Genomic DNA, 61541 nt, shown 5'->3' on the forward strand with positions numbered 1-61541 from the left:
CATCAGGCTCCCTGCTCTGCTGGGAAGCCTGCTTCTTCCTCTCCCACTCCCCCTGCTTTTGTTCCTTCTCTCACTGGCTGTCTCTCTGTCAAATAAATAAAAATCTTAAAAAAAAATCTTTGAAAAAAACAAAAAACAAAAACTAATGATGTACTGTATGGTGACTAACATAACATAAAAAAAAAAAAAGATTATGTGAGATGGGCTGTCTCTCCTCAGAGAAAGCTATACGGAACTTGCAAAAACTTGCAGTGGTTCACAGGAGACAGCGTCCCTGAGACTGGATTCTGAGCCCAACAATCAGGGTTGCAGGGTTGAGAGAAGTCACTTGAGAAATAGAGAAGATGTGCTTCACTTCCCTGTGCCCAACTTCCTGCCTCTGAGGAACCCCTGGGGAGAGCTAGTTACACCCAGAAACCCTGGGGGAGCACACAGCAAGGAGCCCAGGGAGACCAGCGTGTCTGGGAACATGAGCTATAAGTGGGGGAGAGTGCTGGGGTGGAAAGGATGCTGAGAAGGATGCTATGAGAGTTAATGTCCTCCCAACAGTCAGGTACTGGGCAGGGATGGGGCAGCGGAGGTGAGCACAGGGAAGCTGAGAACGAGGGGAGGGCACTGATCTTTCCTAGGGGAGCCCCACTAGGGTGTGGGGTGTGGGAGGGGAACTCTGGGACCTTAGGGTAGATCAATTATCTCCACCCCACCCCAAAACCATTTCTCAGTAGCTTTAGGGAACCACACATTTTCTGTGTTGTGGAGTCTTAGAAAACATCTGTTCAACCCCCCGCCTTTTTTTTTTTTTAATTTTGAGAAGAAGTGGAGGGTATGTAAGGGTATATAAGGAGAATTTGCTTAGCTTGGCGTGCATTGCCGATCAGTGACAGAGCACATGTCCAAGCCAAATCCCTGATTCAGAGAAGCCTCTTCTTTCCATAGCACAGGACTTCTTGCTGGACTTCTGACCACACGGTTTTCCTGCATGAGAATTCCTGGTCCATTTCTCCAGTGGAGATCATCTTTCCAAAGACGATCTTCCAAAGATGCGGCGCGTCAGGCACCACGGACCTGAGAGGTCGGGGACTGTTCTCCCAGCCCCCGCACCTCCGTCCTTCCCCTCCTCTCCCTCCAGCGCTTGTGGGCACCCTCCGTAAGCTCCAGTGGGCCTTCCAGAAAGAGTCCCTGACAGTCACTTTTGGGGGGTGACTCCTTTCTTTTCCACACCCCAGGTTTGCTGGTCTTTTCATCTTTGGAAAGGTTAGGAAGGGTAGAGGTAGGAATTTTCCTGTCTCCTGATTCCTGATAGTGGAATCCAGGTGCCTGGCTCTCTAGAACCTAATATAAATGAGGAAAGGACTGAACTGGGATCAGGCGCCTGGGCTTCTAGTCCAGCCCGACGCCTACAGATCCTGCGATGTGGGTCTGAGCACGTCTGCCCTCGGGAGTCCAACTCCTCTATTGCAAGGGAGCGGCCCTGGGGCGAGAACTCCAAGGTCCTACCAGGTGCTCACACTTAGTTCTCGGCACTAGGAACGTTTTCCAAAGACAGGAAGATCCCAAAGTAGTTCCCAGGAGTCATGGGTCAGCAGAACCACACGTGGACCCAGAGCTTCGTTCTTGCGGGTTTCGCCGCGCCCGGAAGCCTGCGGCCTCTGGCGTTCCTGGGCACCCTGTGCGTGTATGTCCTCACGCTGGCGGGCAACCTGTTCATCATCGTGCTGGTGCGGGCGGACGCGGGGCTGTCCACGCCCATGTACTTCTTCATCAGCGTCCTCTCCTTCCTGGAGCTCGGCTACGTCAGCACCACGGTGCCCGCGCTGCTGCGCACGTGGCTCCGGGGGCGCGCGCCCGTGCCGGCGGCTGGCTGCTTCGCCCAGCTGTACGTCTTCCACTCCCTGGGCATGACCGAGTGCCACCTGCTGGCGGTCATGGCGCTGGACCGCTACCTGGCCGTCTGCCGCCCGCTCCGCTACCACGCGCTCATGAGCAGACAGGTGCGGCTGTGGCTGGCGGGGGCCACGTGGGTGGCCGGCTTCTCGGCGGCCCTGGTGCCGGCCAGCCTCACAGCCCGTCTGCCCTTCTGCTTCAGAGAGGTGGCCCACTACTTCTGTGACCTGGCCCCACTGATGCGGTTGGCGTGTGCGGACACGGGCTGGCACGCCCGAGTCCATGGGGCAGTGATCGGTGTGGCCACTGGCTGCAACTTCGTGCTCATTGTAGGGCTCTACGGGGGAATCCTGAGGGCTGTGCTGAAGCTGCCGTCGGCGGCCAGCCGGGCCAAGGCCTTCTCCACCTGCTCCTCCCACGTGACCGTGGTGGCCCTCTTTTATGCCTCCGCCTTCACGGTGTATGTGGGGCCCCCTGAGAGCCGCTCCAAGGGCACTGACATGCACATGGCCCTGGTGTATGCCCTTCTCACCCCTTTCCTCAACCCCATCATCTACACCCTTCGCAACAAGGAGGTGAAGGAGGCGGTGAAGAGGGTCACCGTCAGGATCAGGACTATGTGGAAGGAACCCTGACAATCTCTATTGTCACAGCCCAGCTGCTCGGCCACAGTGGGAGCCAACTGGTCGGTCAGTCAGTCATCTGGTCCGAGTGACAGTCACCACCAGGGAACGAAGCCATCTGCTTATTTGTCAAACATGCTGCCAACGCCCACTCAGGAGGACATAGTCTGGGCTCATCAGACTTGGCAGATGTAGAGGGAAGGGACGTGTGTCTTTGATTCAGTTCCAATCTAGCAGGGGGAGAAACACCACGAAGGGGAAAGGGAAACAAAACAAAACAAAAAAATGGGCTCAATGCAAATGGTTTTGCTGAATTCCTAACCTGGGGAGAGAGCAGGCTCAATGCAAATGGTTTTGCTGAATTGTGCAACACTGGGGGGTAGGAAGAAAATCTAAAGCTAAGGGGGGAGGGGTGTCCCAGAGAAAGGATGGTGACAGAAATAGTTAACTGACCAATCTAGGCAGCACTGTTGGTTTCTAGCACGGCGCTTGGCATTCACTGATTTATGAACAAATAAATGAATAATGAGTGAACTCTTGAGAGTCAAATGCGTGTCAGACATCAAGTGCCCCTCTTATAACCCACAGGAAACAGGCTCTTACTTAGATCTCTCCAGTGCTCCAAATTCCCCTCGCCTTCAATTTACAATCTTTCCCCTCTTGCAACCTCCTGGGATCCTTCGCTCTAAACTAGAAAGTTTAGGTCCTCTGTAGTGCAGTTTCCCAACTGATACAAATAACCGGGATGCTGAGTAACTGGCCCCCTCCCGCAACACATGCCCTTTGAGGGAGCTGGAGTCCCGGTCTGGTTTCCTCCGGCAGAAGCAGCCTTTCTGTTCACCCAAGCGTTTCCGCAGATGGTGTCGATTTTTCTGTGTACTATGATGTGCGAAAAATGGTTGAGAAGCGATGCCTTATTGGGGTGAGTGCTGAAGGCAAGGCCTGGCTTTTTCCACTTCTCCCCTGGTGACACCTGGGTGAGACTAGCAGGAAAGACAGTGAGAACAAGCCAGCACTAACACCATAAGGGGCTATCGGCTCTGTACTGGGATCAGGGCTGACGTTCTATCAAGCAGATGGTTTGTCGTACCAGCTAAATGCACCCGGGAGCGCAGAAGGTGTTATTAATGACTGCTCTGTGATTCAGGTAAAATAAACTGGAGTCGTCTGGGGGCAAGCAAGGATGTACGACCATAGCAAATCACTAAACCAACATGGTTTTTTAAAATATATGTATAATTTCGTTGCTTCAACAAATAATATTCCTGAAGGGTTCAACAGTCAAAGCAGTCTTGCTAACCCACCTTCCCAACCCAACTGTTCCTTTCTATTCCTCATTTCCATGCCAATAGGAGACCACTTGTAACACTTCTCCCTGTAGGACCACAGTGTTTCTACATGCAAAACCCAGAAGATGAGAATATTTTATAATCTCCCATACTTAAGCATAAAGCCCCATACTCTATGCTCTGTCCCTCCTCCTTTGCTTTCCTTTTTCCTAATGAGAAATCGTGGAGATCTTTTCATTTCCTTGTGGAGACTGCTATCCCATTTTAAAATTAACCCCATAGTACTCCCATCCTGTGTTTAATCTCACTGGTCTTCCATTGAAGAACCCTTGGGTTGTTCCAGACTTTGCCTATTAAGTACAGAACTGCAAGGAAAACCTGTGTAAGTTTCACTCCCCACGTGTGCACACACATTCCCGGACGCTGTTCCTGGGCTGTAGTGCAAATGCATGTGATACAGGTAAATATTCCTAAATTTTCCCTGAACAGGATTATGTCATTTAGGTCTTCCATCAGCAGTGGATCAAAGTTTGTTTTCCCACAACAACGTCTATAAATTGTGTTTCTAAACCTCGGTCCTCAGTAAAATGAAAATTGTAGAAATATTGTCTCATTGTAGTTTTAACTTTCAAATTGATCTCATTGTGTATGAAGTTAAATTTTTTTCTTACATTTAAAAAACCTTATATATATTTTTAAAGATTTTATTCATTTATTTATCTGAGAGAGAAAGAGAGGTATGAGCAGGGGCAGAGGGAGAAACAGACCCTTACTGAGCAGGGAGCCCAATGTGGGTCTCGATCCCAGGACCCTGAGATCAGGACCTGAGCTGAAGGCAGACGCTTAACCGACTGAGCCACCCAGGTGTCCCAAAACCTAATATTTTTTTGTATATGACTGGCTGATATGAGGGTCTATCTCCCAAACTCTGCAGTAAACATCAGAAGGGAAAGGACTGTGTTTTATGCATCTCATTTTTCCCACTTCCTACATAAGGCCTAGGAATTAAAGATGTTTGAAAGATGTATTAAATAAAGGAATAAAATGAGTGACCATGATTTCCCATATTTCTCCCATTATTTTTGTGATACCTGATACAATTTTTCTAACCTTTAAGTCACCCTTTTTAAGAATGCCTTATACAGAAATACAGCACATAAAAATATTTAGACTAATAAAATTTAAAAATCACTTTTAAAGCCATTGCCTTAAAACAATGATTCATCTGTTCACTTTCAACTTCTAAGAAACATACACTTTTTCTAAATATTAACAATGATACTGTAAGGTTTTGAACACATTGAATCCTCCTTTTTTTCAGTTATGTTTTAGGCACAAATAACGGGATTGTAATCTTCCTGCCTGAATCATGAATGACTTGAGGGAAGCATGAATTTCTGTGTCTTTCTCGTGTTCCGTTCCTGATGCAGGGTAGATGTCAGGGAGGCACCCTCTCCTAAAAGGGGGTGACAAACAGGAGAAGAAACAGCTTTCTTGGCTTGGCAAAGCCTGTACGTGGAAGCCTTTGGCCCTTTCATGTATATTTTTATTTCTGTACTGCTGATTCCAGATAATGTCTACAAGTCTTATGCTTGGGTCTTTACAACCCACTGACAGCCTTCTAATCCTCTGAGTTAATGCCAAGACATGCAGGTGTACAACGAGGCTGTGGAAATGACCGTGCACGCCAGTTTCAGAGTCCGGCTTTCTAAATGGGGATGTGCGGATACAATGTGATGTGATATAGAGACAACAACAAGTAAGTATTAATGTGGCCACTCTCGGTACAGCATGATGATTCATTTGAAGAGCCTAGAGAGGGGACTAACTTATACGGACCCATGAAATGGGGCTAAAAGTGAAGAGTATTTTGGAATTTGGGACTGTGGAGGGTGCAGTAATTTAGTAGAAGGTCAGCTGCAACTCTCCACCTGGTGAGAGGTCAGGTCTTCACATGAGGAAGGACGCAGGCTCCATGCGGGCTGATTGTCGGAATACGTGAGAAGTTTTCCCCGGAGACTCTTCCAATCCAGAAATTGCATTAACACTCTCAAAGCAAATATCTTCTTTCCCTTTTGCTCAAAAGTCCTCAGCCCCAGCAGGAAGCTAGAAGGTTTAGTGACTCTGTCCACTTCCATGTTGATGTACTTGGTCACCTTAACAACTGTCTTCTCCCCACATTTGATTCCAAAAAATAAAGACATTCGGATCTATGAATGATTCAAATACATTATTTTCATTAGAGAAATGTTTTTCTTCTCTGATTGTTCTGAATTCCACATTCATTCCATAGATACTCACAGAGAAGTGCTCAGCTGAGGTCAGAGCTCAGATGCTAATCTCAAGGCTTTTGATGAAAATATTGAGGATATGAACACCTACAAAAGTAATCATGAAAGAGTAGATAAGCCTCACGAGGAAGTCCTGGGTAATCATAACAGAGGTGGTGTAAGTAATGGCGGCCATACTGGAGATGGAGACTTCGAACACGCTCTTAGAGAAGTGGAGTAGGTGTTCGATAAACCATGACTGACCCAGTGAATAATGAGAGGGACACACCAAGCATGACAACGTGGAGGCGGTGATGTTGGGCACAGAAGTGATAGTGCCTGTAAGGACTGTGCTCGTTTGGTGCCGAGATTAGGGGTGGTTGGCAAGGGAAGCTGGATAAGGAATCTCGTCGCAAGGAGAATTGTGAAAAGACTGAAAAGACAAAACTTCTGGGGCACTCAAGGTGTTACTGTCCATGTGTGCACGAGATTATGTGAGATGGGCTGTCTCTCCTCAGAGAAAGCTATACGGAACTTGCAAAAACTTGCAGTGGCCCACAGGAGACAGCGTCCCTGAGACTGGATTCTGAGCCCAACAATCAGGGTTGCAGGGTTGAGAGAAGTCACTTGAGAAATAGAGAAGATGTGCTTCACTTCCCTGTGCCCAACTTCCTGCCTCTGATGAACCCCTGGGGAGAGCTAGTTACACCCAGAAACCCTGGGGGAGCACACAGCAAGGAGCCCAGGGAGACCAGTGTGTCCGGGAACATGAGCTATAAGTGGGGGAGAGTGCTGGGGTGGAAAGGATGCTGAGAAATGCTATGAGAGTTAATGTCCTCCCAACAGTCAGATACTGGGCAGGGATGGGGCAGCAGAGGAGAGCACAGGGAAGCCGAGGACGAGGGGAGGGTGTTGATCCTTCCTAGGGGAGCCCCACTAGGGTGTGGGGTGTGGGAGGAGAACTCTGGGACCTCAGGGTAGATCACTTATCTCCACCCTCACCCCAAAACCATTTCTCAGTAGCTTTAGAGGACCACCGACTACCCAGGCTGCAAGTCCTTTGTAAGACATCTGTTTAAACTTTTTCATTTTAGAGAAGAGGAAGTTGAGGAAATGGTCAGGGTCAATGTTCATTTCGAGTTAGTGGCAACGCAAGTTTAGAAAGCCAATTCCAAGAGAGAGTGTTTTGTCTTATGCTACCGCCCTTCTAGACCAATACCATGGAGTCCTGACTTCATCCATTCACATGCACCTGCCTCAGGGCCTTCTTAGTGGGAACCCTTCCTCAGAATGCACCGTCTACTCACTGGTTCCTCTTCTGCCCTTTCCGTTCTGAGCTCTGAGGGGGCACTTCTCAGAGGACATTTCTCTCTTTCCCCACTGCTTCCTCCTCCAGCCTTTACTGAGAACATTCCTGAATTCCAGAGGGGCTCCCCCTGGGAGACCCAGCAGGCACATTTGAGAAAGTGTGTGTCCCCTTTTGCACGGTTTAGCACAGCTGACTGTTGGGTACAGGGGATCCAGCTGTGGGTGGTTTAGAGGATCGAGGGACATCTCATTTGGACCGTAAGGGGATGAGTGCGAGAATTTCCTGTCTCTCCTGTGTTCCGGTGGGGAGTGTGGGAGGAAACCCTGGGTCCCCACTCTAGGGGTACGTTCTGTCCCCCAGAAAAGCACCGGCTGCACCAGGAACCTGAACTCCACTCTGTCAGCAAGAGCGTGACATGCACACATCTCCTGCCCTCTGGCCTTCAGTTCCTCTTGGAAAGTGACAGGTGGAAAAGTGTGCTTGATGACAATTAAGTTGTTTTCAGGTTCATTCATTCCATACTTTTAGCTCTGGGGAAAGTTTTCAGGAAGGACAATTCCGAAGTTAGTTAATCTTCTGTCTTTGCCCCTTGTTCCCAGGAGTCATGGGTCAGCAGAACCACACGTGGACCCAGAGCTTCGTTCTTGTGGGTTTCGCCGCGCCCGGAAGCCTGCGGCCTCTGGCGTTCCTGGGCACCCTGTGCGTGTATGTCCTCACGCTGGCGGGCAACCTGTTCATCATCGTGCTGGTGCGGGCGGACGCGGGGCTGTCCACGCCCATGTACTTCTTCATCAGCGTCCTCTCCTTCCTGGAGCTCGGCTACGTCAGCACCACGGTGCCCGCGCTGCTGCGCACGTGGCTCCGGGGGCGCGCGCCCGTGCCGGCGGCTGGCTGCTTCGCCCAGCTGTACGTCTTCCACTCCCTGGGCATGACCGAGTGCCACCTGCTGGCGGTCATGGCGCTGGACCGCTACCTGGCCGTCTGCCGCCCGCTCCGCTACCACGCGCTCATGAGCAGACAGGTGCGGCTGTGGCTGGCGGGGGCCACGTGGGTGGCCGGCTTCTCGGCGGCCCTGGTGCCGGCCAGCCTCACAGCCCGTCTGCCCTTCTGCTTCAGAGAGGTGGCCCACTACTTCTGTGACCTGGCCCCACTGATGCGGTTGGCGTGTGCGGACACGGGCTGGCACGCCCGAGTCCATGGGGCAGTGATCGGTGTGGCCACTGGCTGCAACTTCGTGCTCATTGTAGGGCTCTACGGGGGAATCCTGAGGGCTGTGCTGAAGCTGCCGTCGGCGGCCAGCCGGGCCAAGGCCTTCTCCACCTGCTCCTCCCACGTGACCGTGGTGGCCCTCTTTTATGCCTCCGCCTTCACGGTGTATGTGGGGCCCCCTGAGAGCCGCTCCAAGGGCACTGACATGCACATGGCCCTGGTGTATGCCCTTCTCACCCCTTTCCTCAACCCCATCATCTACACCCTTCGCAACAAGGAGGTGAAGGAGGCGGTGAAGAGGGTCACCGTCAGGATCAGGACTATGTGGAAGGAACCCTGACAATCTCTATTGTCACAGCCCAGCTGCTCGGCCACAGTGGGAGCCAACTGGTCGGTCAGTCAGTCATCTGGTCCGAGTGACAGTCACCACCAGGGAACGAAGCCATCTGCTTATTTGTCAAACATGCTGCCAACGCCCACTCAGGAGGACATAGTCTGGGTTCATCAGACTTGGCAGATGTAGAGGGAAGGGACGTGTGTCTTTGATTCAGTTCCAATCTAGCAGGGGGAGAAACACCACGAAGGGGAAAGGGAAACAAAACAAAACAAAAAAATGGGCTCAATGCAAATGGTTTTGCTGAATTCCTAACCTGGGGAGAGAGCAGGCTCAATGCAAATGGTTTTGCTGAATTGTGCAACACTGGGGGGTAGGAAGAAAATCTAAAGCTAAGGGGGGAGGGGTGTCCCAGAGAAAGGATGGTGACAGAAATAGTTAACTGACCAATCTAGGCAGCACTGTTGGTTTCTAGCACGGCGCTTGGCATTCACTGATTTATGAACGAATAAATGAATAATGAGTGAACTCTTGAGAGTCAAATGCGTGTCAGACATCAAGTGCCCCTCTTATAACCCACAGGAGACAGGCTCTTACTTAGATCTCTTCAGTGCTGCAAATTCCCCTCGCCTTCAATTTACAATCTTTCCCCTCTTGCAACCTCCTGGGATCCTTCGCTCTAAACTAGAAAGTTTAGGTCCTCTGTAGTGCAGTTTCCCAACTGATACAAATAACCGGGGTGCTGAGTAACTGGCCCCCTCCCGCAACACATGCCCTTTGAGGGAGCTGGAGTCCCGGTCTGGTTTCCTCCGGCAGAAGCAGCCTTTCTGTTCACCCAAGCGTTTCCGCAGATGGTGTCGATTTTTCTGTGTACTATGATGTGCGAAAAATGGTTAAGAAGCGATGCCTTATTGGGGTGAGTGCTGAAGGCAAGGCCTGGCTTTTTCCACTTCTCCCCTGGTGACACCTGGGTGAGACTAGCAGGAAAGACAGTGAGAACAAGCCAGCACTAACACCATAAGGGGCTATCGGCTCTGTACTGGGATCAGGGCTGACGTTCTATCAAGCAGATGGTTTGTCGTACCAGCTAAATGCACCCGGGAGCGCAGAAGGTGTTATTAATGACTGCTCTGTGATTCAGGTAAAATAAACTGGAGTCGTCTGGGGGCAAGCAAGGATGTACGACCATAGCAAATCACTGAACCAACATGGTTTTTTAAAATATATGTATAATTTCGTTGCTTCAACAAATAATATTCCTGAGNTGTGGAAGGAACCCTGACAATCTCTATTGTCACAGCCCAGCTGCTCGGCCACAGTGGGAGCCAACTGGTCGGTCAGTCAGTCATCTGGTCCGAGTGACAGTCACCACCAGGGAACGAAGCCATCTGCTTATTTGTCAAACATGCTGCCAACGCCCACTCAGGAGGACATAGTCTGGGTTCATCAGACTTGGCAGATGTAGAGGGAAGGGACGTGTGTCTTTGATTCAGTTCCAATCTAGCAGGGGGAGAAACACCACGAAGGGGAAAGGGAAACAAAACAAAACAAAAAAATGGGCTCAATGCAAATGGTTTTGCTGAATTCCTAACCTGGGGAGAGAGCAGGCTCAATGCAAATGGTTTTGCTGAATTGTGCAACACTGGGGGGTAGGAAGAAAATCTAAAGCTAAGGGGGGAGGGGTGTCCCAGAGAAAGGATGGTGACAGAAATAGTTAACTGACCAATCTAGGCAGCACTGTTGGTTTCTAGCACGGCGCTTGGCATTCACTGATTTATGAACGAATAAATGAATAATGAGTGAACTCTTGAGAGTCAAATGCATGTCAGACATCAAGTGCCCCTCTTATAACCCACAGGAGACAGGCTCTTACTTAGATCTCTTCAGTGCTGCAAATTCCCCTCGCCTTCAATTTACAATCTTTCCCCTCTTGCAACCTCCTGGGATCCTTCGCTCTAAACTAGAAAGTTTAGGTCCTCTGTAGTGCAGTTTCCCAACTGATACAAATAACCGGGGTGCTGAGTAACTGGCCCCCTCCCGCAACACATGCCCTTTGAGGGAGCTGGAGTCCCGGTCTGGTTTCCTCCGGCAGAAGCAGCCTTTCTGTTCACCCAAGCGTTTCCGCAGATGGTGTCGATTTTTCTGTGTACTATGATGTGCGAAAAATGGTTGAGAAGCGATGCCTTATTGGGGTGAGTGCTGAAGGCAAGGCCTGGCTTTTTCCACTTCTCCCCTGGTGACACCTGGGTGAGACTAGCAGGAAAGACAGTGAGAACAAGCCAGCACTAACACCATAAGGGGCTATCGGCTCTGTACTGGGATCAGGGCTGACGTTCTATCAAGCAGATGGTTTGTCGTACCAGCTAAATGCACCCGGGAGCGCAGAAGGTGTTATTAATGACTGCTCTGTGATTCAGGTAAAATAAACTGGAGTCGTCTGGGGGCAAGCAAGGATGTACGACCATAGCAAATCACTAAACCAACATGGTTTTTTAAAATATATGTATAATTTCGTTGCTTCAACAAATAATATTCCTGAAGGGTTCAACAGTCAAAGCAGTCTTGCTAACCCACCTTCCCAACCCAACTGTTCCTTTCTATTCCTCATTTCCATGCCAATAGGAGACCACTTGTAACACTTCTCCCTGTAGGACCACAGTGTTTCTACATGCAAAACCCAGAAGATGAGAATATTTTATAATCTCCCATACTTAAGCATAAAGCCCCATACTCTATGCTCTGTCCCTCCTCCTTTGCTTTCCTTTTTCCTAATGAGAAATCGTGGAGATCTTTTCATTTCCTTGTGGAGACTGCTATCCCATTTTAAAATTAACCCCATAGTACTCCATCCTGTGTTTAATCTCACTGGTCTTCCATTGAAGAACCCTTGGGTTGTTCCAGACTTTGCCTATTAAGTACAGAACTGCAAGGAAAACCTGTGTAAGTTTCACTCCCCACGTGTGCACACACATTCCCGGACGCTGCTCCTGGGCTGTAGTGCAAATGCATGTGATACGGGTAAATATTCCTAAATTTTCCCTGAACAGGATTATGTCATTTAGGTCTTCCATCAGCAGTGGATCAAAGTTTGTTTTCCCACAACAACGTCTATAAATTGTGTTTCTAAACCTCGGTCCTCAGTAAAATGAAAATTGTAGAAATATTGTCTCATTGTAGTTTTAACTTTCAAATTGATCTCATTGTGTATGAAGTTAAATTTTTTTCTTACATTTAAAAAACCTTATATATATTTTTAAAGATTTTATTCATTTATTTATCTGAGAGAGAAAGAGAGGTATGAGCAGGGGCAGAGGGAGAAACAGACCCTTACTGAGCAGGGAGCCCAATGCGGGTCTCGATCCCAGGACCCTGAGATCAGGACCTGAGCTGAAGGCAGACGCTTAACCAACTGAGCCACCCAGGTGTCCCAAAACCTAATATTTTTTTGTATATGACTGGCTGATATGAGGGTCTATCTCCCAAACTCCGCAGTAAACATCAGAAGGGAAAGGACTGTGTTTTATGCATCTCATTTTCCCCACTTCCTACATAAGGCCTAGGAATTAAAGATGTTTGAAAGATGTATTAAATAAAGGAATAAAATGAGTGACCATGATTTCCCATATTTCTCCCATTATTTTTGTGATACCTGATACAATTTTTCTAACCTTTAAGTCACCCTTTTTAAGAATGCCTTATACAGAAATACAGCACATAAAAATATTTAGACTAATAAAATTTAAAAATCACTTTTAAAGCCATTGCCTTAAAACAATGATTCATCTGTTCACTTTCAACTTCTAAGAAACATACACTTTTTCTAAATATTAACAATGATACTGTAAGGTTTTGAACACATTGACGACTCCTTTTTTTCAGTTATGTTTTAGGCACAAATAACGGGATGTAATCTTCCTGCCCGAATCATGAATGACTTGAGGGAAGCATGAATTTCTGTGTCTTTCTCGTGTTCCGTTCCTGATGCAGGGTAGATGTCAGGGAGGCACCCTCTCCTAAAAGGGGGTGACAAACAGGAGAAGAAACAGCTTTCTTGGCTTGGCAAAGCCTGTACGTGGAAGCCTTTGGCCCTTTCGTGTATATTTTTATTTCTGTACTGCTGATTCCAGATAATGTCTACAAGTCTTATGCTTGGGTCTTTACAACCCACTGACAGCCTTCTAATCCTCTGAGTTAATGCCAAGACATGCAGGTGTACAACGAGGCTGTGGAAATGACCGTGCACGCCAGAGTCCGGCTTTCTAAATGGGGATANCCTGATGCAGGGTAGATGTCAGGGAGGCACCCTCTCCTAAAAGGGGGTGACAAACAGGAGAAGAAACAGCTTTCTTGGCTTGGCAAAGCCTGTACGTGGAAGCCTTTGGCCCTTTCGTGTATATTTTTATTTCTGTACTGCTGATTCCAGATAATGTCTACAAGTCTTATGCTTGGGTCTTTACAACCCACTGACAGCCTTCTAATCCTCTGAGTTAATGCCAAGACATGCAGGTGTACAACGAGGCTGTGGAAATGACCGTGCACGCCAGTTTCAGAGTCCGGCTTTCTAAATGGGGATATGCGGATACAATGTGATGTGATATAGAGACAACAACAAGTAAGTATTAATGTGGCCACTCTCGGTACAGCATGATGATTCATTTGAAGAGCCTAGAGAGGGGACTAACTTATACGGACCCATGAAATGGGGCTAAAAGTGAAGAGTATTTTGGAATTTGGGACTGTGGAGGGTGCAGTAATTTAGTAGAAGGTCAGCTGCAACTCTCCACCTGGTGAGAGGTCAGGTCTTCACATGAGGAAGGACGCAGGCTCCATGCGGGCTGATTGTCGGAATACGTGAGAAGTTTTCCCCGGAGACTCTTCCAATCCAGAAATTGCATTAACACTCTCAAAGCAAATATCTTCTTTCCCTTTTGCTCAAAAGTCCTCAGCCCCAGCAGGAAGCTAGAAGGTTTAGTGACTCTGTCCACTTCCATGTTGATGTACTTGGTCACCTTAACAACTGTCTTCTCCCCACATTTGATTCCAAAAAATAAAGACATTCGGATCTATGAATGATTCAAATACATTATTTTCGTTAGAGAAATGTTTTTCTTCTCTGATTGTTCTGAATTCCACATTCATTCCATAGATACTCACAGAGAAGTGCTCAGCTGAGGTCAGAGCTCAGATGCTAATCTCAAGGCTTTTGATGAAAATATTGAGGATATGAACACCTACAAAAGTAATCATGAAAGAGTAGATAAGCCTCACGAGGAAGTCCTGGGTAATCATAACAGAGGTGGTGTAAGTAATGGCGGCCATACTGGAGATGGAGACTTCGAACACGCTCTTAGAGAAGTGGAGTAGGTGTTCGATAAACCATGACTGACCCAGTGAATAATGAGAGGGACACACCAAGCATGACAACGTGGAGGCGGTGATGTTGGGCACAGAAGTGATAGTGTCTGTAAGGACTGTGCTCGTTTGGTGCCGAGATTAGGGGTGGTTGGCAAGGGAAGCTGGATAAGGAATCTCGTCGCAAGGAGAATTGTGAAAAGACTGAAAAGACAAAACTTCTGGGGCACTCAAGGTGTTACTGTCCATGTGTGCACAAGATTATGTGAGATGGGCTGTCTCTCCTCAGAGAAAGCTATACGGAACTTGCAAAAACTTGCAGTGGCCCACAGGAGACAGCGTCCCTGAGACTGGATTCTGAGCCCAACAATCAGGGTTGCAGGGTTGAGAGAAGTCACTTGAGAAATAGAGAAGATGTGCTTCACTTCCCTGTGCCCAACTTCCTGCCTCTGAGGAACCCCTGGGGAGAGCTAGTTACACCCAGAAACCCTGGGGGAGCACACAGCAAGGAGCCCAGGGAGACCAGTGTGTCCGGGAACATGAGCTATAAGTGGGGGAGAGTGCTGGGGTGGAAAGGATGCTGAGAAGGATGCTATGAGAGTTAATGTCCTCCCAACAGTCAGATACTGGGCAGGGATGGGGCAGCAGAGGAGAGCACAGGGAAGCCGAGGACGAGGGGAGGGCATTGATCCTTCCTAGGGGAGCCCCACTAGGGTGTGGGGTGTGGGAGGAGAACTCTGGGACCTTAGGGTAGATCACTTATCTCCACCCTCACCCCAAAACCATTTCTCAGTAGCTTTAGAGGACCACCGACTACCCAGGCTGCAAGTCCTTTGTAAGACATCTGTTTAAACTTTTTCATTTTAGAGAAGAGGAAGTTGAGGAAATGGTCAGGGTCAATGTTCATTTCGAGTTAGTGGCAACACAAGTTTAGAAAGCCAATTCCAAGAGAGAGTGTTTTGTCTTATGCTACCGCCCTTCTAGACCAATACCATGGAGTCCTGACTTCATCCATTCACATGCACCTGCCTCAGGGCCTTCTTAGTGGGAACCCTTCCTCAGAATGCACCGTCTACTCACTGGTTCCTCTTCTGCCCTTTCCGTTCTGAGCTCTGAGGGGGCACTTCTCAGAGGACATTTCTCTCTTTCCCCACTGCTTCCTCCTCCAGCCTTTACTGAGAACATTCCTGAATTCCAGAGGGGCTCCCCCTGGGAGACCCAGCAGGCACATTTGAGAAAGTGTGTGTCCCCTTTTGCACGGTTTAGCACAGCTGACTGTTGGGTACAGGGGATCCAGCTGTGGGTGGTTTAGAGGATCGAGGGACATCTCATTTGGACCGTAAGGGGATGAATGCGAGAATTTCCTGTCTCTCCTGTGTTCCGGTGGGGAGTGTGGGAGGAAACCCTGGGTCCCCACTCTAGGGGTACGTTCTGTCCCCCAGAAAAGCACCGGCTGCACCAGGAACCTGAACTCCACTCTGTCAGCAAGAGCGTGACATGCACACATCTCCTGCCCTCTGGCCTTCAGTTCCTCTTGGAAAGTGACAGGTGGAAAAGTGTGCTTGATGACAATTAAGTTGTTTTCAGGTTCATTCATTCCATACTTTTAGCTCTGGGGAAAGTTTTCAGGAAGGACAATTCCGAAGTTAGTTAATCTTCTGTCTTTGCCCCTTGTTCCCAGGAGTCATGGGTCAGCAGAACCACACGTGGACCCAGAGCTTCGTTCTTGTGGGTTTCGCCGCGCCCGGAAGCCTGCGGCCTCTGGCGTTCCTGGGCACCCTGTGCGTGTATGTCCTCACGCTGGCGGGCAACCTGTTCATCATCGTGCTGGTGCGGGCGGACGCGGGGCTGTCCACGCCCATGTACTTCTTCATCAGCGTCCTCTCCTTCCTGGAGCTCGGCTACGTCAGCACCACGGTGCCCGCGCTGCTGCGCACGTGGCTCCGGGGGCGCGCGCCCGTGCCGGCGGCTGGCTGCTTCGCCCAGCTGTACGTCTTCCACTCCCTGGGCATGACCGAGTGCCACCTGCTGGCGGTCATGGCGCTGGACCGCTACCTGGCCGTCTGCCGCCCGCTCCGCTACCACGCGCTCATGAGCAGACAGGTGCGGCTGTGGCTGGCGGGGGCCACGTGGGTGGCCGGCTTCTCGGCGGCCCTGGTGCCGGCCAGCCTCACAGCCCGTCTGCCCTTCTGCTTCAGAGAGGTGGCCCACTACTTCTGTGACCTGGCCCCACTGATGCGGCTGGCGTGTGTGGACACGGGCTGGCACGCCCGAGTATATACTGTAGTGATTGGCGTGGTCAACACAGGCAACTTTGTGCTCATTGTAGGGCTCTACGGGGGAATCCTGAGGGCTGTGCTGAAGCTGCCGTCGGCGGCCAGCCGGGCCAAGGCCTTCTCCACCTGCTCCTCCCACATGACCGTGGTGGCCCTGTTCTTTGGCTCTGCCTTTGTTGTCTATATGGGGCCAGCTGGGAGTCATGCTGAGGGCACAGATAAGAGTATCGCCTTGGTGTATGCCCTTCTCACCCCTTGCCTCAACCCCATCATCTATACCCTTCGCAACAAGGAGGTGAAGGAGGCTGTCCGAAGGGTCACCCAGAGGATTAGGGCTATGTGGAAGGGACCCTGAGGACCTCTAGAGTCATTTGGTGACTGTAGGATTTAGTTGGTTAGTCGGTCAAAAAACCAATCAAATAATGTTTTCAAACACACTCCGTATTCTAATTCAAGTGGACTGAGTCTTGGATGGAGGAAAACTGAGAACATTGTAGAGATCACAGAGACGTGGCCTCTGAACACATACCTACCCAGTAAGGATGGAAGGACACATCTGAGGAAAAATAACTGAGAATAAGGATGTCGGTGCAGATACGTAGGCAAACTTGGAACTTTGAGTGATGGAACTGCGTTTGGAAGAATTTGGGAGAACAAACGCTGACTTGGGATTATGCTCAGGATGGGATTCCTGGAGAAGCTCCGAGAAAGGAGGGAAACAAGGTTAGCAAAGAAAAATGAACGAACTTCTCAGGTGAATGTGTGTGGATTGGAAAGCCGTGGGATGATGGCTCGTAGCGGCGCGCGGCTCCATGTCCCCGGAACCCCGCAGTACAGGAAAGTGAAGCTGGAGCTGGGAATTTGTTCCCTAAAGGGGAAGATGGGGGTTAGAGATGAGGGTGCCGGGGGTGCTGATGGTTAGAAGTGAGTCACAGAAATATGCCCTGCTCTGTGAGTTTGAGATCGTCCGTTGGTCATCCGGGCAACATCACGGGTGGAGTCCTGTGAGCGCCGTGCTGGCTCTGGGAACCAAGAGGAGATAATAAAAAGGCATGATTTCTGTTTTCAGAGAGTTTGCAGTTTTGTTTTGAAGATTCTGTCCTCCCTCTCCCTCGCTCCCACCCTCCCACTTCTTCCCACGCCCCCCACCACCATCACCACCTCTATCACCACCAGTGATATATTGACTAATATCAAGAAATAAATATCTCCCTTTTGTTCTATGTGCCTCGATGGTGGTGGAAGGTCATGAAAGGGAGGGAAGCAGCACTCGATTGGCAGAAAGGGACTGAGGGAAAGTAAAGTAGCTTCACAGATGTTGATTCTGATCCTTCCCCAAGCCTCAGACCTTGGAATCCTAATCTCATGGGGACCTAGTTGGGCTTCTGTGGAAGTTCCCTTCAGACCAGACTTGGAAGTGTAGGGTCCTCATAGGGGACGCCTTGTCTCAGGACAACATGGCAGCAGCTCTACTGAAAACACAAAAAGAAAGCTTATTTTTGAAATAATTCTGGGCAGCATTTTAAACAATGATAGAGTGAATGAGTTTTGGGTTTCCTGTTTTCCCCTAATGATGTTGAGATACTTTATTTCTAATGCAAGGATGACTTGGTGTTCATTTTAACCTGTTTTCCTGGAAGGAAAATGTATGGAGGGTGACATACAATAGCACTGACCTCCCTCCCCAATCAGTAATCCTCACATAGAATGTTTGGGAATTCCCACTTATTAAATGAAGATGAACTGTCCAACTTGAGGTTTTTCTAAGGACAATGTAGCCTTGGTCTCTGGTCAATTTTCCCTGACCGTCCAGCCCAGATCTGGACTATATTCTCTGCTCTGACCTTTGCGGGGGGGTCTTAAGTAAGAAGAAACTCATTTTGATATTATTAAACCCTGAAAGCTAATCTTATGGAAAGTCACAACAACAGCAGAAATCGAACCTGTGACCCTGTCCTGTCCCCAGTCAAAGCAATTGATGCTTTCTTGCGGGAGTGGATGGGGGACCAGAGGGGAGTGCCCCGGTGAGACAAGGGGACAAGGTTCAAGCTAGGTTAAGCCAACATAGAACATCTGAAGACTCGGAACAGACACCATCTGGAAGTAGGTGAACCTCTGGGTTAGGCAAGGGCCTAGGCAGCCATCTGCTCAGAATCCCTCTGTTTTTACAGAAGATAAAACTGAAGTCAGTAGGGGCGCCTGGGTGGCGCAGTCGTTGAGCGTCTGCCTTCGGCTCAGGGCGTGATCCCGGCGTTTCGGGATCGAGCCCCATGTCAGGCTTCTCCACTGGGAGCCTGCTTCTTCCTCTCCACTCCCCCTGCTTGTGTTCCCTCTCTTGCTGGCTGTCTCTCTCTGTCTAATAAATAAATAAATCTTTAAAAAAAAAAAAACTGAAGTCAGTAGGTGGGAAATAACCTGACCAAGTTACATGGGAATTTAGAAATAGGCTAGGAATGGACAGTACTAAGGGTTTCTAACCCTTCCCACCATATCACCAGGCCACATGGCCGCTAAGTTGCCATGCTGACCTGAAACAGAAGGTCTGTGGCCTTGACCGAGTGCCACACAGCAGGAGAAGTGGTCTGTGGTGTGCAAATTCGGTAGGTCATGGCGGTCTTCTGGGGTCCTGCCCATCTCTCCCACAGAGTAAATGTCCCACTTACAGAGAACGTGGCCTGCCATGGGGCACATACAAAGCTTTCTCTGGCCAGCTTTCGGCCCCGGGCATCCTGCTGTTTCTACTTTGTCTTCCAGAGGTAGGAGTGGGTTCCCTCCCCCATGGAACCATCATGCCCCTGTCTAACCCCACAATCTCTTACGCAGACATGCCATTTATACTGGAGCATTTTGTGTCCATTTTCTCATTACATTTCCCACAGCAGGAAAGTGGATGAATTTCTTTCCAAGATCAGTTAGTGGGTGAAGAGTCTGGACTCAGGTCAAAAATGTTAATTAACTGTCCCGAGCAAGAGAAAGAACAGCATTTAACAAAACAGAGTCTGATTGTGCCCCCCCGAGACTTTGCTTTCTCTGCCATTCCTGCCATCTGTTGGCTTTTGAGAGCCTGTGTGAACTCAGACATGACTTTTCACTTAAATGTAGACCAGATGCAGAAAATCCTTTAAAACAGTATTTACATGAGCCTACAGAGTCATTACTGGAAAGGTATTTTGTTCTCTACCGTCATAAAGTTCTAAAAATAAGATATTATAGGTAATTTCTCTAGTTCTTTGCCTCACTTAGTAAACAGGTGACAGCCTTTTTGAGCTTTCCCAAACACAGGGAGCATTGATTCACCGAGGGGTAAATGAAGCCCAACAAGTCACCTGGAATCTTCTCAGGGAAACTGTAACCATAAATAACAATTTTTTTTTTTTTTAGTGAGAATGTGCACCCAAGACCTACCTAAATGAGAAAGCTTGAGGGTGGGACCTGGCAATTGTGTTTCCACAAGCTTCCAGATGATCTGGAGCAAGGTCAAGTCTGAGAACCACTGACTTGATCTGATTGGTGAAATTGGAAGAGGACCGGGACACGTGTGGCCCAGTCCTCTGCTCTGCTTCCCTGCTGGCAAGCCGCCCACCCCATTTGCGTGTTCTGCTCGCTGCCATGGACTGGAAGGGGACTATCCCTATGGAGGAAGTCCCATAATCAGGTGAGGGAACCATAAGCAAATGATGACACCCACTGCCAAAGTAAGATATCCAACCCCTTCCCCCCACCAAGGAAATAATGCACCAGGTAGATAAATCATAAGTAAGGATATAAAACATTTAAAGATACTAATTGACATGACCCACCCACTGAAGGCACATAAAATACAGATCGACTTGAAGTGTGCATGGAATTAAACACATGCTAGGCTATAAAATAGGGTACGCTAAAGATGTGTGCCCCCTGTCCTGAAGATCCCATGTAGAGCTTAGTGGCCACAGTCAACAACAGGATATTGTATATTTGACACTTGCTAAGAGAATACATCTCCAGAGGAAAAGAAAATGTTGGGGCACCTGGGTGGCACAGCGGTTAAGCGTCTGCCTTCGGCTCAGGGTGTGATCCCAGCATTATGGTATCGAGCCCCACATCAGGCTCCTCTGCTATGAGCCTGCTTCTTCCTCTCCCACTCCCCCTTCTTGTGTTCCCTCTCTCGCTGGCTGCCTCTATCTCTGTCGAATAAATAAATAAAATCTTAAAAAATAAAAAAAAAGAAAATGTAGTATGTGAGGTGGTGGGTATTTTATTAGCTTGATCATGACCATCAGTTCACAGTGAACAGTACTCCCCCTTATCCACAGTTTGTTACCTGCACGCTGTCCACCACGGTCTGGAATCAGAGGGTCCTCCTTCCGAAGGATCTTCATAAGGTCAGTGGTAGCCTCCTGCTCTGTCACTCACCTCCTTCACCCCACCACACGGTGTTGTATCATCTCACATCATCACAAGAAGGATGGTGAGTGCAGTACAACCAGGTATTTTGAGAGAGGGAGGGAGACCACACTCATGTAACTTTAGCACAGTATCGTCTCGTAATTGTTCTATTTTATGGTTAGTTATTCTTGTTAATCTCAAACTGTAATTTATTTTTTTAAGATTTTATTTAAATTCAAGTTAGTTAACATACAATGTGTTATTAGTTCTAGGGGTAGGATTTAATGATTCGTCATTGCATATAACACCCAATGCTCATCATAGCAAGTGCCCTCTTCAATGCCCATCCCCCATCTAGCCCATCCCCCACCCACCTCCCCTCCCCAACCCTCAGTTTGTTTCCCATAGTTAAGAGTCTCTGACTGTAATTTATAAATCAAGCTTGTTCACAGGTATGTATGTACAGGAAAAGACATAATATATATGTATATCCACAGTTTCGGGCATCCAGGGGGGTCTTGGAACACATTGTCCACAGATAAGAAGGAACTATTACATATGTAAATCAAAACATCATATTATACACCTTAAATACATTACAATTTCTATTTGTCAATCATATGTCAATAAAGCCTAAAATAAGTCAAAATAAAATAAGTCTCCAAACAGTTAAGAGAATATTATATAGACCGGCTTTTAGCTCATGGCATAATTAAATTTATAATAAATAAGTAAATGATAGATTTAAAGTGTCCATATTTTGATATTTACAAGAGCACTTCTAGGGCTGCCTGGGTGGCACAGCGGTTAAGCGTCTGCCTTCGGCTCAGGGCGTGATCCCGGCGTTATGGGATCGAGCCCTGCATCAGGCTCCTCCGCTATAAGCCTGCTTCTTCCTCTCCCACTCCCCCTGCTTGTGTTCCCTCTCTCGCTGGCTGTCTCTATCTCTGTCGAATAAATAAATAAAATCTTTAAAAAAAAAATTAAAGAGCNTGCTTGTGTTCCCTCTCTCGCTGGCTGTCTCTATCTCTGTCGAATAAATAAATAAAATCTTTAAAAAAAAAATTAAAGAGCGCTTCTAAACAACTTATGAATCTAAGAATAAATTATAAAGAAAAGAAGAAAACAGTCAGACCTGAACAATAATAAAAATATCATAATTTCAAAACTTCTGGGTAAAGCGAAAATACCTCTTAGAGAGAAACTCATAACCTTAAATGCTTACATTGTAAGAGAAGGAATGTGCAAAATTAGTCCAAAGTAAGAACCTAGAAAAATAACATCAAAGAAAAAACGAAGGAAGTTGAAGGAAGAAAAAGATCCCTAGGGGAGCAGAAATTAATATAATAAAAAATACAACAAAGAGGATATATAAATTAAAGAGGTCATTCTATTAAAAAAAAAAAAAATTCCTGACAAGACTAACCAACAAGAGGAAGAGAGGGGTAAGAAATACGAAGAATGAAAAATACGCTATTGGTTTAAGCTGCAAAGTTTAAAATGATAAAATGAGAACTATAAATAGCATAGTCCGATTAATTAAAATTTAGTTAGATTCATTCTCAGGAAATTTAAAATTCTCAGTGTCAAGTTCAGAAGCAGTGGAAAATCTTAACAGCAGATTAGTTGAAAGTTTTCCTATAAAGAAAACACCAAGCCCAGATAGCTTAGCAAGTGAGCGTTCTTGGGACCCACCAAGTATTAAAGAAAAAGGTAACTCCTGTGTTTAGCCCCTCCAGAGCATAGAATTCCTGGAAATACCACTCAATGATGCATTTAAAAAAAAAAAAAGATTTTATTTATTTATTTGTCAGACAGAGAGAGAGTACAATCAGGGGGAGCTGCAGAGGGAGCGGGAGAAGCAGGCTTCCCACTAAGCAGGGAGCCCGAGGCAGGGATCCATCCCAAGACCCTGGGATCATGACCCGAGCCTAAGGCAGACACTTAAAGACTGAGCCACCCAGGCGCCCCCTTTTATGTATTTTATCTGAGAAGGAGAGAGACATTCAAAGCCAGCTATGGTGTTATCACCAAATAGCAACATCAGACTAGGTCCCTGTGTGACTGTGATAACATTGTGATAATGTGAGAAAGAAAAAGACCACTTAATAATCGTGTACATGCATATACAAAAATGACATCACCATACAAACCTTAAGAAAAGAATCTCCCTCTCCTAGCGAATGTGAGTGATTACTTCTTTATCAATTACAGCTTTCACCTACCTTCTGGGTAAGATTCATTAAGATGCCCGATCATAGAATCCAATTCAGCCCAAGTCCTGCTCTCTTGAGCCCGCCCCCAGACTGCCTAACAGGAATCTTTTAGAACTCTGCTCCAACGCCCCCTTACTGAAACCCTGCACGGTGCACACAATGTGTGAGCCCCTCATGGCGGGGAGTCCGTTGAGCTGATCTAGTGAGCCTGCAGTTGCATTCCCGTCCTTCGGCTGGAAGGCACTGCCATGCCCTCAACGCGCTCTAAGGGTGAAGAAAATAAGGCTGGAAGAGAAGTAACTTTTCTGTGGTTACAGAGTTATTTTGAAGAGTTTAACAAACATTTACATCTAGGGCAGGAAGCAGGACGGTATATAGACACATTCTAGAACAAATGCGGTTACTTTTTGTGTTCATCTCACTTTACCCTCACTGCACACACACTAACGCAGGGATGACATAGACTCAAAGACACACAGGACTGCCTGAGGGCATGTGGCAACGAGCGGGGCTCGGGGGTACAGGCCCCGAAACCGGCAGCACCTAAGACCTTCCTTACGTTTCTTCGACTGCTACCAACGTGATGAACACGGTTCTGGGGTCAAAGCATGGGCGCTTCTAGCTGTGTGACCTGGGACGCATCATTACCCTCTCTGTGCCTTGGTTTCCCCACATGGGAAATGGGGCTAAGCATTGCAGCCACCTCAGGAGTAAGTGCGAGGGTCTCATTCGTGCAGGCACTGTGCCTGGAAAGATATGCGTGACCTTGTAGGCGCTCCGTAAATGGGTATTTTAGTAGACACGGGGTTGAAATGAAGGTTGCTGAGGCTCCAAGACCTCTGCTTTCCCTCCACCCCCAGAACAGGCAGCTCCCATCAGAGAGGCTTCCTGGAGGAAGAACGAGGTAGGGCTGGATCAGGCGCATGATCGGGGGAAGTAATTGGTTGGAAAGATGTGGGGAAAGACAAAGACTTTTTGAACTCGTGAGGCCAGGCAGGAAATGCAGGGGTGCGCATGGTTACGGGAAGAGGGGTGGGAGGGTGGGGTGTGTTTTCAGAGCCAGAGTCCAAGAGTCTGTGTTAAAAAGTCTGTGGCAGTAGGGAGGGGGTAGGTGTCGGGGAAGGGGTGATGAGACAGGGAGTGTTTGGGAGAGCTTCTTGGAGCCCAGGTGGTGGAAGGTGACATGGCATCCATCCAGGTGCCCTCCCAGGAGGCTGGCCCTGATTCTCACCTGCCTCTGGGGCGGAGGTCTCTCCCTTGCTCGTGCCCCTCGTGGCCTGAAACAGTCAGGGTTGGCTCGGGGGACCCTGCCCCATGGGGTGGACTCTCTGAAGAGGAGAAAAGGCTCCTAAATCCAGTCTTGGTCTCCCAAGTATGTCTGAGCCCAGCAAGCCAGAAACAGATGCAGGCGACATGCACCTGCTCGTGGGTGAGCTGAGGGCCATGCTGGCGATGCCGACTGGAGGCTGAAAGGTAGGACCTGTAATAAGGGATTTGAAAACAGCTAATATTTTGAAATTGGAGAGTTGGCTTCGTGGGAAGATGACTTAAATAAGGACTTCCAATGTCTGGTTTTGAGAATCACAGACGACCAGACTGGAAAATCCTCTCCGTGATCCCGATCCCCTGGTTTGACATTTAAATTCACTCTACAGCCGAGAGCGCGGCTAACACCTGCTTTGACGATGTTGAGAGGCAGGAAGCTGCCGTGTGCCGCCGCGGACTGGCTATGTGCTGGCACGAGGGCAGAAAGCGGGGTCTTCTGAGAAAATCCCTCTTAACATGGGAACTGTGAATACAAATATCTAATGAGGTGTATGGACTCGGGGGCAGCTGTCTGAAAAGCCTTTACCTAATCCCTTTAATTTTTACTTCATATATTTTGATGGTCTGTTATTAGGTATATAAATGTTTATAATTGTTATATATTCTTGCAGTATTGAACTTTTTATTAATATATAATATCCTCCTTTGCTTCTTGTAAACGTTTTTGATTTAAAATCTATTTTACCTGATGTTATAATCAATGCTGCTCTCTTTTGAAATATCTTTTCCATCCTTTAATTTTCAGTCTGTTTGTGTCTTTGGATCAAAGTAAGTCTCTTGTCCAGTGTGTAGTTGGTTAGTGTGTTTTTACCATTCTGCTAAGTTCTGTTTTTTGACTGGAGAGTTTAATTCATTTGTATTTAAAGTAATTACTGTGAGAAGGAGGGACTTACTTCTGTCATCATATTGTTTTCTATATGCCTTATAGCTTTTTTATTCCTTTTTTCCTGCATTACTATCTTCATTTGTGTGTAGACGATTTTTTTTTTTTTTAGTAGTGAAACATTTCAATTCCCTTCTCATTTCCTTTTGGATATATTCTATACTATTTTCCTTATAGTTACCGTGGAGATTACATTTAACATCCTAAAGTTGTAACACTTGTTTGAATTTATATAATCTTAACTTTGAAAACACAAAAACTGCTTTTTTACAGCTTTATTGCCCACACCTTTCAATTGCTGATGTCATAAAATTACATCTTTATACATCGTGTGTCTAGAAACAAATGGGGGCACCTGGGTGGCTCAGTCAGATAAGCAGCTGGCTCTTGATTTCGGCTCAGGTCAAGTTCTCAGTGTCCTGGGATTGAGACTGCGTTAGCTCAGCCAGAAGTCCGCGTAAAGACTCTCTGTCCTCTGTCCCTCCCCCCACTCATGTGCATGTACTCTCTCTCTCTAAAATAAATGGATCTTTATAATAAATAAAATAAAAATAAATGAATAAAAAAAAAAAAAAGAAAAGCCTTTACCTAGAGAAGGCCATACGCAGGCTCTCCAACTGGGGGTTAAAGACGCTTGCTGGGGCACCTGGGTGACAGAGCAGTTAAGCGTCTGTCTTTGGCTCAGGGCGTGATCCCGGCGTTCTGGGATCGAGCCCCACATCAGGCTCTTCTGCTGTGAGCCTGCTTCTTCCTCTCCCACTCCCCCTGCTTGTGTTCCCTCTCTCGCTGGCTGTCTCTATCTCTGTAGAATAAATAAATAAAATCTTAAAAAAAAAAATAAAGACGCTTGCTGACATTAGCATTTTAGATCCAGAGGGTGGGTGCTTTTGGAATCATTCCATGTTTGCCTTGACCTACACCTGCAGTTGGCTTCGGAAAAGCTAACCGGTAGAAAGATAAAACGTGATCGTAGCAGTTCCTACACACCAAAGATGATAAAAAATACTGTTGAATTTGATTTTTCTGGGTGGGCAAGAATCATGGGTTCTTCAACAGGATTAGGAGAAGGGAGGCAAGACAAAATTTACCATGCTAAGTTCCTTTAGAGGTAGTGAGCTTGAGATGCCAAGGGGACGACAAGAAGGATGTGTTCAGGTGCAACTGAAAAACAGAACTTAAATTCAGGCTACAGAAAAGCTCGAGGACATTCACAAAGCATGCATTGAGCTCGCAGGTCTGTGGCTGTTCTGGGCGTTGGTGGGCATGTGCGATAGGTAACCAAGTACTCCATTTACTCTCAAGGATCTTGCCAGTTTCCGGGAAGACAGACTTGTGACAAAGATAGTACAGTGTGCTGAGTGGGCACTGTAAACCTGGAAGAAGGGGTCGGTCACTTTTTCCAAGGGAGTCAGGACAAGCGTCACTGAAAAAATGATATTTGACCTAATTTTGAAGAATGAGAAGCAGTTGCCAGAAGGGGAAAAAAGAAAGAGGGGCAAACCGGAAGCAAAGGGTTAAGAGGGGCACAGATGCCCGATTGCAATGAAGCAAAGATTTCTGTTTTAAGGGCATTTGTCTCCTATAATTAGAGAGGCGGATGCACAGTCCCTGTACATACAAGAGGTTCCGGAAGAGTGCCTTACACGCTAACTGCTTTGAATCAATCGAGCATTTTAAAATACCAAACTCAGAAGCTTATTTGCACAGCAGGGCACTTGGGTTTGGGGCCAATGTTGGGGTTTGGGTGAGTGGTATGAGCTGCGGGGAAAGTGTGGGGGCTGTATTAGTTATTTAATTAACTAGTTTGATTTAAAAATTGGCTTCATTGAATACTTTGAGTGTGAAAGCCATTGTACCAAGTGTTAGGATTACGAAATAAACAGGACACAGCAGATGGTCAGCCTGGAAACTAGAATTTGGACAGCCCTCCCCAGATGCACGGAGACATAAACAGGGTGTGGTGCAGCTGTCCCTGGCTCCCATTGTTATGCATTTAGAGTCACACTTCCATGTTTTGTGTTGGTGGTTTCTCTCTCCCTCTCTCTCTCTCTGCTTCTGCTCCATACCCTGCTTGAAAACAATTAGAAGGTGCAACACTTTTTTTGGTATGAAATTTCACCAACCGGCTAGACATTCCCCACCTCTATCGACAACAATCGATTTTCTTTTTCTTTTTTTTATAATAATATTTTTTTATTATATTATGTTAGTCACCATACAGTACATCCCTGGTTTCTGATGTAAAGTTCCATGATTCATTAGTTGCGTATAACACCCAGTGCACCATGCAATACGTGCCCTCCTTACTACCCATCACCAGTCTATCCCATTCCCCCACCCCCTCCCCTCTGAAGTCTTCAGTTTGTTTCTCATAGTCCATAGTCTCTCATGGTTCATTCCCCCTTCTGATTACCCCCCCTTTCTTTATCCCTTTCTTCTCCTACGGATCATCCTAGTTCTCATAGATGAGAGAAATCATATGATAATTGTCTTTCTCTGCTTGACTTATTTCACTTAGCATTATCTCCTCCAGTGCCGTCCATGTTGCAGCAAATTTTGAGAACTCGTTCTTTCTGATAGCTGAGTAATATTCCATTGTATTATATGGACCACATCTTCTTAATCTAGTCATCTGTTGAAGGGCATCTCGGCTCCTTCCATGATTTAGCTATTGTGGACAGAGCTGCTATTAACATTGGAGTGCATATGGCCCTTCTCTTCACTACGTCTGTATCTTTGGGGTAAATACTCAGTAGTGCAATGGCAGGGTCACAGGGTAGCTCAAATTTTAAGTTTTTAAGGGACCTCCACACTATTTTCCAGAGTGGCTGTACCAATCGATTTTCTGAACACACAGGACGTGTGTTTCTTGCCAGTTGATCGGTTCTTTCTGAGTCGTGAACCCCCCGCTTGTCTTTCCAGCAGCCACACCCACAAGGCAAATTCACACCTTTGTCTCTGAGCTGCAGGTCAGCGTAGTTAAATATCAGTGATGTTTTAAAAAATCTGCAGTCCCACATCCCTGGGCCAACCTTTCAGTTGCGTCACGACAGAGGAGAACATGCATTTTCTTAGATCCAGCTGCTTCCTGCTGTGCGCCCACACATGTGCTTTTGGTCTGAAATGTTTATTTTCTTCTTTTAGCTAATTAACTGCTACTGTTCCTGGAAAACTCAGTTCAGGAGCTTCTTCCTCTGAGAAGCCTCTCAGTCACCCTGGTCTGAGGCACGAGCCCCTCCCTCAGCACCCCGTCGCACTTCTCAGGCGAAACCAGGATGACTGACTGGTGTGCCGTGTTCCCTTCGAGGCTGTCATCCCCCTGGGGCAGGGACTGTGCCTTGCTGAAGTCGGATTCCTTTTGCCTGACCCATGGGTATTCCCAAAGTATTTGTGTTGGTGAATGGAATGATTAGACTGGCCACTGCATTCATCTGATATACAAAACTGACCTTTTGAATTTGACTGAAGGAAACACTATGACCTTGGGAAGGAGGTAGAATGTTTGGGGAAGGGGACATAGTGTAGACAACATAGAGGGAGGGGTTCAAATCCTGTTTCTGTGACATGGTGTCTATAAGAAATAGAAGAGTTCCATAATCTCACCCTTCTCTCTGTTCTTGAAATTTCTCATCTGTAAAATGGGTATAACAATGGTGCTCAGCACTTGCATGAAAATTAAGTAAAATACCAAACACTTGTAAAAATGCTCGATGTGTCGTGAGCGTTGGCTGTTATCTTTAGAGCAACATCCCCAGTAACAGCAGTAATAGTAATAAAACGCTGTCTTGAAATTAAAAAAAAAAAAAACAATAAAGAGAAATGAAGTTTTGAGCTGGGTTTGGCAGTGCCTCCATCCAGTTTTGTCTCCCTTCCTCCCCCACCTCGGCCCCCCATGGAACCACACAACCACTCGAGCCTGGCTGAGTTCGTGCTCCTCGGTTTCCCCAGAGTGGGCCACATCAAGGGCTGGCTCTTTGCCCTGCTGCTGCTGGCATACTTGTTCACTATCTGCGGCAACATGCTCATCTTCCTGGTCATACGACTGGACGCAGCCCTCCACACACCCATGTACCACCTGGTCAGCGCACTGTCCTTCCTGGAGCTCTGGTACACGGCCACCACCATCCCCAAGATGCTGACCAACCTTCTCAGCGAGAAGAAGACCATTTCTTTTGCAGGATGCCTGCTTCAGACCTACTTCTTCCACTCCTTAGGGGCCTCTGAATGCTACCTTCTTACAGCCATGGCCTATGACCGATACCTGGCCATTTGCCGGCCCCTCCACTACCCTTCAATTATGACCCCAACACTCTGTGGCAAGATGGCTGCCGCCTGTTGGACTTGTGGCTTCCTGTGTCCCATTTCGGAAGTCATCCTGGTCTCCCAGCTCCCGTTCTGTGGCTATAATGAAATTCAGCACATCTTCTGTGACTTTCCACCTCTCCTGAGCCTGGCCTGCAAGGACACGTCCACTAATGTCCTTGTGGACTTTGCCATCAATGCATTCATCATCCTTGTCACCTTCCTCTTTATTATGGTTTCTTATGGAAGAATCATTGGTGCTGTACTGAAGATAAAAACAGCAGCTGGGAGAACGAAGGCCTTCTCCACATGTGCCTCGCATCTCACTGTGGTTCTCGTCTTTTTTGGCAGCATCATTTTCATGTATGTGCGCCTAAGGAAAAGCTATTCTCTGACCCTTGACCGGACACTTGCCGTCGTCTACTCTGTACTGACACCACTGGTCAACCCAATCATCTACAGTCTTCGTAACAAGGAACTCATCAAGGCCATCAAGAGGACCATCTTCCAGAAAGGGGGGAGAGCTAGTCCTACTCACCACTGACTCGCTACCGAGGTCCTTCCTCCACTTCAATGTTGGCCTCATAAACGTTCTACGTGCCTTTGTCCTGACCTTGAATAATTTCATCTCCTCCCGCCTTCTCAAATCATAGTTGACTTCTTTCTTTTATTTCCTGCATCTTTATGGTTTTCCATTTTTCACTTGATCGGTGCTCTCAGCATTCAAGAATACTTTAGAGTTTTTCTTCTTAACAAGCACACGTATTTCCTCGGCATACATTCTCAGCCAGCTAGAAGTCTGTTTCCCTCTGCTCTCATTTCCAATTAAACTTCTCAATAGGATTAATGACACAATCTACCTCCTTGTCTTCACGTCCTACCCACTTTACAACCCGTTGCAGTCTGGCTTAGGCTCAGACCTTCCAAACAATATTTTGCCAAGATCTTTAATGACCTCCATGCTGAATCCATTAGACCGTTCTTGTGTTTCCTCTTTCTTGAACTCTTGATACATGTGACCAGCTCTTCTTAAAAAAGTTTGTCTCTTAGCTTCGATTGCATCATTATCTCTTCATTTTCTCCTTATTCCTCAAATCCATCTTTCTATCTTTATTGTCCTATCTCACTAGATGCTTGAGTTATTCTTATGGCTTTAAATTTCCTACCTAGGTCAGAACTCTTTGAATTCTTCAAATACATTAAGATTTGTATGGCTCCCAGAACTTTGCACTGTTTCCCCCCAACACTGCATTTGGCTCACTCCTCATTGTGTGAATGTTTGTTCAAAATGTCACATTCAAGTGACATTATCTTCAAGAGGATAATGTATGTGATCACTTAATGTATGTTACGTAATGTATGTTACTCGTTTTTTTCTCTTTTAAATGCTGTTTGTTTCCTTCTATGTATCACAACTTACATGTATATATGTAGATAGATACGTATCAGTATAGATAGAATTTGTTGTTCTTTCCTATAAGTCTATAAACTGCATTTGGTCTGAAATCATGTCAGTTTTGTTACTTGTTGTATGTCCAGAATCTAACAAGCGTTTAAACTTGCTCAGTATCAATAAAAATGTTAAGAATGAAAACTGCAATGAATCTGACCCACTCCTCTCACCAACACATCTTGGTCCCTACTCTAATCACTACTGGAACCCACTCTTTTTTACAGTGCTTTGATCCACTCCAGTTGAACTCGCCCCTGTCTCCTGTACAGCCAGCCTCAACTTGTCCTAACTCTGCCATTTAAATCTCTGGGTAATACTGACAGTTAACCCTTATTAATCACTACCTGTGTGCTACTCTCATTTATCTTTCCTAGATCTCTGTATCTTTATTCACAAACTGTGTTGGGTGGGTAAGCTATCTTTAGGTGATGCTCACTGCTAACATTATATGGTTCTAAGAGCCCATTTAACCATTAACTTTCTTAGATGTCTTTTGGGGTCTTGAATTCCAAGGCTAGCAGTTTGTCACAATAACGAGAGTTTTTTTCTGAGTCACAAATTTCCAAGACTCTTTTAAGATCAAAATAAATGTATTTTAAGGTAAAAATACATTTATTAAATTTTCTAGGTATTCAAGCAATCACTTCAATCATAAAACTTTTCTTAACCATGCAGATTAATTGAACGTTGAAACTATTTTTCTTGTGCATGGCAATCGGATATGAAGTTATAAAAGCTCCATATTTATGTGTATATGTACATACATATATGTATATATACACACACACAATATGCAAACATATAAACATGAATAAACATACAACTTCCGCAGAACAAAGAGGGAAGAAATCATGGTCCTCCTTTAGGATGAGACTGCTTCACTATTTCTTTACCTATATTTTTATTTCTCTCCTTTTCTATTTCTGCAGCCATCTTTCTCTCTCTATTGCTATATATTACGACGATTCCTTCTCCATATGGTCCTTAGGCATATATGAAGACAGAAAGCTTTCACACTATCCCTTCCTATTCCCTACTCTGAGAACGACAGCGTATTCCTCCTTTCCCACCCCTCTGCTCCATGCTTACTTTAAATGTAGCAGAACTGGAATTTCCATGGAAAGCAGAGAGCAAAGTGTTCGGAAATTATAGAAGGGAGCACTCACCTGTCTTTGGGCTTGTTTCCTTGTGTGTTTTACCCCCCTTATCTGATTTGTTTTATCCTACTTCCCTCTAAGTAAATTATACACTTTGTGCACTTACTGTGTTTGGAACTATAACCTTTTATTACACAGAACCTACAATTTGGCAAAGAAACGAAAATGTGGAAGCTAGAAGGTGACTCCGGATCTTAAAAGGTATTGAAATATCCATACAGAAAATTCAGTGATGTGCAACTCAGTGAACTTTTACAGATTAAACCTTTATGTAAGGAGCCCTGGGGACAGGACCGTGGAAACATCTCCAAAATCTCCCCCACGCTCCCTTACCTCCAACACAATTCCTCTCCCGCCCCACTATGCCCAGCAACCTGGCATCTAACACCATAAGTGGATTTTACGTGTTTTGGCATTTTATATAAATTGATTCATGCAGTTTACGCTCTTTTGTTTTTGCTTTCTTTTACTCAGTATTACATTTATGAGATTCACCTGTACTGTCCTATTTTGTTATAGTTCTTTTCCTCTCATGGCTCATGTAGGATACACCACAACTTGTTGCTATCTATTTGCTTTATGCCGTTTCTCGTGCTCTTCATTCCCTTGTGTAGTTTGAAATTTCTATCTAGTAGTATTTCCTTCTGCCTGAAGAATTTTCTTTACATTTCTGGTAAAGCATGTCTACTGACGATAATTTCTTTCACTCTTTTCCTGAAATTGTCTTCATTTCACCTCTTTAAAAAATGTTTATTTTCTTTGTTGCGATATAACTGGCATACCATACAGTTCACCTATCGAAGTGTACAATTCGATGACTTTTCGTATATTTACAGAGTTGTGCAACCATCGCCAAGACCTACCTTTAGAATATTCGCATCACCCTGTCCTTCCCCAATCCCCTACCCCTAGGCATTGGCCTATTCTGGCCATTGTACATAAATGGAATCATACAATAGGTGGGTTTTTTTCAACAAGCTTCTGTCACTTAGCATGTTTGCAAAGTTCATCTACACTGTAATATAGGCTTTAATCCAACCACATCAATACTTATGTTAAATGTTTGCATTTAATGCTAAATAATATCCCACTATATGGATATACCATATTCTGTTTACCCATCCATCGTTTGATGGACATTTCGGTCATTTCCACTTTTTGACTATTATGAGCAGTGTTTCCATATTCGAGTTCTTCCATTCTCCTGGGTAGACATACGTAGGAGTGCAATTGCTGGGTCGTCTGGTGATGGTAGGTTTAAACTTCTGAGAAACCGTTAGGCTGCTTTCCAAGGGGACTGCTCCATTTCACATTCTCATCAGCAGTACTGGGGTCCTATTTTTGAACCCTTCCCTCCACCATGTGTTGTCTGTTTTTTGTCATGGTCATCTCAGTGAGTGTGAGGAGTCATATAGGGCAAGGAGTAGCCTTTTCATATGAAATCCAGGAAATCAAACCCTCTGCTGGGCAGCCAATGTCACATAAATGGCTGGGAGAACAACTGAGATTTAAATCCAAAATCCTGAGGCAGGGCTCTTTTCAGGGCAAGATAACAAGAGACTAAAAGGTCGGCTCCTGGGTGTAAATAAAAACGCTGTAGGTAGGGGCAACGGGCAGGATTAGGAGGCTTTATTAACAGTGTTGTGTCCCTGGCCTGTCCCTGTCCTCACTCAGGGTCCAAGAGGCCAGTCGCACTTTAGAAAGACCCTATTATCATCGGAAAGTGTATGCTTTCTCACAGGTCCCACAACACAGGAACCCGTCTGAAGCTCGGGCTCCCACCCCAATTTCTGTATTGTGCTGAAAACATCATCGCCCTGAGAGATGTTCCCTCTCAACCTGGGTAGGTAGTTACTATTATTGAAGTAAACTCACAGGTGACAAAGGACCACAGCCTGATGAACTTCCTGTGTCTCGGTCCCCTCCCTGAGAAAGCACTTTGGCAACCCCAGGAGGGTTGCTCCAAAGGCCCAGGGGCTTCTGCCTCTATGAGGACCTAACAAGGACACAGGCCACAGGAGAGGAGTCTCTCATGGTGTCACTGAGTCCCCTGGGCCCAGTCAAAGCGCTGCACTCCCTTCCAGCCCCAGGAGTGCCCACTGTGACAGTAAATGAGAGGAGAGAAGTGATCAGGGAGCCCTCCCAGCTCCAGACTCTGAGCGGTGATCGGAGTCCCCCCAGGAAGCCCCGCAGAGCCCTCCCCACCACTGAGCTGCAGGTAAGGACACTGTCACTTGGGCACTTTTACCCTCATGTTCTTTTCTGGCTGGAGCACTGGGAAGAAACTGAACATTCAGAAATAGGGAGAGGTAGAGAATAATTGGGGTCCACCAGTGTATCATTCATAACACAAAAAATATTTAAATAAAACACAAAGACATTCTGCTTTCCTAAAGCCATCATACAGTCTGGATTCAGAATGAGCAAATTAGCCCCATTTTAACTGGGGTGATCCTGAGCAAGCCACGTCCCCCGTGTGGGTCCTGGTTTTTCCTCTTTTGCACAATGAAGACATAGAACGAGATGATTTAAAATTGCATCCCCTCCTCACCCCGTCTGTGGCTCTATTCCTAAATTATTAAGCACTATGGATAATGCAATAGTGGGACCTAGAAAATAAATGAAAAAGATTTGCTTTAAAAGTATTTTGGAGTAAATGGAATATAATACGGTTGCAACGGGCCCAAGTAAGATAAATGCTGATTTATACGCGCGTTAGGTTTTGTAAGAGCTGGCGCCGGTATCAGCGGACCAATGGGAGGAGAGGAGTCGTTGGAGGTGAGGATCAGGGCTACTCATCCGATTAACATCAGTTTTTTCATTTTTCACCACAACTGTGAGGCATCGGACACGGTGCCAAGCAGTCCAGGAGGCGGGGCCTAAAGTGAGATTTTAATTTCAAAAACCTCATAGAAAGTTGCTTGGGAATGATAAGACATATGAGAGGAAAACACCGCAGCACATGACAGGGTATAGTTGGAAGCAAAGTGAGGAAGGACTACTGGGAATTCAGATGTGGGAAAGATGGGTGTTCGCCACAGACAGTCACGGAAAGAACGTAGGGGTCTTGAGCGCCCAAATTGTCAGATGTCTGTGGATGGACTGAGGAGGACGTGTGTTCTTGGGAGGGTACATTGCTGGTCAAGACTAAACAGAAGGACCCACTTGGCAAACAGTGAAATTTCTATGATGATGGTGAAAACAGTGTTTAAAACATGAATCTGGAAGAGAACAGGAGGCATTTTCCACAGAACAGAGCTGGGGATGGTGAGTGAAACTCAGATGTCAGGTCAATGGAAGGACTCAGTTTATTAGACTGAAGCACTTCGACAACAGAGAGAATTGTCTTATGGGGCAAGAAGCTTCAGCCTTCCCTTCCCTCCCTTTTTTTTCTTTTCTTTTCTTTTCTTTTCTTTTCTTTTCTTTTCTTTTCTTTTCTTTTCTTTTTCTTTTCTTTTCTTTCTTTTTTTCTTTCTCTTCTTTCTTTCTTTCTCTCTCTCTTTTTTTTGGGTGATTTGAAAAGATCTTTTATTTTTATGAATTTGTGGGAATATCTGTTACATTTAAACATTTTTAATGATCCAATGAAACCCAAGATTACGGGAGTATAAAGAGAATTGGTATGTCCTAAAGCTTCTTCCACCATGGACTCAATGTCTCTGGGTGTTGGAAACTGAATTACAATAGTAATTAGAAATAGTAAAAGATCATAATAAAAAAAATAGTAAAAGAAAATGAAGTAAAAAAAATAAGTAAGGGGAAAACAATCAGTAATTTTTTTTTTCTATACCGAGTGGGGCGTGAGGGAGAGAGGGGAGTGGTCAGAATCTCTGAGATTTATGACCTGGGGAATTGAGAGGGTGTGGGGAACTAGTTTCCGAGGGGAAATAATACCTCACTTGGCCATGCTGACTTTGATGTTCCAGGATCCAGGGAACGAAGAACAGCAGGACATCAGTGAGCAGAGAAGCAATGTGCGGTGGTCTCCTTTATCTGCAGGGGACATGTTCCACACAGGGATGCCTGAAACCATAGTACTAAACCTTACAGGTACTATGTTTTTTCCTATACATACCTACCAATGACAAAGTTTAATTTGTTAAGTTAGAGTTAAATTTTTAATTATAAACTTGTAAAAGTTAACAGTAATTAATAATAACATAACAAAATACAGTAATAAAAGTTATGTGAATGTAGTTTTTGTCTCTCTCAAAATATCTTATTCCTGTGTGGCACTTGCCCTCCTCGCGATGGTGTGAGATGATCAAATGCCTACACGAGGAGTGAAGGAGGCGGGCGATGCAGGCGCGGTGGCGTCCGTGAGGCTACTCCTGGCCTTCCGACGATCCGTCAGAAGGAAGGCCGTCTACTTCCGGGCTGCAGTGGACCGCAGGGGGGTATGACGGACTGCTCTATAGCTTGAGACTAAGTCTTCGGAGTCATGGGGAAGCCCTACCCTCCAAGGAAGGAAAGGGCAAGATAATTGCCTTCCGATATTCAACCGTGAGGCCGGCCCCGCATACATCAGGAGGTTTCGTCAAAGTCGCTGGACAGCTCATCTCTGAGTGCAGTCGGGAGGCCAGAGATGGAGTGGCAGCCCCAGGAAGGGTCCTTTGTATTTATACCTGGAGGGAATGTAAAACATCCAGAATAGATCCGATCTGAGTTGGATAGAAATGTTGAGATAATCGTGTCTAGAAGGCACGTCTGTCCCTCAGATTTGAAGGAGGTGGAAGGGGAATTGGACAATTGACAGATATGGATTTGAAGCAAAGAAAACTAAGCAAAGGGGAAATAACTACTATTAAGATGGTTATTAAGGTCTTGCTGAAACCGGATCAGTCATAAGGGTCCTGCCCTCTGGCATCTTAGTAGAGAAACCTCCTATCTTCGGAATGAGAAAGTTTTTGGTAGAAGATGAGGGTACGTTGTCTGGGTTTAGAAGACAGTGCAGCCAGGAGCCAGCGCAGTAGATAACCTGGGCTTGGATGCGATGAGTGGACTCCACGGGGGGAAGGGGTGATGGGAAGCCTGGAGGACAGAAAGAGGACCCTGGATGCCTTTGTAACGCTTTGCCTTTACACAAGTGTTCCTTGTGCCTAGAATACCTTCCTTTCCTTTTTCCACCTGGCAAATTCTGACACCTTCTTTATTTCAAATAAGAACGATGTCTTCTGTGAGGTGGTCCTGACCTCCACGTCCAGCCCACGGCTTGTCCCCAGCTCCTCAGGCTCCCGCCTACGTAAGTAAGCAGTTATCCTACCCAATTTGCTTATTCATGAGTCATCATCATGTTCCAGACACAGCTGTGGGCACTTGAGAGTCATCGGTGGACGGAGGGACGGAACAGCAAAAGTCCCTGCGCTCTGGGCTCGCATTCTCACAGAGGACAGAAACAACGAATCATCGAGACAACTGACAATAGCATTTGTCCTACGCCAGGACGCGGTAAGTCCTGTGCAAAGGATTAACCGTGGATGAAGGAAGGGCGGCGCTGGGACGGGACAGGGGTGTGGGGGGGGGGGGCTCAGGCAGGGCTGCCGGGCAGGGTGGCTCTGCACGAAGGCTCCGAATGAATGGAGAAGCAACCCAAGTGGAAATTTGGTGGGAAACAGCTCTAGGAAGAGGAAGCAGCTTCGATAGAGACTATAAACCATCAAGTTACCGAGGAGTTTTGAGCAGGAAATTGACTTCCCTTCAAAAGGACCATGTGGCTTCTGTGCTGAGATCAGGCTACAGACGGACAAACACAGGGACAGACACACAAACTAATTGCTTCTCTACTTTCTCTATTAGAATATTCGTTTCCTAACTTCAGGTCCCCTATATTACTAATCTGTTTAGCTCCTGTTCTAAGAAAAATGCCTCCTATACAAAAAATGTTCAGTAAGTTTTTGTTACATTGACCTCACAGAACAATTTAAATATTTACCATCTGTGAAGGAATACATCCGAAAAGTGCGCCTGAGGTCGGTGGGGGCGGAGAGTAGAAGGAGGGGAGTGGCCACAGTTTGGGCTAGAAATGCAAAGAGATAGATTTGCCTCCTCATTTTCCGTGACTCTCAGCTTTACTCAACCCCCCCCCCCCTTTGCCTTGACTGAGATTCACGCCAGTGTCCAGAAGACTGAAATTCTGACCTCCATGCTCCGGGAGGGTCTCCATCAGGACACGGGAGGGAGCCCGGGGTGAAAGGGCGGATTCTTTGGTATCCAGAAAGTTAAAGAAGAAAATAAATTGAAATGACAAATAAAAATATACAAGTGAAATTATGTAATCTTGGTCCAGTACTCTACCAATATTTTATCAGTGTAAAGGACAATTTATACCCTAAGACAAGGAATATAGATAAATAATAAGACAAACCTTAGATGAAGAATACTTAAGTTTCTAAAACCTATATCGTTTCCATTAAGCAAGATAATTGGGTTACAGAATGGATTATGGGGGCCACAAAGTGGGCTGTGAGACCAGAGGACTTAAAGTCTGGTGACGAGAATGGGCACTGGGAAGGAGGCTGCTGGCAGGCATCGACCTCTGGCCTCTGAAATCACCTGCTGGGAGCACTCTACTCTGGAGGTGGGGGAGGGTTCTTGCTCGCTTCTGTGGCTCATTCTTCTCATCCTTCCATGCTTCGCACCCAGCGACACGAGGGGTGAGCCATGGACCCCGGGAACTGGAGCCAGGTGATGGAGTTCATCATCTTGGGCTTTCCCCATCTTCAGGGGGTCCAGGCTTACCTCTTTGTCCTGCTGCTTCTAACCTACGTCACCACCGTCCTGGGAAACCTGCTGATATTCCTGGTGGTGCGCCTGGACTCCCGGCTCCACAAGCCTATGTACCACTTGGTCAGCGCACTGTCCCTGCTGGAGCTCGGCTACACGGCTGCCACCATCCCCAAGATGCTGTCGGACCTGCTCAGGGAGGAGAAGACCATTTCTTTCTCCGGATGCCTCCTGCAGATCTACTTCTTTCACTCCCTTGGGGCTGCCGAGTGTTATCTCCTCACAGCTATGGCTTACGACAGGTACTTAGCCATCTGCCGGCCCCTGCACTATCCCACCCTCATGACCCCAGCGCTCTGTGCCAAGATTGCTATGGGCTGTTGGTTGGGAGGCCTGGCTGGGCCAGTGGCGGAAATTTCCTTAGTGTCCCGGCTCCCCTTCTGTGGCCCCAATCGCATTCAGCACATCTTTTGTGATTTCCCTCCCGTCCTGAGCTTGGCTTGTACGGACACGTCTATCAACGTCCTAGTGGACTTCGTCATCAACTCCTGCAAGATCCTGGCCACCTTCCTGCTGATTCTCAGCTCCTACGTGCAGATTATCCGCACCGTGCTCAGGATCCCTTCGGCAGCGGGCAAGAGGAAGGCCTTTTCCACTTGTGCCTCCCACCTGACCGTGGTTCTCATCTTCTATGGAAGCATCCTGTTCATGTACGTGCGGCTGAGGGAGAGCTACTCGCTGGACTACGACCGCGCCCTGGCCGTGATCTACTCGGTGCTCACGCCCTTCCTCAACCCCTTCATCTACAGCTTTCGCAACAAGGATATTAAGGAGGCCGTGAGGAGGCGGTTCACGCGGTCAGGGATCCTGCGGTGAAGGTGGGGAGGACAGGTCAAGGGGGAGGTGGACGTATGGTGACCCTGGGGGTCATCGGTCACCACGGATGAGGAATCAAGCATCGAGAGCTTTTCTGCGCAGGATGCAGAGCCGGGCCAAGAGCTGCCCAGCTCTCGGTGCCCACGCAAACACGCTGTCTGCGAGAGCCACACGGGGACACGGCGTAGCGTGGTGATTTTCAAATCTCAGATATTTGTACAGCACATACGGGACTTTTGTCAGATCCGTGCCTTACCTACTGTAAATACATACACACACATAGAGTAAATCCAGTGTGTATTTAATACAAATGCACTTTGTTACATTCTAAACAATATTTGTGAAATAAATTTTATAAAAAAAGTAAATGTTTTCTCATGTACCACTTACACTTAAATGATATTTCTTTTTTTCTTTTTCTTTTTCTTTTTTTAAAAAAGATTTTATTTATTTATTTGACAGAGAGAGACAGCCAGAGAGAGAGGGAACACAAGCAGGGGGAGTGGGAGAGGAAGAAGCAGGCTCCCAGGAGAGAAGCCTGATGTGGGGCTCGATCCCGGAATGCTGGGATCACGCCCTGAGCCAAAGGCAGATGCTTAATGACTGAGCCACCCAGGCGCCCCTTAAACTATATTTCATGTGTACCAATTGTTTATGTATTAAAATGGAAAACACCAACACAATAGAGGAAAACATTTTAACAATGTACATCTGGGTTTAAATCCTAGTTTGTTCAGTGACTTGTTAATAACATGATCTTTGGAAAGTAACTCAAAATCTTAGAATCTTAATTTCACCATCTGTTAAAAATATTTTCTTGAAGATTATTTTGAGAATTAGTGATAAGGTCTATACACCACAAAGTGTCTGGCATGTAACTAATAGCAATATATATATATACATATATATATTCTGCCCAAAACCTCTCATCATTACACTGAGCCTTAGAACAATACCCAGGAAAATGTAATTATGTAAGAACATGCAAAAAAAATTCCCAGATACTGTTCCCCAGAGGAAAGGGGTAGGGGAGTCAGAGGCCTTACTTGAGAGGTGAGCCAGCAGGTTGCACTTGGGCTCTGCCCAGCTGTGCATGTCAGTCTTGGTGATCTTGACCCCCACTCCCAGTGGGAGTACAGGAGTTGAGCCCCCGGCAGGAAATAGGATTACTCTTTCCATTGGACTAGTTCTTTATTCTGTTTCAAGCTAATTATTTCCTTAAACATATGAAAGTATGTGAAAAATAATCCTGTATCTTAGTTTATGTGATATGTGGTGATTTAATTATTAGCTGGTGTTAGGGATTATTATGCATTTGAATATCTAGTATGAGTAGAGAATCAAACATTGACTATAAGAAAACTTGCAATTTTATAGAACTTGCTATGAAAATCCCCACGTGTTTCTACTCCAAGCATCTTGAAGATACCCACCAATCCACTCATCCAGGCCAGTAAGCACATGTTTACTTAGCTCTAACTCTGTATCTGGTTCCAAGCTAAGGCCTACGTAGAAGGACGAACAAAACAGAATCTGTCCAGTTCCTGCCTTTAGGCTGGTTGGAAAGAACTGAGAATACAGATATTAGATTATAATTAATTTACACTAAGTTACGGTTAGTTAATTAAAATTGTGGAAATTAGTAATAAAACACGCATAGTCTCTTCCGGAGGAAGTTACATTGAAGCTGAAAACTAATGGGTACATCAGAATCAGCCATTTCATGAAAGCAAAGATTGTATCTACTTCATAAAATTGGAAATTAAGACCCAGGGCAGTGGAACAACTTGCCAACACTGCAGAGCAAGTTAGCCGGGGACTCTGATTACGAAAACAAAATCCTCAGCCTCCCAGCTGGGTCCCTCTAGTCTTTATTTTATTTTTATTTTTTGATGATTTTATTTATTTATTTGACAGAGAGAGGCAGCGAGAGAGGGAACACAAGCAGGGAAGAGGGGCAGAGGGAGAAGCAGGCTTCCTGCTGAGCAGGGACTCCGATGCGTGGCTTGATCCCAGGACCCTGGGATCATGACCTGAGCCGAAGGCAGATGCTTAACAACTGAGCCACCCACGTGCCCCCCTCTAGTCTTTAAAAGCTCCAGCAAAGCATAGGAACAAGGAGAAAAGAGATGAAAGTGCCAGTTAAAACAGCTGATAGCTGGGTTACGGGTCTGGAAACAAGCAGGCAGCGGCAGCCAGGGTGATGGCCCCCAACGGCTTGCACAGGCAGGTCTCACATTCAAGAGAGTGAAGGGCAGCTCACAGAATAAGAACAATTATTTGCAAACCATGTATCTGGTAAGGGACTTAAGTCTATCATATATAAAGCACACTAACAGCTCAATAATAAAAAGGCAACTAACACAATTGAAAAATGCACAGAGGATCTCAGCAGACACTTATTCAAAGAGGATAAGAGAGTGCCAATAAGGTGATGGAAGATGCCCAGCGTCATTAGCCACTGGGGGGATGCAAATCCAACCCACGGTGAGGCTCCACATCACACCCCAGCGGACGGCTGGCATTGCAGGGCTGGGTACCCACAGATGCTGGTGGGGGGTGGGGGGAACCGGGACCCTCCCACAAGGCTTGTGGAAATGTTCAGCAATGCAGCCACTTTGGAAGACAGCCTGGCATTTCCTCAAAAGATCAAACACAGAGGTGTCACATGACCCACAATTGTAGGTGCATATCCAAGAGCAATGACAACACACACCCACGCAAACACTTGTACGTGAGTATTTACGGCAGCGTGATTCAGAGGAGCTAAAACACAGAGAGCATCGATGTCCCCTGACGGAGAACTGAGTGAACTAAACGTGTGCATATCTGAGCACGGGAGTATACTCACACGGAACGGGCAACGGCGGCCTCGGAGCAGCGCAGCACGGACGAACCGACCAGAATTGTTCTGCACGAAGGAAGCCAGACCCGTACTCTGTGACGTCATTCACACAAAGTATCCGCAACAGAGAAGCCTGTGAAACAAAAACTGGATTAGTGGCGGGAATGCGTGTGGGGGCACCCGGGCAGGGGGTGGGGATGGCCAAAAGATACAGAGTTTCTGATGAATCCGTAAATTCTATCCCTGAAACTAATAATGCACTATATGATAACAAATTTAAATAAAAACTAAAAAAAAATACTCAAACCAAAAAAAAAAAAAAAAGAAGAAAAGAATTCAGAGCGTCTTTTTGAGGTGTTTAAAAATTCTGAAGTTGACTGTAGTGACGGTTGCATGTATCTGTGACTATATTATAAGCCATTCTACTGTAGACTTTATTTATTCATTTATTTATTTATTGTTCTTAGTATAAGTTTATTTCCTATAGGTTTCTTATACTCCGGTGCTGCTGTTAAACTCAATTTTTTAAAAAAAGCACGATGTGTTAGTCACCATACAGCACATCATTAGTTTTTGATGTAATGTTCCATGCTTCATTGTTTGTGTATAACACCCAGTGCTCCATGCAATACGTGCCCTCCTTAATCCCCATCACTGGGCTAGCCCAATCCCCCCACCCCCCTCCCCTCTGAAACCCCCAGTCTGTTTCCCTGGGAACCTAGTATCTCATGGTTCGTCTCCCTCTCTGATTTCTCCCCCTTCAGTTTCCCTCCCTTCTCCTGTGGTCCTCCGTGCTTTTCCTTATGTTCCACATATGACTGAAACCATATGATAATTGTCTTTCTCTGCTTGACTTACTTCACTTAGGATAATCCCCTCCAGTTCCATCCATGTTGGTGCAAAATGGTGGGTAATCGTTCTTTCTGATGGCTGAGTAATATCCCATTGTATATATGTAGTATTGTACACTTTAAATGGTGAATTGTATGGTTTGTAAATTGTAGCTCAATAAAGCTATTTTCAGAAGTAGGGCTGAAGTTGGGCTAACTTGATGAGTATTTGCTTTAAAACCAGCTGCAGTGCACTGGCTGGAGTTTGATGGGAAGCTCTGGGCTTAACAGGTGCACGAACACAGTCTCACGGGAACACACCAAGCTGTCCACTGGCTTGTTGACTGGACTTTGTTCTAGATGTGTCCACAGGGCAGAAGACTTTAAACATGATTTTGAGATTTAGGGAGACAGACAGAGAGAGATATGAAGAGGGAAAGGGGGAAGAGGTGGAGGGTGAGTGAGTACGAGAGAACTATTCTAAATTAAAAAAGACTTAGACAACACAACAACCAAAGTAACATGAACCTTGATCCAAATAAACCAAATGTGGCAGGACATTCACGGGGCGGGTGGAGGCACTTGACTAGGGACTGAGTATCGTGTGCTATTGAGAAATCGTTGAGTCTTTACAGCGTGACAGTGTTTGTGGTTAGTGAAGAAAACATGTTTAGGAGGAAATGTCAACATCTTTGGGATTTATTTTTAAATATTTTTGGGGGTGCCTGGGTGGCTCAGTTGGTTAAGTGTCTGTCTTCGGTTCAGGTCATGATCCCAGGGTCCTGGGCTTGAGTCCCATGTCGGGCTCCCTCCTCAGCAGGCAGCTTGCTTGTCTCACTCCCTCTGCCCGCAGCTCCCTCTGCTTGTGCTCTCTTGCTCTCTCTCTGCATCATATAAATAAATAACATCTTCTAAAAATATATTTTTAAAAAAGAGATGAGGTAAAAATGACAAAATATTATGTATTATTAAAATTTGAGATCGATGGGCTTAATATTTTCTATACTTTCAAGAATGTTTGCAAATATTGCATAGTAAAACATTTTTTTAAAAAAAGGAAAAAGGGGGTCCTGGGTGGCTCAGTCCATTAAGCGTCCGACTCCTGATTTTAGGCTCTGGTCATGATCACAGGGTTGTGGGATGGAGCCCCAGGGTGGGCTCTGTGCTCAGTGCGGAGTCTGCTTGAGATTCTCTCCCTCTCCTTCTGCCCCTCCCCCCACTCAAGGGTTCTCTTTCTCTCTCTCTAGAATAATAAATCAATCAATCTTTAAAATAAATAAATAAATAAATAGGAAAAACAAGGAAAAAAGATAATCATTTAAAGGAGAATTATTATCTGTATTTTCAAACTAGCAGAGAAAAAAGTTTGTAGTGAAAAATATAAGAAATTCTATCCAATCCAAGTAGAAAAAGAAAGGAAGAAAAAAATTGAGAGAAATGAATGTAGAAAACAAGAAACACAAGTATTTTGGTAGAAACACTTCCAAACCTATTTAGACCACAAAACGTGTAAATGGTTAAGCTCACCCATTATAATACAAAGATTCCATATTAGATCTTTTTAATCTAGCTGTTTGCTGCTTCTAAGAGAATCGATCTAAATGTACAGACACACAAAGTATGGAAGGAGAGACGAGAAAACGTTTGGTGTAGCAATATTAATAACAAAATAGAATTTATGACAAAGGCATATTAGCAGCAATATTGAGAGGAACTCTTAAGATATTATAAGGAAGATTCCACCGCAAACATAACATTCTTATCTGGGTTCCATCTAACAACATAGCTTCGAAGCATGTAAAAAAATGACAAAAATATGAGAAGAAACCAAAGCTTTTTGACATCTCTCTGAAAGGAGTGAAAATAATTATACCATGAAATAATAAGTAAGGATATGGGAAAATCAAACTAAAGCTTTAGTTGTATGTAACATATAAGTTATATACATAAATCTAATATACAAGTTATATATATAATATATAAAGTTACAAAGTTCCATGTGTACATGTGTGTATAGGCAGGTCCTACATATCAAACATATAGAGGAAATACACGTATGAAGCATTTACAGAGTTGATACGGCTTGTAAAGAAATTCTATTTTGAAATAAAGATACCTTAGTGACTGCTTTCTCTGAACACAATGATTTTAGGTAGACAAAGGGGATGGGTTGGGAAGAGATTATCTAAAGGAGAGAAACGCATCAAAATAACTGTTATCTCCATGATTATTGTACTTTACCCAACATGGGAGTTGATTAGGCCGAAGATAAAAGACACATGGAAGGCGATCTAGTGTAGCAAAGCAAAGAATAAAACATTTATTTTTTTTAAAGGAAAAATATGCATGCAATTGAGGGATATCACTGGTTAAATGGAAAGCCAGGGGTTTGCGCGGCCAGCACGTGTGCCTCAGGCAGGCTCGGTGCTTCGTTCCCAGGGTTTCAATCCCTGTTGGAGGGGATGAGAATCTCCTATCCTGGTCTCAGCGGAGCAGTGTTTCATCCCACGCTCTGAGAATATCTGACTCTTTTGCTCAGGGATTTCATTATGAGTCTGATCATTTTCCACTCCCTAAATAAAAAGAGCTGCGTCTTATGAAAGATAGTAAGTGTCCAACACGGGGAACCACCATCCGTCCTAAACAGGACTCTGTTATCTACCGGTGCAAGGCATTCTTCTGTTTTGTGCCAAAAATCATACAACCATGACAATTTTTGGCCCTGTGAAACCTAGGGGATTCAGCATTTGCTACTGGGATCCCAGAAAGCAAAAAGTGAAGATTGAGTGGTATCCCCTGGAGTTGTACCGCATGAGGGCCCGAAGTAATTTTCAGCTCAGAACGATAATCAAAGGAACCAAAGCATGACATAATAATAAATATTTGATAAATATAGGCATGGAATTATCAGTTTCGCTTGGCTCCTTTGGATCTGGCCTCCACACAGACCCTCCCTCCCATGCTGCTTCTCCTTCTGCTGCCTTGGGTGGATATGGGGGAGCCCGACATTGTCACCAAGCCTCTTCTCTCTGTTGACTCTGCTCTTACAGGCGTCAATTCACCTGTAAGATTAGTTGGTCCACAAGTCAAGAACAAAGCTTGGCTAGTTGACAGCCAAGAACCCTGTGCTGAAGGCTGTGGTGTTAAGGATGAGGGAGCCTTCTTCCAGCTGTCTGTGCACCCTTAATCCAATAGGAGGTGGGGGGCAAGCAGGAAACCAGAGAGAAGCAGAAAGACAGAAAGCAAGTCACGTCCAAACAAGGGCCCACGTTGGTCCTGACACCAGTGGTAGCGATATCAGTGTGAGGAATCTTTCTTGAAGATTCCAGTAATTTAGGTTAATGCTGAGAAGTAGGCGACAACAAGGGCAAAAATAACCATCCCTGAGCTTTAATCCCAGAGGTTAGGATGTCCTCGTGAAAAGAATCAATGGGCAGAGCTGAGAGAGAACACACGAAAGTGTGTATTCTAAGCGGCATGGGACACAAATAGCACATTTGGGAAGGTTTAAAGGAAATAGAATGATCTAATGGCTGGGAACAATGAGAGCACAGGGACCATTGCATCTCATGCCAAGAAAACCAGCAAATTCGATGGACAATGACATTCTTATTAAGAGCAGCTAACTCTCAGGTCCCCAAAGGCCACGCCACCGGTGTGACAGTTGCTAAGGGAATCCCAAGCACCTAGCAAGGATCCAACACAGAATCGCTGCTCAAATGTCTTGTAATGAGTCAATCTTGAAATCTGCAGAAGCAAACCCTTCCTGTGTAATAATGAGTGACCACATTTCCTCTGGAGCTTTTCCTGGGTTTCGTGATTGGTCTTAGGATGACAGCTGTGTGACGCGGGCGCAGAGCACGGCGAACAGGTCCCGCCTCTGGGAGCAGATGTAATGGTGTTTCTGCCCTGGATTCCTGATCATGAACTCCGTGCACTCGGACTAGTTATTGAAATTCTGTGCTTCTCATTTCTCATTTGGAACATCAGGGTTAATATTGTCACCATGGGATTGCTCTGAGTATAAATGAGACAGGACATGTGAGGTGTTCACCCCAAGCTCAGGTGTTATTAAAAAATGTCAGCCGTTTTAAATCTCAAGGGCCCCAGGGCTCGAGACGATCTTAGCGACTGTCTAAGGCAGCTGTGCGCGTCTCTGACTCATCCTCAGAATGTTCCAGTCAGCTTTCCAGAAATGCAGATGCATGCATGGGCTTCCTTTTCAGATTTCCTGAATCTCAAGTTCTGATGACCAATTGGTTTTGGGGAACTGTTGATCTGATCCAGGCAAAAGTTTTACAGACACAGAAACAGCACAACTTAGTGGCAAAGCAAGGTATAAAATCTGGTTTGACGGAGAGTGTTTCTGTGATGCCACAGTCCCCGGAGTGAGGGCTGGAAGTTCACGGAGGACAGAGTCAGTGACTCCTACAGCTCATTGGAGACTGGGGGGTTTCATGAAACTTTTGGGGAAAGACGGTATAATTTCACTTATTTTCTTCTTTTTTTAATGATTTATTTATTTATTTCAGAGAGAGAGAGAGAGAGAGAGAGAGAGTGCGCGTGAGCCGGGGTGGAGAGGGAGGGCAGAGGGCAAGAATCTCAAGCAGACTCCCTGCTGAGCACAGAGCCCAAAACTGGGGCTCGATCTTAAGATCCTGAGATCATGAGCTGAGCCAAAATCAAGAGTTAGACACTCCACTGACTGAGCCACCCAGGCGCCCGGGTATAATTTCATTTCTTGAAAGCCAAATAGATCAAACAAAAGTTATGTATTTACTGGGGACAGAGAAAGAAGTGGAGCCCTGAGACTGAGACCAGCTCTGTCACTAGGCAGCTATGTGACCTCAGGCAAGTCAGCAAACTTCTCCAAGCATCAGTTCCAACATGTAAATAATGGTGATTTCTGACCTAATTACTTTAGGGTATTTTAGATTTCACGAGGGCTCATACATGTGAAGATATGTCAAAGGGTAGATGGCTGGAGAAGTAGCGGGGACTATCTCCACTCTTCCTTTGTTTGTCACTGCTTCGGGCCTCAAGTTCTATCATGCTTGGGGTATGTGATCAGGGCACAGAGGCTGACACGAGTTCGTGGGTAAATGAGCTAAACATGGAGACGGTTTCTCTGTAGCGTAGGGAAACTCTTTACCCATGTGGGGTGCCGAGCAGCAGGGGAACTCAGGAATGGAGAGCGCATTGGGAGCAAGCTGACAGTAGCAATTGTCAGAACTACAATGTCTTTCCCGTCCCTTCTGTCCTGCTGTGTGGCCTCACCTGTGTGTGGGCTGTGGGGCCGCAGAGGACAAGGGCAGGAGCCCAGCTTCGGGGGCGGCGGGGAGGAGGAAGCCAGCCTGTGCCCAGCGGGTGCGGAATCCACGCACACTGCCTCGGTGACACAAACACAGCAGGGGCGCTGAGGCAAACGGGCTGGGGCCTTGCCCCCCCTGACCGGACACGGCAGTTCTTTGTTCCTGTGCATAATAACAGAGCGGACAGTATTACATTTCTACAACAGAAATAGATCAGACTCATGAACAAGTCAAGAAATGATGAAATGCTGACCTTCCGGGAGGTTTTCCAGCATCCAGCTCCAGATCTACCCCCCGGCCCCACCAGCCCTCCTCCGACAGCAGAAAAGCCTTCCGATGGCGTCTTTCATGTCCTTGTTTCTCAGGCTGTAGATAATGGGGTTGAGGAAGGGAGCGAGGATAACAAAGGTGACAGCAATTGCTGTGTCCCAAAACACTGAGTAGGTGGCTGAGAATCGCAGATACATGACAGACACACTGCCAAAAAACAGCAGGAACACAGCAAGGTGGGCGGCACAGGTGGAAAAGGCCTTGCGGCGGCCCTCGGCTGAGGGCATCCCCAGAATCACCACGATGACCCGCACGTAGGACAGGGCGATGGCCAGAAAGGAGGCCAGGATCTCCACTGCATGGATGGCGTCCACGATAACCACCAGCGATGTGTCCGTGCAGGCCAAGCTCAGCACCGGCACGAAGTCACAGAAGATCTGCCGGATCTGGTTGGAGCCACAGAAAGGCAGAGTGGCAATCCACGCGATCTCGGGGAGCACAAGGAGGAAGCCACAGAGGCAGGACCCGGCGGTTAGCTGGGCGCAAAGCTTGGGAGTCATGATGGTCGGGTAACGGAGAGGACTGCAGATAGCGATGTACCTGTCAATGGCCATCGCTGTCAGGACGCAGCCCTCCGTGATGCCCAGGGAGTGAAAGAAGTACATTTGCAGGAGACAGCCAGCCAGAGAGATGGTCTTCCGCTCACTGACCAGGCTGGAGAGCATCTTGGGGATGGTGGTCGTGGTATACCAGATCTCCAGGAAAGACAGGACGCTGATGAAGAAGTACATGGGCGTGTGCAGAGCCGCGTCCAGCCGGACGGCAATGAATATCATCAGGTTCCCGGTTATGATAAATCCGTAGATGAGAAGCAGGGGAATAAAGAACAAGAGGCCACCTTGATGCAGAGGTGGGAACACAGAGAAAAGGAACTCAGTCACCATAGTCTGATTCCCACTGGTCACCAGCCGTGTCATCTGCGAGGAGAAGAAAGGAGACAAACTCCTGGAATGGCGGTGGTGACCGTCCACTGAAAACCACTCCACTCCTCTCTGTGATCAGTTCCTTAAGCTGACGCTGGGACCCTAGACGGGCCGGTTGGAAATATCTCGCAGCTCTACCTCCACGCCAGAAACACCTAGAATATTTGCTTTTGGACCCCTCAATGCACCTTATGTAAACATCTTCAACTGATGCGACACACAAATTAATTCTCTGGAAATATTTCAGGCACTTCTTTAATTCCTTGGTTCTTTCCCTCACTCTCTGCCCTCTGTGTTTAGCTTTAAAATGTGCTCTTTCATTCTTTCCTTCTCTTTCCTTCCTTCCTTCCTTCCTTCCTTCCTTCCTTCCTTCCTTCCTTCCTGTCTTTTTTAAAGATTTTATTTACTTATTCAAGAGAGAGAGTGAGCACAAGAGGGAGAGCAGCAGAGGGAGAGGGAGAAGCAGGCTCCCCGCTGAGCAGGGAGCCCGATGCAGGGCTTGATCCCAGGATGCTGAGACTGTGACCTGAGCCGAAGGCAGATGCTTAACCAACTGAGCCACCCAGGTGCCCCAAAAATGTGTACTTCTCTTTCCAACTATTCTCCACTCCTGTTCTTCAGAGAGTGATTTAAAAAAAAAAAAAAACCACACACACACACACACACACACACACACACACACACACACACACAGAGGGATGCTGTCAGGAGCCCTGGTCTCAATAATTCCTCACGTTGCTCTCCCATCTTTTCTGGCCCCAACCCCTAATCTGAGGCTAGCTGAGTGGTCATCGTCATCTCTGCTTTGTTTCTGCTTGTTTCATGGTGACATCTGTTTCTCCTTAGATGCTAAGTGCCCAGATTTCAGGAAATACTCCTCCTCACATTCCTTCGCTCTTCCCCCTCTTCCTCCTCTCTCAGTGGTTGACATGGACAGTTGCTCAGGCCAAGAGTCTCTCTAGAAACACTTTGTGCCTATTGGTCACTGAACTTTGGACAAGCGTGTAACTCCACCTTGTACCCCACCCCCCGCCCCCGGGCTGTTCCAAGAACCATTGAATAAAAAAATCACTTCTAGCCTAACTAGGGCTGTCTCGGGGAGGAAGTGCCACAAAACCCAGCTGTAATAGAAATCAGCCTTGCGTCTACGTGTTAGGGAGAAGGGCCAACTAGACTAATTAAAGGCTAATTAAAGTTCGTGGTAGTAATGTGCCTTACCTCTCACCTTGACTATTTGGACATCTTTTTCCCTGGTTTCCTTGCCTCCAACAAGTCATTCTGCAGATGAACGTGCCTGAATATGGCTTTTACGTCCTGTTTCCTCCAAAACAATTCAAGGAGAAGCCCCACAGATCTTAGCCTGATATTCATCGTCTTCTCTGATCTGGTTCCAACTAAAGTTTAGAGCCAAATACTTTCCTACATACTCAACAGCTCAGCCAAATAGGATGAATGTCCTGTGTTTCCATTTTTGCTTATGTCCTTCCTCCCTTTCATTTTCCTGCTGTCTTCCTCTTGGAATCTGAGCTGCCAGTGTGCTGCAACTCCTCGGCGCGAAGTGAGCCCTCCCTCCTCCGACCGGCACGCGAGCTGGGTGTTCTCCGCTTTCATGACTTCAAACACATGCTTCCTACACCCTACATATTTGTGTATCAGCAGTATCCCCCCGCCCCCCGCCAGTGATGACAACTCCGCCGAGGAATCCTAAGGGATCAATGTAGGAGTGTTAGTGAAGAGCTCCCCGGTGACGGTCATGAGACCAGACTTCACATGTTTTATCGCATTTATCTCTACTTACGACGGAGAGATTATTATTATTGTTTTATAAGTGGAAAAATTGAGAAGCAGAGGGAGAAATAACTTGTTCAAATCCACATTTCAAAGATCCAAAGAATAACTGGAAGTCTGGTCTGTAAGCCTTAAAAGTCCATGATTATTATTATTTTTATTTATTTAAATGCCACTATTATTTGTTATACCACGGTGGGAAATATAGGTCAGGAGTCACCGGTCATCCCGTCTGCTTCCTGCTCTAAGCACCACTTTATCCACAGGCCTGTCCCGAGTGTGAAATGAGAGAGTAGAGGTGTTTTTTGTTTGGTTTAGTTTTTTTCCAGGTCACAAAGCAGATTAAAATAAATGCCTTGGAGATTAGGAAAATGAATTCCTATAAAATGCCTCTTGCCTTAAGCCTCAAGCCTGGAGGAAGGCTTTGCAAGGGAGGAAGCATCCGTGCTGGGCAGAAGGTCAGAGCCTGCATGGGGACAGGTGTGAGATGGGAGTGCTCTCGGGCTGACGCAGCCACGTCTCCGTCCTTTCTCAGCTTGAAGCACAGAGAATGCTACGTGGTCCTTACGGAGAACGTGGCTGGACAAAGCAGGAGGCTACGGGGTTATAAGAGAGGCAAGCAAATTCAGCATACATTGGCTCCTAAAAGGCAATAGACGGTCTACTCTGTTGCCCTGGGTGAGGCGCTTCTCACTGGGAAGACTGCACCATTGTCATCACTCACACGTTTATTCAGTCCACACTCGCGTATTGATTGACGCCCTGCTATGTGCCAATCACCACTATAGGCTCAAGGGCAACATGAAGGTGAATAAAACATTATTCTTGCTCCTGAAACACATAAAGAGCCCTTTTAAGATTCCTAGAATGACAGATGATGGGTCGTGCCCAAAGAGCTTACCCTACAAATACTTGTATAGTATAGTAAAAAGAGACTCGAATTAGATTTTAGTCCTGGGGGAAATTTCTCTGTGACTCCCCAGGAATCCGTAATTCCTTGGACTTCAACAAAAGTTTCGTGTTGGGAAGACCTTAGAGGTTATCAGGATTTCCCCTGTTAGCTGTACTTCGCTTGTTCTAAGGGCTCTTCTAGATAGCATGTCTCCTTATTTATTTTTTCACTCATGTCATCAAGTTCTAAAAATGTGAAGCTTTAGCCCACGCATTGAGGAAACTTTATGTGGAAGACAAGGGCAAATCCGGGTCTGGAGGAGTTAAGGATACAGGGGAAGCAGAGGGCAGGAGGAGGAGGCGAGGCAGGGGAGCAGTTGGACGATTTCCTTTCAACAGTCTTTCACGCTTACCTTGCCTGAGAGCGCGGCGACATTCCTCAGAGTCTCTGCAGCTACTGGCCCCTCTGCCAGTTTGTGGACAAGGTTATTGATGTCCTAGGAGGCTCTTTGGGGAATTCCTAGAGTGGAAAAATCCTTTCATGGGACTTTCCTCTTAGATGATGCAGGATCTCAAGGAAAGTGGTGTGTTCCGCTCTCCTCTCTGAGGGATAAATTAAGGGAAAAGAGTCACATAGTAATTAAATATTCCCCAGGGTCAAGTCTCAAAAGCTTCCCTGTGGCCAAATAACCTTGTCTGTCACAGGGGGTAGAGAGCTGGGCAGTGCGGCTGGAGTAGCTGCGGGTGTCAGGATAGACCCGCCGGGACCACACTGCTCTGGAAACGCTCAGTTTCTAGTTCCAAACACAGTTTTGATCTCAACTGTTCACTCAGCGTTCACTGTGCCTTCCATTCCTTCTGCCACTCTAAAAACAATGATTATGATGATAACGATAAATCATTTTGAGTACCAACAAAAACAAGGACCTATAAAGGAAGTGTTACACGTAAATGGAGTACTTTATAAAACTGTTGGAAGACATCGGACACCTAAATAAATGGGCTGATGTGATGTATTAATGAACAGAATGTCTCAGTTACAGAAACATGCCAAATCTACACAAATCAACCTATTACCTCAACGCAACTTCTATCCAAATTCCGTTTGGGGGGGGGAGTGTGTCGAGGTGAGGGACAAGAGTGAGATTTTTAAAGGAGAAGATTAAAATGGCAAGGTTTGGCCTACCGTCCATCAAGGGTTATAACAGAGCAGAGTAGCAAGCTCATGGACTCGAGGAAATCGAGCACGCAGTGTGGAGCCTTGACAGGTGGTGGAACCGAAACAGCAGGACGCTGGGGGAGGGTGGGCAGCACCGGGGCAGCGGTCTGTGCAGAAAGGGCTGATTGTTAGTAATTGCTAATCGTGGTCCTAGAACCTCTATTTAAGCATATGAGAAACAAAAAATTAAATTTGTCCTGACCTCATTACATGCCCACAAGTCTACAGATAGAGTGAAAGTCAACTTTAATACTTTGCTTTTTTAAAGATTTTATTTTTAAGTAATCTCTACACCCAACACGGGGCTCAAACTCAGAACGCTGAGACTGAGTCATATGCTCTACCAACTGAACCAGCCAGGTGCCCCCTATTTCTTCCCAAAGATTTTATTCTTAAAATTGTTATACTTTAAAATAAAATTAGGAGAATATTATTATCACTTCATGTAGGAAAAAAAATCTTAAACAATTCAATAGAAATATAAACACAAAGGAAAAGATCATTACATTCAGTATATTAGCATTTCCATTTACCAAATGGTACCAAAAAGAAAGTCAAAAGACAAACTACACATTAGGAGTCTGTATTTATAAATTATGTAACTGAAAACAAATATTATTCAGAATATATAAAGAGATCCAACAAATTGAAAATGATTTTAAAAATTCGGTGAACATATATATATACACACATATGCACTTGGCCTCCCTGCTGAGCAGGGAGATGCAAATCTAAACAATAGTGCATTATTGATACAGACAAGCAAACAGCAACAAGTGTGACCACTCAGAATGTTAGGAAAGATGTGCAACAATAAAAATCCATGCTTTATTGATAGACACAGCCTTGGAACACAATTTGGCGGTGTCTCGTAGAGCCGAAGACGCACATGCTCACAACGGAAAATGTTCGTGCCTAATGAACGATTAATTCGTGTCACGTTAATATGAGACTAAAGTGAGTTTCTTTTAAAGCTGCAGCTGGATGCACGGCCATGAAGATTCTCAAGAATATGTTGAGTGAACGAGCAAGCTGTACAATAATACCTAAAAGATAATTCAATTTATAGGGAGTTAAATAGGCAACCCACGACACCAGGTTAATGGTGACACGCATTATGCGGGAAAGGATCAGACTGAGGGGGAGAATTTAGTGAACTCAAAATTATTGATCGTGTTCCATTTCTTCACTGGGGTCATGGGTTCATGTGAACGGGAGGTAAAAAAAGTACAAGCAGAAAGAGCCATAAAAGGGTAAACTACTCCCTAAAGAAAATAAAGAAGGGGAGAATCAAGACATTGCGGTGGCCGGCTCTGAAAGCAACCGTGAGTACTGGAGGAGTAGATCTTTTAAGGTGAATACATTTGAGCACATTTACAAGCAGAAAGAGCTGACGGCATCGAGAGGAAGAACCGAACATGTGTAGAGAGAGGTCGACGGCTGGAGAAGCACCTCTCTGGCCGAGATGACGTGAGCCGAGCTTCAGGGCACGTGGGGAGCACCGCATATTCCCTGGGCAGGTGCTCTCCGGGAGACCAGAGTGGAGGAGGTAGGCGTGAGAGAGTGCAGGCCAGCCCATCATTGGCTCACTGTCGGGAGTCTTAAAATTAGTTAATTCGCTCTTTCGCCCAGTTATTCATTTATTAACCATGTACCCATTTCTCAAATGCTTATCAAGGGTCTGTTTTAAAATACTGCTTTTTTACATGCAAATATTTCCTGAATGAATGAATGGATGGAAATTTTTGTTATAAATAATGGGGGACACCTTAAGTAGGTGATTTCTATTGCAAACAGCTTGTACTACAAGTGTTTAATTAAAACTCCATTGTGTAAAAATAAAATAAAATAAAGTAAAATAAAACATCACCTTTTTAAGAAAACTAGTCACTGAGTCAACGGAGTCACCTCTGCTCCACTGTGTATATCCATTTCCTATCAGGGTTGTTTCGTTTTGTTTTTTTGGTTTTAAAAAACTCAAATCTGTTTTTAGATTCTGTTTCCTTTCTATAGCCATTGCTACCAGACCATTAGATATTTAACACTTCATGCCTGTTTAATATCTCTTTTTGTAAAAGGATAAAAATCATCTTGCATTGTACATTTCTTTTTTCTCTGAAGCTTAATTTTAGCCTCAAGATTTACTTTAAGAAAGGAGAGAGAGGAAGAAAGGAAGGAAGGAAGGACGGAAGGAAGGAAGGAAGAAAGGAAAGAAGGGAGGAAGGAAAGAAAGGAGGGAGGGAAGGGGGAAGGAAGGGAGGGAGAAAAGAAGAGAAGGGGGAAGGAAAGAAGGGAGGGAGGGAGGGAGGATCCTTCCGGTTGCATTCCTCACTCCTTCTGTGGGGGGCTGGTTGAACCCCAGGTGTCTTGCAGCCTACTTGTACGTGCTCATCAGTACATCTTTCCGGTGGCAAGAAAGGCTGTCTTCAAACCCTTTCCTTTCCAGTGCCTCGGGGACACCTACCGCTGGGACCACCGAAACATGTGACATATCTTGGATGGGAGCCCCTCCTTCCCGCCACTACTGCGAACGGCTCTGTGGCCCCCGAATCCCTCCAAGAAGTCCTGCGGAGCCGTGCTGGGCAGCTGCTGGCAGAATCTCCATCACCCCTCAGAGCTGCCGTATGTCCCTGGACTGCTGTTTCATTGTGAAGCGGAGCAAACCTTCTGCCCCACATTGTGTTAGCTCGACTCCTCTTGCTCCTTATCCTTCCTCTGTGTCAGCAGATACTTTGTAGAGAAACAATCCTCTCACCCCCTGAACAGAAAAGAAAACCAAGTGTCTCTGTCCATCTGAGGTCTAGCCTGCCTCAAAGACCCAGCTTCCCGAAGGTGGGCCCACCTCACGAAAGGCAAGCATGGCAGCAAGTGTTCCCCTAATTAACCACATGGGGCATGGAGCTCCTTTCCCTGGGGACTGGGGAACCTTCCCGAAGAAAACCTTTCTCCCAGTGAATGATTCCCTGAGATACCCAGTGTCATGGTTGCAGCTATAACAGTCCTGTTTGTTGGACTGCAGGACAAGGGAGATGAAGACATTTGGCAAACAGAGGTGGCCCCCTAAGTTCTGAAAGAGGTGGCTATGGGACGAGGGGTGGGCTCTGTACTCTGGTGGGAGCATGGGCGGCATTTTTGACTATATATTTGGGAAGACTGTCACAGGACCAAATTTTTTTTTCTGTTGGTTTTCAGTGAAGACCTGTGGAAACTTCTTTGAGGTTTTGCAGACATGTGAGGTAGGGGGAAAGACCAAGCTCAGGAATGAGGGTGTGGGTGGATTTGTGTCCCAGGACTACTGACGGCCATAACAAGCATTGATTAAATTTTGTCTGTGCCACTCACTCTATGACTCTTTTCAGCTCCACTGATTTCTGGGTTAAATTCTGATGTAGGATGCTTGCATTTTATTGAGTCAAGTCAGAAAATGCTCTTAAAATAAAACAATGCTGTGGCAACCTTGGAGCTTGCTAGTTGAGATTCTGGGCTATCCATTCTTCCAAAAATACACGAGTCCAATTAGACATGGTTTGGGGCCCAAGTATCTATTTCAAACTGCCTTCCTATGTGTATCTTCTTTCCTTCCGAAAGACTCAAGTTTCTGAAGATCTGCCAGTTTTCCCCTTTTTTGAGTTTCAATTTCCTAATTCCAAAATGGCCACTGAGCACAATCCTAATTTCCCTATTTGTCTACTGTCTGCCTCTGAAAGAAGAAGCAAGAACATTAGACTGGCATTAACTCTGTCATACGAGGGAATCATATAGGGGATAACAGAACCAAGAGATATTGGGATGTCAAAATGATTGAGAAATCTCCTATGCATTCCTATTATTGACCATGCTAAGAAGTTCAGGCTTTATTTGGATCCTGTGTGATCCACCTCCAGGTCTATTTTCAGACACAGTATTGACAGTTTTGTATTTAAGGAAGATTATTCCTGGAGCTGGGTGGAGGGTAGATCGGGACAAATCAAGTTTGAAAACAATGAGTCTAGGTAAGGGTAATTAAGGCAAGAAACAATCAGAGCATAGATTATGTTTTCTTGTGAATCTCAATTTTTTTAGGTAACTTTTCTTAAAGAAAAACCAAGGGAAATTTTGTCTCTTATGTTTCTCCTGTTTCAACACAGATGTAATATTCTGCTGTACCTATAAAAAGCGAGAACAAAAAAAAATTTTAAATATTTGGTGCCATATACTAAGCTGACTTTCTATTTGTTTAAATCCTCTGGTATTCTGGTTTCGAAAGAATTTTATCTATTTTTAATACCTTTTGCCAGTTCACAATTGTCTGACTTCTTTTTGTAGATATCAGTAGCTTTCTCCATTTATGTATTAATCTGAAAAAAACTAAGATATAATTGGCACTTAATGTTGCATGAGTTTAAAGTGTGCATGTTGACAAGCTGGGCTTGTATACTGCAGTATGATTCCTGTCACACAGCTGTCGCGTCATGTCACCGTGGAGGTCCGTCTCCAACAACGTCACCCCCAGGCGGTTTCCTACAGTGAAGGCAAGTCTCAGAATTCTGCCCCACGTGCAAGCATTTATGAGAAAGCAGGCACATGCACACTTTAAACTTATATCTACCAAAAAGACCAAAGAACCCGCTGTTGGGTGTAGACGGCAGCCGAGTCTTTCAAATGTCACCAAACCACTCCTAGAGTTTGATTTCCAGATTCATATACTTCAGCTATTAACTAATCCTCTTGTTACAGGTTAAGATGAATTTGCACACACAGATATATTGCATGGCTCTAAGCTGTTATATTTTAAAGTAAATTAAAATTAGTATTATATTTGGCTTTACCTTTTTACTCCTTTGTTGATAATGGGGCTGGTTAAGGAAGTTCAGTATCAGCACTTCCATGTTTAAGGCACCCACCTTATTTATTATTATTTTTTTAAGATTTTATTTATTTATTTATTTATTTATTTATTTATTTATTTATTTATTTATATTTCAGAGAGAGACAGAGACAGAGCACAGTCAGGGGGAGGTGCAGAGGGAGAGGGAGAAGCAGGCTCCCTGCAGCAGGGAGCCCGAGACAGGGATCGATCCCAGGACCCTGGGATCATGACCTGTGCTGAAGGCAGACGCGTAACCTACTGCGCTTCCCAGGAGCCCCAAGACACCCACTTTCAATGGTCTTATTCTTACCACGCACAGGGGATCGTTTCATCACAACTCATTTTGTACCTCCAACATTTCATCTCAAACAATAAAATTGCCTACCTAGAGGAGTTGTTTCCAATTTGCTATTATAGTAAATATTCCAATGACTCCTTGTAGATACTGTTTTCATATTCAAAATATTTTCCTTATGCTCTATGGTGAAAGGCAGGCTGCAAACAGTCTCGAGTCTCAATAACAATTGCCAAAATGCCACTCAGAGGAGTTTTACAGACTTAAATGTCCAAATAGCAAAATTATTTGCTTAGCTAACAGAACAGATAATGGTGTAAGACATCATAATTACTGACAAGTATTTGCAAATTAGACAAGATCACTTTGTAGTTTGCAAAGCAACACACACATATTTTACTTAATGGACCTCATTTCAAGGCTGTTGAGCTGCTTGAAAAGAAAGGTTCTATTTGTTATGTGAATGCAGTTGGGGTTCTGACTGTCTGCATTTGACGCATCAGCAAGCAAGCAAGCCCCCTGAAAACATGGGTCAGGAGAACCAGACAGTGGTGGCGGAGTTCTGTTTCTCCGATTTCCCTCAGTTTGAGAACGGCAGCCTCTTGCTCTTTGTTCCTCTGCTGTTTATTTACGTGTTCATTATTGTTGGAAATTTCACGATCTTCTCTGCTGTCCGGCTGGATACACGTTTTCACAATCCCATGTACAATTTCATCAGCATCTTCTCCTTCCTGGAGATCTGGTATACCACAGTGACCATCCCCAAGATGCTCTCCAACCTCATCAGTGAGAGGAAGACCATCTCTTTCATTGGCTGCCTCCTGCAGATGTATTTTTTCCACTCCCTTGGGGTCACAGAAGCCCTGGTCCTCACGCTGATGGCCATCGACAGGTACGTTGCCATCTGTAACCCTCTCCGCTATGCCGTCATTATGACCCCTCGGCTGTGCGCCCAGCTCTCCACCGGCTCTTGCATCTTTGGCTTCCTTATGCTGCTGCCAGAGATTGCGTGGATTTCCACTCTTCCCTTCTGTGGCCCCAACCAAATCCATCAACTCTTCTGTGACTTTGAACCTGTGCTGCGCTTGGCCTGTACAGACACGTCCATGATTCTGGTTGAAGAAGTGATCCATGCTATTTCCATCTTGACTTCTGTGTCTATCATTAGCCTTTCGTATTTAAGAATCATAACCGTGATCCTGAGGATTCCCTCCGGGGAGAGCCGTCAGAAGGTGTTCTCCACCTGTGCGGCCCACATTACTGTTTTCTTGCTGTTTTTTGGCAGTGTGGCCCTCAAGTACCTGTGTTTCTCTGTCACGTTCCCACCTCTACTGGACAAGGCCACCGCCCTGATGTTTGCTGTCCTCACCCCGCTGTTCAACCCGATAATCTGCAGTCTGAGGAACAAAGACATGAAAGATGCCATCAGGAGAGTTCTCGGTTTTCAAAAAGGTTCGATGTCTCTGGTACCCAATGAGAGTTCACACGCACCTGCTCAAAGGCATATCTCCATAAATTTAAAATGCTAACAGATCAGTTTCTGAAATTACGGTGCACACTTTTCATGTTGCTGTTTGGGTATTTTTTTCCAACTTCTCATCTAAGAACTATTGTTTGATCTGATGGGGGAGGTCTTCTGTGGTTCGCCCATCCTGATATCATTTACAGATTTTTACAGGCTATGTTTCCCCTTTGTAGCTCCATGTAGGGTGCTGTTATCTTCTCCAAATCAAGGGAGAACACCAGGCTGAACAATAATCATACTTATTTCTTACACATCGAAACACTCTCCTTTCCTGGTCTTTTATCCTGTATTCACAACACTCTTATAACAGGTTTTTTTCTTTTTTTTTCAGTTTAAAAAATTAACAAGCTGTGCAGCAGTGAGATGGTTTTAGCCTGCATGAGAAGCTCTGATTCCTAACACTTACCCCAGAGACCTTCACCTTCCGCACATTGTGGTCTGACACGTGACAGTGACAATGCAGCACATACAGCCACTGGCTTCGTGACATCTGTGTCACCCGACCATCATCAACGCCATTGTGGTTATGTTTCACATTGTCTTGAGAACTCCAGAGCAGACACTCTTGGAAGCTTAACGATTAAATAGATGAACTATATAGGCTTGGGATGAAAACAAAAAACACGTAAATTATGTAAAGATATATACATGCCCATTTTTAAAATTAACATCACATTATTAAAATGCTCTGTGATGTGTTAGGTTGTATTAAAATGTCACGTCAGTCTCACCTTGGTGTCTTTGTTCTTTTTTTTTTTTAAATATTTTAGATGGATTTTTAAAAAAATATTTCTAATTTTTTTTTATTTTATTACATTATGTTAATCACCATACAGTACATTCCCAGATTCCGATGTAAAGTTTGATGCTTCATTAGTTGCGTA

General features: G+C 45.7%; 7 protein-coding genes across 8 annotated transcripts; 6 read left to right on the plus strand and 1 right to left on the minus strand.

The window, feature by feature from the left end:
• Window positions 1-1574: 1574 nt before the first annotated feature.
• LOC117803539 (olfactory receptor 6N2-like) lies at window positions 1575-2519 on the plus strand. Its single transcript, XM_034667675.1, has one exon. The coding sequence runs from the start codon at window positions 1575-1577 to the stop codon at window positions 2517-2519; it is 945 nt and encodes a 314-aa protein (XP_034523566.1).
• A 5460-nt stretch (window positions 2520-7979) lies between these two features.
• Window positions 7980-8924, plus strand: LOC100475093 (olfactory receptor 6N2). Its single transcript, XM_002927270.3, has one exon. It carries the CDS (start codon window positions 7980-7982, stop codon window positions 8922-8924), a length of 945 nt encoding a protein of 314 aa, XP_002927316.1.
• A 7032-nt stretch (window positions 8925-15956) lies between these two features.
• LOC100474837 (olfactory receptor 6N2) lies at window positions 15957-16901 on the plus strand. The gene has a single exon (XM_002927269.3). It carries the CDS (start codon window positions 15957-15959, stop codon window positions 16899-16901), a length of 945 nt encoding a protein of 314 aa, XP_002927315.1.
• Window positions 16902-29231: 12330 nt separating this feature from the next.
• On the plus strand, window positions 29232-30243 carry LOC100474581 (olfactory receptor 6N2). The gene has a single exon (XM_019807961.2). It carries the CDS (start codon window positions 29232-29234, stop codon window positions 30183-30185), a length of 954 nt encoding a protein of 317 aa, XP_019663520.2. The 3' UTR covers window positions 30186-30243.
• A 2168-nt stretch (window positions 30244-32411) lies between these two features.
• Window positions 32412-40166, plus strand: LOC100470800 (olfactory receptor 6N1). Of its 2 annotated transcripts, XM_034665583.1 has the most exons (6): window positions 32412-32452; window positions 33993-34094; window positions 34336-34469; window positions 36178-36648; window positions 37552-37699; window positions 38894-40166. In XM_034665583.1, exon 6 carries the CDS (start codon window positions 38912-38914, stop codon window positions 39848-39850), a length of 939 nt encoding a protein of 312 aa, XP_034521474.1. In that variant the 5' UTR covers window positions 32412-32452; window positions 33993-34094; window positions 34336-34469; window positions 36178-36648; window positions 37552-37699; window positions 38894-38911; the 3' UTR covers window positions 39851-40166. The 2 variants fall into 2 exon arrangements, with proteins under 2 accessions (XP_034521474.1, XP_019663521.1); XM_019807962.2 differs by lacking the exons at window positions 32412-32452; window positions 33993-34094; window positions 34336-34469; window positions 36178-36648 and having other exon boundaries at window positions 37110-37699.
• Window positions 40167-48915: 8749 nt separating this feature from the next.
• LOC100474329 (olfactory receptor 6K6) lies at window positions 48916-50108 on the minus strand. Its single transcript, XM_011234800.3, has 2 exons — window positions 49091-50108; window positions 48916-48999 (listed from the first exon to the last, which is right to left on the minus strand). The coding sequence occupies exon 1, from the start codon at window positions 50082-50084 to the stop codon at window positions 49125-49127; it is 960 nt and encodes a 319-aa protein (XP_011233102.2). The 5' UTR covers window positions 50085-50108; the 3' UTR covers window positions 48916-48999; window positions 49091-49124.
• A 9551-nt stretch (window positions 50109-59659) lies between these two features.
• LOC117803540 (olfactory receptor 6K3-like) lies at window positions 59660-60661 on the plus strand. The gene has a single exon (XM_034667676.1). The coding sequence runs from the start codon at window positions 59660-59662 to the stop codon at window positions 60659-60661; it is 1002 nt and encodes a 333-aa protein (XP_034523567.1).
• Window positions 60662-61541: the final 880 nt, after the last annotated feature.

The sequence above is a fragment of the Ailuropoda melanoleuca genome, chromosome 8, assembly GCF_002007445.2.
Source record: "Ailuropoda melanoleuca isolate Jingjing chromosome 8, ASM200744v2, whole genome shotgun sequence".
In the NCBI taxonomy this organism is placed as follows: Eukaryota; Metazoa; Chordata; class Mammalia; order Carnivora; family Ursidae; genus Ailuropoda; species Ailuropoda melanoleuca.

Excerpts from the sequence above, each read along its gene's own strand:
- LOC117803539 (XM_034667675.1), top strand. The coding sequence starts at position 1,575 with ATGGGTCAGCAGAACCACACGTGGACCCAGAGCTTCGTTCTTGCGGGT.
- LOC100475093 (XM_002927270.3), top strand. The coding sequence starts at position 7,980 with ATGGGTCAGCAGAACCACACGTGGACCCAGAGCTTCGTTCTTGTGGGT.
- LOC100474837 (XM_002927269.3), top strand. The coding sequence starts at position 15,957 with ATGGGTCAGCAGAACCACACGTGGACCCAGAGCTTCGTTCTTGTGGGT.
- LOC100474581 (XM_019807961.2), top strand. The coding sequence starts at position 29,232 with ATGGAACCACACAACCACTCGAGCCTGGCTGAGTTCGTGCTCCTCGGT.
- LOC100470800 (XM_034665583.1), top strand. The coding sequence starts at position 38,912 with ATGGACCCCGGGAACTGGAGCCAGGTGATGGAGTTCATCATCTTGGGC.
- LOC100474329 (XM_011234800.3), bottom strand. The coding sequence starts at position 50,084 with ATGACACGGCTGGTGACCAGTGGGAATCAGACTATGGTGACTGAGTTC.
- LOC117803540 (XM_034667676.1), top strand. The coding sequence starts at position 59,660 with ATGGGTCAGGAGAACCAGACAGTGGTGGCGGAGTTCTGTTTCTCCGAT.